A 72,089-nucleotide genomic window follows, 5' to 3' on the forward strand; every position below is an offset into this window, starting at 1 on the left:
GGTTCGTGAATCGTCGAGAATAGTCGAAGGTCAAATTAATATATGAAACAGTTCAAAAATTTTGAGACTCAACCTAACAGACTTTTCTTATCGTGTCAAAAATATTAAATTGTATCGAGAGTTTGGTTTAAAATTTGTGACGCCCCGTACAAAACCATCGTGTACGGATCATCAACAACAGGATCATTACAAGGTCAAACACTATATGATGTTTGAAAACCAGTTTTGCATTCATAAAAGATAGCGTTTACAAAAGATAACGTGTTGTTACAAAGTCATTATTTGAAAATAACATAAATTACGAATGCAAAAGAAAAGTTCCATGATTGAGACATCTCTAAGTAATGCAGCGGAATTCTAGTACAGCAGGTCCTTAACAGCAAGTTTAAACACCAAGACAGCAAGTCTAAACAGCGGAAGCAACAAACCTCTAAACACCTGAGAAAACATGCTTAAAAACGTCAACAATAATGTTGGTGAGCTATAGTTTAAGTTGTAGCAGTAATGTAAGGTAGGCCACGAGATTTCAGTGCTTTAAACAGCATTTCAAAACAGTATGAAAAGTATATATTTAACCGTGAGCACTTGGTAACTAACTTAACGTTTGTAACCCCCTAAATATACACTTGGCGAGTGCGTATGTTTACGAAGTATTAAACACCCGTTAAATGCTAGCGCGACTAGCCCGAGTGGGGATGTCAAACCCTATGGATCCATATCTAAGATTCGCGTTCACCGGTTCAAAGACCAATGACTAAACGTTACCGAGCTAAGGGGAAAGTTTATGCCGTTGTATAACCCACACATATATAAAGTTTAAGTACTCGTGCCTAGTATGTAAAACGTAAAAAAGCGCATGTATTCTCAGTCCCAAAATAGTTAGAGTAAAAAGGGATGCTATAACTCACAGTGATAAGAGCGGCAAAGTCGATAATGAAAGTATGCAAGTAGTAAGTCGGTCCGAAAGGTCGTCAATCTAAGTCAAAGGTTACTAGGTCAGTATGTTGTCCCAATAAGTTTAAAAGTGAATAAATTAAGTTTAAGTGTCATCATCATCATCATTCATCATCATAAAAGCTAAGTAAGTTTGAAAAGAATGGAGATCGAAATAATAGGCTGACTTCGGTCAGCTGCTACGACCTCTATACAAAACGAAAAGACGCGTAGTCAGTGGCTATGGCTCCGTATATGAGTCCTATAACCGCTGACCAATTTTCAGAACCTAACTCGTCTTTGTTTGGCCGTCGCGACGGTTTAAGTGCGAGTAGGTCAGAAATTTCAGCACAACGTTACAAAGGCGTAGTGACTTTCGGAAGGCCATAAATCCTAAACCGTAACTCGGATTAAGATGAGGTCTAAACGGAAAATCATCTACTCGAACCGAACTAACTGAAAATCAACTTTCCAGTAGCCCAAGTGGTCTGATCAGATCCCGAAAACAGTAATCAAGGTGCTCTGGTGGGGTTCTTAGTGCTTGATTGATAATTCTAAAAACGAACATATATTTCATAGCATTATCCCTCAAGAAAGACAAGCTTTTAGTTGAAATTGTTCTATTTACAAGTGATATTCGTTTAAATAATAAAAGGTGAAGACAAAAGACAGATTCGATGAATTGAAGACGCAAACGACCAAAAAGCTAAAAAGTAAAAAGTACAATCAAAGTGGTTCGAATTATTGATGAGAAACGTCTCAAAATTACAAGAGTACAAGACGCGAAACGCAAAATACAAGATATTAAATTGTACGCAAGGACGTTCGAAAATCCGGAACTGGGACCAGAGTCAACTCTCAACGCTCGATGCAACGGACTAAAAATTACAAGTCAACTATGCACATGAATATAATATAATATATAATTAATTCTTAAAATTATTTATATATTATATTATTATTTAAAACCGTCGGCAAGAAGCAAACAACATTACATGAGCTGGAATTCCCAGCCATGCGATCACATGGCATTATAACCTCAAGCCCATGCGATCGCATGGGCTACTGTACATGGCCACATTCCTATAAAAGCAGGCTCTGGTCGACTGAATCCATACCCATCTATCTCTCTCTCAAATGTATATATATATATATATATATATATATATATATATATATATATATATATATATATATATTATAATTTTAATTTTAATTTTAATAATAAGGGTATGTTAGCGAATGTTGTAAGGGTGTAAGTCGAAATTCTGTCCGTGTAACGCTATGCTATTATTAATCATTGTAAGTTATGTTCAACCTTTTTAAATTAATGTCTCGTAGCTAAGTTATTATTATGCTTATTTAAGCCGAAGTAATCGTGATGTTGGGCTAAAAATATTAAGACGGGGTAATTGGGCTTTGTACCATAATTGGGGTTTGGACAAAAGAACGACACTTGTGAAAATTAGACTATGGGCTATTAATGGGCTTTATATTTGTTTAATTAAATGATAGTTTGTTAATTTAATATAAAGATTTACAATTGAACGTACCTATAAATAATCACATACACTCGATCGGACACGATGGGCGGGATATTTATAAGTACTAATAATCGTTCATTTAACCGGACACGGGAATGGATTAATAGTCTACGGACTTATTAAAATAGGGGTGAATTATATACAAGGACACTTGGTGTAATTATAGTTTAAGTCCCCAATTAGTTGAAATATTTGACTTCGGATATAAGGATAATTTGACGAGGACACTCGCACTTTATATTTATGACTGATGGACTGTTATGGACAAAAATCAGACGGACATATTGAATAATCCAGGACAAAGGACAATTAACCCATGGTAATAAACTAAAATCAACACGTCAAACATCATGATTACGGAAGTTTAAATAAGCATAATTCCTTTATTTCATATTTAATTGCACTTTTAATTATCGCACTTTTATTTACTGTCATTTTATTTAATTGCACTTTTAATTATCGTACTCTTTAATTATCGCAATTTTATCGCATTTTTATTTATCGCAATTTCATTATCGTTATTTACTTTACGCTTAAAATTAAGTTATATTTATTTTTAATATTTTACATTAGGTTTTAACTGCGACTAAAGTTTTGAAATCGACAAACCGGTCATTAAACGGTAAAAACCCCCTTTTGTAATAATAATACTACTTATATATATTTATATATTTACAAATATAGTTTTAAAAATATAGCGTTAAACTTGGCTAAGATCCCTGTGGAATGAACCGGACTTACTAAAAACTACACTACTGTACGATTAGGTATACTACCTATAAGTGTTGTAGCAAGGTTTAGGTATATCCACTCTATAAATAAATAAATAACTTGTGTAAAATTGTATCGTATTTAATAGTATTTCCTTGTAAAAATATAACTATTTCGTATACGCCTCGCATAACATCAAGTATTTTTGGCACCGCTGCCGGGAAAAGTTAAACGCCGAAAGCGCAACGCTATATATATATATATATAAAAAAAGATTTTTAGTAAGTTTTAGTTAATTTGTTGTAAAAAATATACGTTTTAAATATTAAAAATATAAAAAGAAAAATATCTATATATTTATTTTTAAGAAGTTGTTAAATATATATAAAATTATAAAGTATTTTTATTTCTATTTTTTTAAATATAAGTTTTATTTAAGTTATATAAATATTTTATATAAATTTAAAAACAGAAAAAAATATATATATAAAAGTTTACGGGCCGATCACTGTTGAAGCCCATAATCTGGCCTAGAAAATTAATCCATGCGACCGCATGGAGTTTTAACTCCAATCTCATGCGATCGCATGACTGGATCTGATACGCCGAAGTTGACCTAGTTCTGCATTAATTACGGGTATAATTTAATTATTATAATTAAAAACCCTAATTAGGGTTAGTTTATTTAATTATTTAGTTTTAGTTTTATTTATTTAATTTGTATTTTTAGTTTTAATTAGTTTTAATAAATTATAAAATTAATACTTTTATAAAATAAATAATATAAAAATAATATTTTTATAAAAATAATATTTTTATAAAAATTGTACTTTTTACAACTTTAAGTTTATTTTTATATTTTGTATCTTTTTATTTGTTTTAGCGTAATATTTGTATTTTTCGTTCGTATTTAGTTTTAAGTCATAGTTTTTGCCATAGTTATTTTTATTTCTAGATTTTTAGGCTTTGCCGTAAATTCCCTTAAGTGCTTTTTCTTTAGACTAAGATTTAGGTGCTTTAGAATTTTGCGACGCCGTTTTATAAGTTTTAGTACCTTTTTAAGTTATCGACGTTTTAGATATAGTATTCCTTTTAAGCTTTAATATTTTTAGACGCAACTTTTAATTCTTAGTTTTTAGACTTTTAAGTTTCGACGCGCTACGTTCTTTTTATTATTTTTCGACCTTTTATTTTTTGACGCGCTCTTTTTCTTTCTTATTTCCCGACGCTCTAGATTTTTAGGACTTAGAATTTTTTTCTATTTCTTCTCTAAAATTTCTTTAAACTTCAACGAAAAATTATTTTAAGTGATTAAATTGATAGACATCCAAAATTTTCTAGTTCGTAGTAATAGTTGGATTTGTTAGTGGCTGAGTTGTGAGCTTCCGATTTAAAGGGTTCTGGATCCCTGCTGCATCTATTGGCTATTCGAAACGTGGGCAAAATCAGAAAAGTCTATTAATTTGATAACTTATATAATTTTTATCTTTTATAACTAATAGGATATTCAGTGAATGCACCGAGCAAAACGTTACCACCTTTTATACGTTCACCACCTGTAACTCGATCAAGACATCTAGCCAATATTGTCGCCGTTGATTTTTCTCTAGAATCGTCATCTAGTCGACCAAGTGCTCCAATTCAAATTTTCGATAATCCATTTTTTGAACCCGACCTCACAATTGAGAATCCGGAAGATATTCAGGGACAATTCAGAGATCCTGAACAACTAATCTTTCCTCCGGAACCACCAATCATTCAAACGGAGATTGTCGAGGAACAACCCATTAAATCAGAATCCTCTAGTGATTCAGATTCAACAAATTCAATAATGGAGAATCTGGAACCTCTAAGTATGGAAGACCGAATGCGAGCTAAACGCACTGGCCAAGGTCACGCAATTACTCAACCAGACATTAATGCGCCAGATTATGAAATCAAAGGACAAATCCTACACATGGTAACTAATCAATGCCAATTTAGTGGTGCGCCAAAGGAAGATCCAAACGAACATCTTCGTACCTTTAATAGGATATGTACTCTATTCAAAATCAGAGAAGTAGAGGATGAACAGATCTATCTCATGTTATTTCCCTGGACTTTAAAGGGAGAAGCCAAAGATTGGTTAGAATCGTTACCTGAAGGGGCGATTGATACATGGGACATTTTAGTTGAAAAATTTCTTAAACAATTCTTTCCGGCATCTAAAGCCGTAAGACTTTAAGGAGAAATTGTTACGTTCACACAAAAGCCAAACGAAACTCTATATGAAGCGTGGACAAGATTTGGAAAGTTATTGAGAGGATGTCCGCAACATGGTTTAGACACTTGTCAAATAGTACAAATATTCTACCAAGGATGCGACATCACTACACGAAAAGATATCGATATAGCAGCTGGTGGTTCCATTATGAAGAAAACTGCAACTGACGCTTACAAAATTATTGATAACACTGCTTCCCACTCACATGAGTGGCATCAAGAAAAAGATATCGTTAGATCATCTAAAGCAGCTAGAGCCGATTCTAGCCATGACTTTGATTCCATTTCTGCAAAGATAGATGCTGTCGAGAGACGAATGGAAAAGACGACTAAAGATATTCACTCAATACGAATTAGTTGTGAGCAGTGTGGAGGACCACATTTGACAAAAGATTGTCTCAGTATTGAACAAACAATGAAACAAAGAGAGAATGTTTCATACATGAACCAAAGGCCTGGAAATAATTATCAGAATAATTATCAACCGCCAAGACCAATCTACAATCAAAACCAGAATTATAACCGAAATGTTCCATACAACAACCAACAAGGTCCTAGCAATCAACAAGTATCCAATAATACTTACAACCAGCAAAGACCTATTTTTCAAAACAAGCCACCACAAACCAATGATAAAAAGCCAAATATAGAAGATATGATGTCGAAGCTAGTTGAATCTCAAACGCAGTTTTTCACATCTCAGAAACAAACGAATGAACAAAATGCTCAAGCATTTAGAAATCAACAAGCTTCTATTCAAAATTTGGAACAAGAAGTAAGCAACCTAGCAAGGTTAATAGGTGAAAAAAACCGGGAAGTCTACCTAGCGATACAAATGCTAACCCCTGGAATGAAATAGCTAAAGCCATTACCACAAGAAGTAGTATCACACTTAAACCACCTGAAATACCTGTAATTTATGATGATGCTATTCCTATTCCACAAGAACCACAGCCTGATCAAGATAAGGAAATAGAACCGGTAGTTGAAAAGGTTAATGAAGATAACACAGTTAAAGCTAAACCTTATGTTAAACCATACCAACCACCACTTCCTTACCCAAGTAAAATGAGAAAAGAAAGACTTGAAGTCGAGCAATCCAAATTCTTGGATATGTTTAAACAAATAAATGTCAATCTTCCTTTCATTGATGTAATTTCAGGAATGCCTAGATATGCTAAATTTCTGAAAGATCTAATCACAAATAGAAAGAAAATGGAAGAACCCTCGGCTGTTACTATGAATGCTAATTGTTCTGCAGTACTGTTGAATAAGATACCAGAAAAATTATCTGATCCAGGAAGTTTCACAATTTCATGTTTTCTGGGTAGTCTTAGTTCAATAGAAGCATTGGCAGATTTAGGTGCTAGTATAAATTTAATGTCGTATTCACTATACGCTAAACTAGACCTTGGAGAATTGAAACCAACACGAATAAGTATACAACTAGCCGATCGATCAGTAAAATATCCTAGAGGGATAATGGAGAACATGCTAGTTAAAGTTGGTACTTTAGTATTTCCAGTAGATTTTGTTATTCTGGACATGGAAGAAGATTCTCGAGTTCCTCTCATATTAGGAAGACCATTCTTAAACACGGCTAAAGCAATAATAGACGTGTTTGGTAAGAAACTGACCCTAAGTATAGAGGACGAGCGTGTTACCTTTTCTGTTGATAGAGCTATGCAACAACCGCAATCTGCAGATGATACATGTTATTATATTCAAACTATAGATTCACGTGCAGAATTATTAGAAGAATTTCCAGAATTACAAGGAACAGGAGAATGTTCTTTAGGAGAAGGAACTGAACCGATTGATGAAGCTGAAATGTTAGCTACACTCATGGTTAATGGATATGAACCAACAATAGAAGAAATTCAAATGCTAAAAGAAGAAGACAGATATCGATATAAATCATCGATAGAAGAATCACCGATATTAGAGTTAAAGCCACTTCCAAACCATTTGGAATACGCTTATTTACATGGTGAATCTGAATTACCTGTAATAATATCGTCTTCTCTTACTGAAAATGAAAAATCTCAACTTATTTATGTGCTAAAAGCTCATAAACCAGCTATTGCATGGAAGATTCATGATATTAAAAGTATAAGTCCTTCGTATTGCACACATAAAATCCTTATGGAAGAAGGTCATAAAACGTATGTGCAACGCCAACGAAGACTAAATCCTAATATGCAAGATGTTGTTAAGAAAGAAATTATTAAACTGCTTGATGCAGGTTTAATTTATCCAATCTCTGATAGTCCATGGGTAAGCCCAGTTCAATGTGTACCTAAGAAAGGTGGCATGACAGTCATCACCAATGAGAAAAATGAGCTTATTCCTACTAGGACTGTAACAGGATGGCGTGTTTGTATTGATTATCGAAAATTAAATGACGCCACCAGAAAAGATCACTTTCCCTTACCTTTCATTGATCAAATGTTGGAAAGATTAGCCGGAAATAGTTACTATTGTTTTCTTGACGGTTTTTCCGAATATTTTCAAATTCCAATAGCACCCGAGGACCAAGAGAAAACCACATTCACATGCCCTTATGGTACTTTTGCTTACAAACGCATGCCATTTGAACTTTGTAACGCCCCTGCGACCTTTCAAAGGTGCATGATGGCGATTTTTCACGACATGATAGAAGAATGCATGGAAATTTTCATGGATGACTTTTCAGTCTTCGGTGATACTTTTGAAACATGTCTAGTTAATCTTGAACGAATGCTTATTAGATGTGAACAATCAAATCTAGTACTTAATTGGGAAAAATGCCATTTCATGGTTAAAGAAGGCATCGTTCTTGGACATAAAATTTCAAAGGAAGGAATTGAAGTGGATAGAGCTAAAGTAGATGTAATTGCTAAACTTCCACATCCCACCAATGTTAGAAGAGTTAGGAGTTTTCTAGGGCATGCCGGTTTTTACCGACGTTTCATAAAATATTTTTCTAAAATTGCCACTCCTATGAATAAACTCCAAGAAAAGGATGCTCCATTCATCTTTTCAGATGAATGCATCAAATATTTTAATATTCTTAAAGAAAAACTCACTAATGCGCCGATCATGATAACTCCAAATTGGAATCTACCGTTTGAACTCATGTGCGATGCAAGTGATTTTGCAATGGGAGCCGTTTTAGGACAAAGGATTGAAAAATGATTTCAACCTATTTATTACGCTAGTAAGACGTTACAAGGAACACACACAAATTACACAACTACTGAAAAAGAACTCCTTGCCATTGTCTTTGCTTTTGAGAAATTTTGTTCAAATCTCGTTCTAGCAAAAACGGTGGTCTATACTGACCATTCTGCTCTTCGATACCTATTTTCAAAACAAGATGCTAAACCAAGATTAATTCGTTGGATCTTACTCTTGCAAGAGTTCGATATTGAAATCCGAGATAAAAAGGGATCAGAAAATCTCACAGCTGATCATCTTTCTCGTCTTGAAAATCCTGAATTAGAAGTTCTAAATGAATCGGCCATACAAGATAACTTCCCTGATGAATATCTATTGAAGATAGATTATAGTGAAATTCCATGGTTTGCAGACTATGCAAACTACTTAGTATATGGATTCCTTGAAAAAGGATTATCGTACCAAAAACGAAATAAATTCTTTAGTGATATAAAACACTATTTCTGAGAAGATCCACATTTGTTTAAAAGTTGTCCCGATGGAATAATACGCCGATGTGTATTCGGAGATGAAGCTAGTCAAATCTTAAACCATTGTCACACAGGACCAACAGGAGGGCATTATGGGCCTCAACTCACAGCAAGAAAAGTCTACGATGCAGGATTCTATTGGCCTACAATTTTCAAAGACGCACACCTTCTTTGCAAATCCTGTGATGCTTGTCAAAGGGCCGAAAAAATAATTCAACGTGATGAAATGCCACAAAATGTCATTCTAGTATGTGAAGTATTTGACATTTGAGGTATTGACTTTATGGGTCCATTTCCAAAATCTCATAATAATCTCTACATTCTCGTTGCCATTGATTATGTATCTAAATGGGCGGAAGCACAAGCTCTTCCAACTAACGATGCACGAGTTGTAGTCAACTTTTTAAAACGTCTTTTAGCAAGGTTTGGAACACTGAAAGCTTTAATAAGTGATCGGGGTACTCATTTTTGTAACAATCAACTTGAGAAAGTTCTCAAAAGATATGGAGTAACTCATAAAATCTCAACCGCTTATCATCCACAAACAAGTGGACAAGTTGAAAATACCAACCGAGCATTAAAACTTATTCTAGAGAAAACCGTAGGATCAAATCCGAAGGAATTGTCCATGAAATTGGAGGATGCACTCTGGGCTTTTAGAACAGCCTATAAAACTCCAATTGGAACCACACCTTTCAAACTCGTTTATGGAAAAGCATGTCATCTTCCAGTAGAAATTGAGCATAAAGCATTTTGGGCTTTGAAGACATGTAATCTTGATTTACATGAAGCTGGATATCTACGGTTAAGTCAACTAAACGAATTAGAAGAATTAAGACATGAAGCATACGAAAATTCGTTAATCTATAAGGAAAGAACGAAGAAATGGCATGATAAAAGAATCAGAAGTTCAAAAGAATTTAAAGAATGAGACAGAGTCCTTCTTTTCAATTCACGATTCAAGCTATTTCCTGGAAAATTGAAATCAAGATGGTCTGGACCATTCATAGTCAAAAGAGTTTTCCCATACGGAACAATAGAGTTAATAAATTCAAATGGGATTGAATTTAAGGTTAATGGTCACAGAGTTAAACATTACATAGATAATCTAATAGAAGTTGAAGATGAAGTTAATCACAATTTCGACACCACAGCTAACTAAGTGTGGGAAAGTTCAAATCTTTTTAGGGTAATATGTATTTCTGTTAGAGTTAGATATTCTGTTTTCGTGTAGTTTTTGAGAATGGAATCCGAATGGTCTTTCCCTAGCAGACCCTAAAAAACTAGTCTTCTCCCCCAATTCTGAATTTTTATTTTTTTAGGTTTTACGAGATGAAGAATTCCTTTGATCTGAACCATGATCTAATGCTACACGCTATGATTAATAAATGTAATAATGACACACTTCCAAGTGAACTGGTATCATTCATAAGAGCCAAAATGGACGGAGTAAGAAAAGAACTCAGAAAAGATCATCATAAGACACATTTTGGTAAAGGAAAATCAAAATCCGCAACAAAAAGAAGAGCACGATACCTTGAAAGATGTTATAAATGCGGAAAATGGTCACACGAAGGTAAATGTTCAAATAATCAAACATATTCAAGCACCGAATTTGTTACTCTATGCAGAGAAGGACCATTCATATGTTTAGAAGAAAAGATATTGAAGATTCGAGTTTATGCTTATGTAGCTATGGAAAACCAAATCACACGACTCTCATATGAGTCGGCTAAAGCAGGTCTCTGAGAATTCTTTCTCATAGGTAAGTATGTACAGTTTTTTTTATTGCTTTTAACCTTTTGATAATAAACGCTGAATCGTTCGCTATAAAGTATTAAATTGGTATTCAATAAAATTAGGTATGCGTAACCGAAATTATTAATATAATACAAAAATTTATTACATCACTGCGAAATTTACCGTTTATTCTTAAGGTATAAATATCTTTAATCAATTAAACCAAAATATTTCAAAAATTCGTCAGGAGTAAAACTAGGTCGTTGAACCGAAATTACTTTACCGAAAAGAGGGGCGTATATTTTTGATAATATTTGATTGATTAAAGTGGGATAAAAGACCAAAAAGATTTTGAATTTTAATTTTTACCATGTTTTTAAACCTATGAACTCATCAACCTTTTGGTTGACACTTGAAAGCATGTTTATTCTCAGGTATTAAAGAAATCTTCCGCTGTGCATTTGCTCATTTATAGATATTACTTGGAGTCATTCATGACATATTTCAAAACACGTTGCATTCGAGTCATTGAGTTCATCAAGATTATTGTTAAGTCAATTATAGTTGAATATATTATGAAATGGTATGCATGCCGTCAACTTTCGATGTAAAGAAAGTTTGTCTTTTAAAAACGAATGCAATGTTTGTAAAATGTATCATATAGAGGTTAAATACCTCGCAATAAAATCAACTATTGTGAATCGTTTATAATCGGTATGAACGGGTCCTTTCACAAGGTGGAGTATATGGTGTCTTCTTTCTCTATTTATAATATTAAGCATTATTATGTATAACATTAAGATAAAACGCCTCCGACCATATGTATAATATTGAAGTATTATGTACAACTTTATAGTAAAACACCCTCATAACCATATTTACAATATTTGAAGCATTATGTACAACCTTATGATAAAACACCTACATAATAATATGTACAAATTTTTAAAATAAATTGTACAATCTACAAAACACTCAATGAACAAATGTACAAATTTTAAACCATATTGTACAATTTTCATATAATAATTGCATTGTAATTTTTTAAAAAATTTCAAAAGACATTTGTTATTAGTAATAATTATTATTAAAAATATAAACTCAACTTTTAAGCAAACTTTATAATAATAATAATAATAATAATAATTATTATTATTATTATTATTATTATTATTATTATTAATAATAATAATAATAATAATAATAATAATAATAATTATTATTATTATTATTATTATTATTATTATTATTATTATTATTATTATATTATATTCAAATATGAATTCTCTTTACGGGATTAATTACGTTACATATGTATGCGAAAATACATGTCTCTATATGTTTGTAAAAACAATGACAAGTTTCTTAGTCAGAATACGTGATTTTACGGGTCATTAAACTAAACGACTTTAGCATTTACATTGACTTAATTCCCAAAACATATCATTAAACTGTTTTGTTTAACCAACCTCGTGATTTCACGGGTCATTTCACTAATATTTATATATATTGTTACATTAAAAAAATTGATGTACTCTTATCTCTTAAATGGATAATGGATGCGTAGATAGTTTCTGTTTCTATTTCTATTATATTTACGTATATTATATTATATTTATATTTGTGTAGAGATACTGGATAATGTATAATCTGTACCGAGAGTTTCTATTTCAATCTATATCTATAGTTTCTATTAAAATCCTATAATAATGATGTCATTATTAGGCTAATTCCTTTGTTAAAAAAAATCAAAAAAAAAAAAAATTCTAAGCATGGTGGGTGATGTCATTAATCTAAATAATTTTAATTAAAATAAAATCTTATTAATTAATTATTATTTTTAAATCTTATTAATAATTATTTTAATTATTAAAATTAAATAATTTTGAATTAATTAATTAATTATTTTATATTGAGTACGAGAAGGTATAAAAGCTAGGCAAGGAAACCAATTCTAAATTTATATTTTAATTTACACTTTTAAAATAAAATGACAAACAATATTACGTATCTCTTATGATTGGATGTGGATGGTTTAATAGCATTTTAGGTGTTTGATGAAATGCTCAACTGTCGAGTTTCTTAGTCGGACTCTGTGGTTCCACGGGTCATTAAGCTAAATGACTTTAGCATTTACGTTCACTTAATACTTAAAACATATCATTAAACTGTTTCGTATAAACAAACCCGTGATTCCACGGGTCATTTCACTAGTTATATTTTAAAAAGGGTATTTAAAGAATCTAAACACCAAAAGCTCCTATTTTTTTCTTAAACGCTTCATCAAGTAGAGTTTCTTCCAAAAACTTTTTGGAGCTTTTTCCATCTCAATAAAAGCTTTAAGCTTTAGTAACTAAACGAAGCTTTTTATGTAATAGGAGCTTTTTTATAAAAACTAGAAGATAAAAGCTTCAAAAAGCTCTAAAAGCTACTTGCTAACCATATCCTTAGTGTGGCAGTGTGGAACTTTATGTGACTTCTGCAATATTATGAATGACAAAAAACATTCGGCCCAATTAAATTCTAAACAGACTTTTATATGGGCTTTCGGGTTCAATAACTTTTGGCCCAAACCAAATTCAAAACCGTCGCCACTCCTCTGCTAGTTTTTAGGTCCTTTTTCAGACACGCCGCCGCCGTTAACGCCGTAAACAGGTTGAAAATGGAGGTACCGACGCTCAGTTATTCGCAATTCACCACCGTTTCTGGTTCACGGCAGTTGCCGTTAAATAAACTAAGCAGAAATAACATCAGTTTCACATCTCCGACAAAATTCTCCGTCCGTACCTCCGCAGTTTCAGGCGATGATTCCGGTTATCTCTAATTTACTTTTCCTACTCATTGATGATATCCGTACGCATATTTCCGTAATTTTATAATTATATTTTTATATAATTATTTATGCAGCTGTGACTTTGCTTGATTATGGTGCTGGAAATGTTCAAAGTATTAGAAATGCAATTCGTTACATAGGTCTAAACATTAAAGATGTAAGTAAATATATTTGATTGTTGTATACATATTTTTAATTAACATGCAGTTTGTATAAATTGACATAAACAACATATATATTGATGAGTGCATAAAGATTAAAGAAGCATATGATTTCTATATATTGCCTAAAATAAAAAAATATATTATTAGTTTATATATATAAGTTGTGTTACTTTTAGTAAATTGTGGTTTTGCTTTTTGTTGTTTAGGTTCATACACCAGAGGACATACTGAATGCTAAGCGTCTTATTTTCCCTGGTGTTGGAGCATTTGCTGCAATGATGGATGTGTTAAACAACAACGGGTAACTTTTACATTTTGTATGATGTAATTTTGTATAGTTTATGCTTGCAAATTCATACCTATTCGTGTAGAGTGAATATATAGTGTTTTTCCATCCGTTTTTTTTGGTTCTATGCATATAGTTATTTAGGTTAAAGCGGAAATGCCTGTTTGTTTTCTGAACAGAAACGTTTACACCATCTTTAAGTTATGTACAATGTAGCAACTTCATGTTTCCCCAATGAAACCAATCAACCATTTTGATCATTTCTTTCAGGATGGCAGAAGCACTTCGCACTTATATTGAGAAAGATCGTCCGTTTTTAGGCATTTGTCTAGGTTTGCAACTACTTTTTGAGTCCAGTGAGGAAAATGGTTCAGGTTGGTATTCAATTTGTTTCAATTTACTTATTATATCATGAGTTTGTATTTGCAATCTTTAACCACAGATCACTAGTTGAGTAGTTGAACTTGAATGGAACACATTCTTATATATATTATATACGCATACCAGTACTAACCATTATCATTATCTTTTGGTGATGGTGGTTTCCCTGCACGTACATTTGGAGTGATTATTGGCCTTTTTTCTTGTAGAAGTTTATGGATAAAATGATTACGGTTACTAATAACAAATTCTAAAGTTTGATTTGGGACAGTGGTAGAGATCTTTTCTATTTTGCGAATTTGTAACTGTGACTGTGCTTTTTTCATCCGTGTACTTAACTGAAAACAAGATGAACAAGACCTACAAAAAACAACTCAACAATTTGCATGCTTTTGAGCATATGTTGCAATTTCTTGAAATGAATATCGTCAATCACAATAATTGTTACGGCTTTTAACCAAGTTGATTAATTGTCATTTCAGTTAAAGGTCTTGGTTTGATATCTGGGGTGGTTGGACGTTTCGATTCTTCTAATGGTTGCAGAGTGCCTCATATCGGTTGGAACGCTTTGCAAGTTAAAGACAATTCTGTTATTTTAGATGATATTGCTAACCGCCATGTATATTTTGTTCATTCCTACCGTGCTGTTCCGGTACGATTGCTTATCTTTTTCATCTTCTAATTGTGTATGCGTTTTTTTTTTTTACTCTGACACTCAATTTGGTTTTTATAATTGTATACAGTCGGAAGAAAATAAAGAATGGGTTTCATCGACCTGCAATTACGGTATTGACTTCATATCGTCTATTAGAAGAGGAAATGTGCATGCTGTTCAATTTCACCCGGAAAAGAGTGGAGGCAAGTACCATATTTTATTGGAGAACTTAACCATTGTTACTTAATTTAACGTGACCTGTAATTTTACTTTTAAAGTAAGATGAGCTTAACCATTGTAGAAATTCTCAGATGTTGGTCTTTCAATATTAAGGAAATTCTTGTTACCAAATTCTTCCAATGCAAAGGTAGCCTTTAAACTTTTGAATTTGATTTTTTTTTTTTTTTTTTCATTTCTTGTATTTATTATTTAACAATCTAACAACGTAATGTGAAGACAGAAGCCACTTGAAGGGAAGGCTAAAAAGCTTGCAAAGAGGGTGAGTTCTACTATTTGTTGGTCAAAGTTACTATAACTAACTAAAATTCTGTAAATAGTGATTACTTTTTTTTTACTTGATTAAATTAATTTTGTGGTTACCTACTTGCAGGTAATTGCTTGTCTTGATGTAAGAACAAATGATAATGGTGATCTTCTTGTGACAAAAGGAGATCAATACGATGTGAGAGAGCAGACAAAAGATAACGAGGTATCTCTAAATATTATGTTGTCAAAACGTTGTACATATAAAAGATAGTTTTTTTGCTTTCCATAATAACAGTTTCGTCAGTGATATTAATTAAAAGTGTTTATATTACATAGGTGAGAAACCTGGGTAAGCCAGTTGAGCTCGCTGGCCAGTATTATTTAGATGGGGCTGATGAGGTACTTCTTTTTTCTTTCTTTTTTAGGTTTTATATTTTGTTTATTTATTTATAATAATATAATATAACAATAATAATTTATAATATGAGGGTTATAACTAATAGTGATGAATTTCAGGTTAGCTTTTTGAATATTACTGGTTTCCGTGACTTCCCTCTGGGTGATTTGCCAATGTTGCAGGTATGTCTTGTAGTTGTGTAGCACTGATAATTTCATTAATTCGTATTTCAATATGATTTTTCTGATACTGAAGTATTGTTTGATAGATATTAAAATACACATCAGAAAATGTATTTGTACCCTTAACAGTTGGTGGTGGTATCAGAGATTTCACCGATGGTAACGGAAGGTAATTCAGTCTTAATAATTTTTGTATTGTATAAATGATTTTTGAGTTTTTATGAACATAAAGACCACACTTTTTGGATTTTGAGATGTTAGATCAATTGGACTCGTTTCTAAGTAGATTTTTATCTGCCCCGTTAAGATAAATATAGTCTGAGTTGACCCATTCACAAGTAACTGTTTGTGTATCCCACAGGTACTATTCAAGTTTGGAAGTTGCGTCAGAATATTTCAGATCTGGTGCTGACAAGATATCTATTGGGAGTGATGCTGTTTATGCCGCCGAAGAGTATCTAAAGACAGGGGTACGAAACTGATATGTATTCTATATATATATATATATATATATATATATATATATATATATATATATATATATATATATATATATAGGGGCAGGATCAATGGGGAAGTAACCAATCGGAGGGAAGCAAATTTTTTTTTTTTTCGTTTTTTGAAAAAACTTTGTTCACGAACATTATAGATTGGATGAAAATAAGAACATTTAGAAAAGACACTTCGTGATGAATGTTATTATTTTGACGGGAAAACGATCGACAAAAATAACATTCAAGATAATATTGTTCGTGAAGAATGTTAACGTTTTTTTTCTTCATGTTTTGTGAAGTAAAATTTAGCCCGATTTAGAGTTTAGGGTTTAGGGTTTAGGGTTTGGTGTTTTGGGTTTATTCCATAAACCCTAAACTCTAAACTGTTCGTGTTAAAAACTCAATCTAAATCCTAAATCTAAACCCTAAACCCTAAATTTCTAAACCCTAATATCTAAACCCTATAAACCCTAATATCTAAACCCTAATGTCTAAAACCTCAACATACGCTCGAAAAACACGATAATTGTTATATATTACTTCTTCGAGCGTTTTCCCGCCAAAATAATAACATTCATCACGAAGTGTCTTTTCTAAATGTTCTTATTTTCATCCAATCTATAATGTTCGTGAACAAAGTTTTTTCAAAAACAAAAAAAAAAAAAATTTGCTTCCCCCCGCTTCCCCCCGATTGGTTACTTCCCTCTTGATCCTACCACTATATATATATATATATATATATATATATATATATATATATATATATATATAGGGGCAGGATGAATGGGGAAGTAACCAATCGGGGGAAGCAAAATTTTATTTTATTTTTCGTTTTTCTTGAATTTTTTTTTTTTTCCAGCATCAAGATCACACGAAAATATGAACATTTAGAAGAGACACTTCGTGATGAATGTTATTATTTAGGCAGGAAAACGATCGAAAAAAATAACATTCAAGATAATATTGTTCGTGAAGAATATGAACGTTTTTTTTTCATGTTTTGTGAAGTAAAATTTAGCCCGATTTTGAGTTTAGGGTTTAGGGTTTGGTGTTTTGGGTTTATTCCATAAACCCAAAACACCAAACCCTAAACCCTAAACCCTAAACTCTAAACCGTTCGTGTTAAAAACTCAATCTAAATCCTAAATCTAAACCCTAAACCCTAATATCTAAACCCTATAAACCCTAATATCTAAACCCTAATATCTAAACTCCAATAGCTAAAACCTCAAAATACGCTCGAAAAACACGATAATTGTTATATATTACTTCTTCGAGCGTTTTCCCGCCAAAATAAAAACATTTATCACAAAGTGTCTCTACTAAATGTTCATATTTTCATCTCATCTATAATGTTCGTGAACAAAGTTTTTTCAAAAAACGAAAAAAAAAAAAAAAGTTTTTGCTTCCCCCCGCTTCCCCCCGAATGGTTACTTCCCTTTTGATCCTACCACTATATATATATATATATATATATATATATATATATATATATATATATATATATATATATATATATATATATATATATACGTTATCTAAACTTGCTTCTTTTACAGATAAAAACTGGAAAGAGCAGCTTAGAACAAATTTCCAGAGTATATGGTAATCAGGTGATTGTTTTTCTATTTTTTTATGCAACGTTTACATTTTGTGTTATTTATGTTACGGTAGCTGCAAATTCTTGATATATACAAGTACGTCTATATGTATTCACGTATTGTTGATATGATATTGAATTTTCAGGCGGTGGTTGTTAGCATTGATCCTCGTAGGCAATATTTGACGAGTCCTTTTGAAGTTGGTTTCAAGTCTGTTAAAGTAACAAACTTGGGTAAGTATTACTGGTTTTTATCATCAACGTTTCAGTATTATGTGCATATTTATTTTAGTATAACTAGTGAATTTTCTTGTGTTAGGTCCAAATGGAGAAGAGTATGCCTGGTACCAGTGCACGGTAATTTCATTCTTCCAAATTAAATGTTACTTTCTTTTCTTTTTTTTTTAACAGCAAAATTAAATGTTACTTTAGTGTTATCTGAAAAATATGATATTACATTTTTTAATTTAATTAATATATTTGGCTACTAAAATAGGTAAATGGTGGACGAGAAGGCCGTCCAATCGGAGCGTACGAGCTTGCGAAAGCTGTTGAGGAACTAGGAGCTGGAGAAATTTTACTGAACTGTATCGACTGTGATGGTAAAGTTGATCTTTTTTTACTGGGGACCTTTAAGGGAAAAAAATGATTAATTTTTCTTACTTTTCTTACAGTTGCAGAATGAGTAACAATTGTTATGGTTGACTTTGCAGGTCAAGGAAAAGGATTCGATATTGATCTGATAAAGCTAATATCTGATGCTGTTAGTATTCCTGTAATTGCAAGTAGTGGTGCAGGAACTGTCGAACATTTTTCCGAGGTTTTCTCTGAGACAAATGCTTCTGCAGCTCTTGCTGCTGGCATTTTCCACAGAAAGGAGGTAATTGGTCAAATTGAGTAATTTTTTGTGTGTTAAAATGGGTTGGGTCGGGCCAACATTTGCTTATATTTTTATATCAATACTTTATATACTTTATACTTTATATAAGTAGTTGGAGATTAAATATCACCCAACACAAGCTGAACTACATTGCCTTTTCGTATGCCATATAAACTAACTTAAAACTTGTTGGTTTGGGCAGGTACCAATTCAGGTGGTTAAAGAGCACCTAATGAAGGAAGGCATTGAAGTCAGGATGTAGTTTTTAATCCAGCAATAATATTTGGCAAAGTGTCAATTGCAGTCCCATTTCTAAAACTAGTATGACTACATGATTGTGATTTGGCATTGAAACTATTTTTTCCTTTTTCTTTTTTGAACTGATAACTGCAACTGTTGGATCTGCATTGGCATTTGAAATCTGTAGTTTATGGTTGCAAATGTGGTGCCATGTGAGAGGATGTTCAAAGCTTGTAACGAGTTTTTTGTACATCAATTTTCAGAATAATGGGTTTGGATATCAAATGTCGGTTGTTGTGGATAACATAAGACAGTATAATTACATGAATCGCAGTCAATCTCATAAATCAATTTATTGGTAACTAACAAAATTTAGGTTTCACTTCACTTTTGTATCACTCTATGATCATATTTTGAAGAATGAGGTGTGATTTTTATTTTTATTTTTAATTAAAATAACATAGTTTGTTCAGGCTCTATACTTAAATTATGTGCATGTAAGTCACATATTCCCTTTCCTCTTACAGTATTATATAGGTCTGAGGTTGCAAAACTCGCTATTCGGGAATTAATCGGTCGGGACTTTAGAAAGAGTAATCATCAATTCGTGGATTAATCGGACTGTTCTTATTATACATTTAAATAATAGATATCAGAATTATTTGGGTAAATATGGAAGAGAATCATATCATATATAAACATTAACATAATTGTTTAAAATTGTTAATTTTATTTAAAAACTCTAAAATTCTAGTTTAAATTCGTGGTAAATTGTTGATCAATTTCGACTTTGATCGACTTTGATCGACTTTAATCAATAAATCCAATTTTGACTTATTAACCGACGTTGACTTGATTAATTAAACGATTTTCGAAAAACCGGAATGGACTCTGTTTAAAAAGGAGTAATCGGAGATTAATCCGGGGTTTTTACAACAGTGATATAGATATATATTATCCATAGAAAGTGAAATATGAGACCTGTGTTTGATGTACGTAAAAGCGCATCAATTTAATAAAGGCAAACCCTACATTTGACATTTCAAGCATATCAATTTAATTTGGGGATAAGACTAATTAACACCCAACTGCATAACTTTTCTATAAGACAATACAATAGCATATAGTTTAGGGTGTTTGTATTTTCGTTTTGATAATTGATTATTCATTTCAGATAATTAAAATCACAGTTGTAGCAAAATGTATTATAAATTAATGGTAATTTGAATTTGATTATGTTGTTTAGCAACGCAATAATTAAATAATCAATTTTAGGTGTTTATTAACTCGAATTATTTGATAACTTAACATGCTATTAAGGGATATAAGGTGAAAAGAGAAAATTGGTTATCATGTTTTGCTGCGGGGTAATCTGCATTTATTTTTTCATGTTTTGAGCCTCCCGGATTAGAATTAATTGATTTTATTGTTTAACGTATCAAACACTATTATTTACAATGATAATTTTTAACATGAAAAGGTAATAATCAAATAATTAGGTCATAAACGCAAAGCCAAATACTCTTGATACAGTTGCATTAATTTGACTTTTTATATCTGTATGTATCACCCGATATATGTATGTGTATATATGTATGGCCTACTCCAGTTGTGCAGGTGGATGAAACTCGTGGATTTTGTCAAAGAGACGGTTGGGCATATGCATTTTTGCAAAATCCACATTTATTTTCCATACATTTTGGTACCTTTGCATTTATTAATTTATAATCCATCTATTCTCTTATATTATTTGTACTGTACAAGTTTTTGTTACATCCAACTCTATTACAATGTTACACTATATAAATTCAGCCTTATGTATTCATTGTCTCATCATCATTTGAATTCAATTAATCAAAATGTCATCTAAATTATTTCTTTTCGTCGTTGTTGGTGTTCTTGTTTGCACCTCCACTGCCCGGAAGTTGACTGGTTCGAGTCAATCTTTTCAGGATGAAAAGAATTTCTATGGTGGTGGGGTTGGAGCTGGCGGTGGTAGTGGTTATGGAGGTGGTGGCGGATTAGGAGGCGGTAGTGGATTTGGAGGTGGTGGTGGAGGAGGGTTTGGTGGAGGAGGTGGTGGTGGATTGGGAGGTGGGTCCGGATTTGGAGGAGGATCTGGGGGTGGTTTTGGAGGTGGGTCTGGGATTGGTGGAGCAGGTGGTGGTGGAGGGTTTGGCGGTGGTGGAGGCAGCGGTGGTGGACTTGGTGGTGGTTCAGGTGGAGGATTTAGCGGTGGTTCAGGTGGAGGCATTGGTGGTGGATACCCATGAGTGAATGGCAATATATTGAAATATAAATATGATGCTACAAAATGCATGTATGTGGCATTGTTTGAGTTGATTGTTGTTTAATTGTGTGTGTATGTATTGATATTATAAATTGAAACCATAAGTAAAATTTGGTTTCTGTAATAATATATAATAAAGTTGAAAAAATTGTTCAATAGTAATTTTTTGGTAACTACACTAGTAAACTTGCCAAAAATGCATGTCCTATAGGGCGTTGGAATTTGTGGTTTGAGAAGATTATTAATTTATTCGGTTATAAAATAAAATTTAAGTATTTTACTAATCAAGAGAAAATTGTATGTCAAAAAATGATTATTTGTGTTTCTATTGAAAGAAATGACGTTAAAAAAGAAAAAAGTTGAGAGATGTTTTTTTTTTTTAAATGTCCTTTTTACAAATGCAATTTAAACACCCTTGATGTGACGGTTATTATTGTTAGGTTCCACTAGATAAATCTAAGCTCAAAATATATATAAACAAAAGTCACATGATAGTCACGTGGAGGTGAATTCCTAGAGATAGCTTAAACCTCAAAAACATTATCTACATCCATATTCCTCACAGAACTAATCTAAAGGCATATTAATGGTGGGAATATAACTGAATTTTGAAAAATGAAGTCCATAAACCACCATCTGCCATCAATTTCCACCCACAAACACCATTTGTTCCTTACAAATGCACCAGCACTAGGTGGGGTTCAACCAAGACACAAGTTTTACTTGCAACCAAATCATGTGAGAACTAAGCCCATGACTATGGCTATCACCTCCTCTCAATTGTTGATTCTTGCTGTAAATTCACCCGCTACCACCGGAGATTTGTCGGTCTTGATTCCAACTAGGTTTGTTCATTCTACATCTATCCGTTCTTAATAATTGCATTTATTTTTTCTTTTTTTAAATGACAAACACACACTCAACACGATTTTTCACACGACTATATACATAATGTCCACTATATACATAAAGTCCACCATAGGACATGAACCCATGACGTCAAGGTCAGAGGGGCACCTCGAGTCCTCGATACCGTCAGACCAATAACCATTTGGTGTGTTTTGAAGTTTTAGCTAAAGTCGTCCACTTATATGGATTTACGACGAACCATTCTTCCTAGACACAAATTTATCTGGATCAATAATCTGAAAGTCAAAACCAGTAAAAAGTTTGAGCATTGGATAATTCTAGATCCTAAGTAGTGAATGTGGCTTTCGTAAAGCTCAAAAATCCCAAATATGTGTGGTCCTTAATTACGTTGAACGAGTTGAAAGTCACAAATATACTATGGGGGTGTTTACTTTCTTTTTGTATTAAATGCTGTTTCCATATGCCTTTATTTGGAAAAGTCTGTATCGAAGTCCTCTATAAACATACCATTATTATTTCATATTAAGTGACTTGGAAAAGTCTGTATCGAAGTCCTCTATAAACATACCATTATTTCATATCAAGTGACAGATTAAGCAACGAAGAAACAACAATTTTATTAACTAGGATTAAGACTACTTTATACGTCATGTGCTCCGTATCTTGTTCGTTTATATACTCGGATATGGCAAATATAAAAAAAACTTACAGTTGTACCTGGTTGACAGTGCAGCATTCCTGTTTCTTTACTGGATTGCCAACTTCATGGTGCCTGAAATTCTAATCAAGGAACTCGAGTCTCAAGATGCAGATCAAAACCCTAACGAAGAAGAAGGCATTCCATTAAGCAAACCGATTAACTCAAAACCAAAAAAGAAGGGGTTCCAAAACACCAAATGATTCAACTACGGCAGATTTTCATTTCATTAATGTAACTGTCTTATAACAATAATTTACAGTTACTTTGTTTTAGTATTTAAAAAAAAAAAAAAAAAACAGAATCGTCATCAATCCCCAAGACCGACAAATTAAATTTAGCTAATTATTTAAATATATTTTACAATTAAATAAAAAATGATTATACATCTATCCAATCATTTTGAATTGGTTTTTCAGCAGGGGATGCACTCCCAGCCCTTGGCGGTTTCTTTGAAAACATCGATGTTAACGATTGGCGTAACGGATTTTCTTCTATATTCTTCGGTTCTTTCGGTGGTGTTTTCTTATCTTTGTTACCAAACACAAAACTTAGTCTTCTGAATCGAGCCTTTAGTTCACCGGTAAATGGAGTATCATCACCTTGTTGATGCTTTGTGAGCCTTGTCATCTCATCTGGGTTTAATACCATCATCACCACCGTATCATACACCTATTACCAAATATTGAAAATAATGAATAGATACATCCATATGCAGACACATAAATAGATCCAAACATGTTATATTTAGATACCTGGCATATTTCATCAACTTTTTCAAACCAATTTTTGCTTTGACAAGTAGCAACAATGTAGTCTTTGCACTCAAGGAACAGCTTGTACAGATATTCATTTGTCGACGTTTGGGTCTCAGCAACCGCACATCCTGAACATAACTGAAAATAAAACATGCTTACATCATCAATCAACTTTTTACATTATAGAAAAACCATTTTCTAATCATTAACCAGATATTTAATAGTGACTTACAAGAGAAATGAATAGTTGTTCAAAGAATTGAGAAGGGGAGAAATCCTCTAAGCCATGCAGAATGCCTTCTCTACAGACACAAACAAGCGTACACATTTTATCGGATTATCACATACATCTAAATCTAAATTTCAACCCATTTGCTTTATAACGGGTCAAAAGGGCATAATACAATATATAATAATAACCTTTATAATAACTAGTTGAAAGGTCGCCCAAATAGGTATTCTTAATGAACAAAACGTCTATACTAACTTTTGTAAACATTCTGACACCCTAAATATTTGTATAATCCATATAAAACTTGAACAGGGAATGCTTCAAGAGAACTTGACATATGTCAACCCATAAAAAATTTACCTTTTTAACTCATTAGTCAATACAACCTGTATGTGCGGCCCCTTTATACGTTTACATCAAGATAATCAAGACATTGATACTAAAAAAGAAACATATCTTACACAGACAAATCTTCATCGTATAATGGAGACTGTTTAACAGCTGGTACCGGTTTTGCAGTTTCCCAAATCTCTCTCCACAAATTCCCTAAAAAACCAAGACATACACAAATTAAATCATATAAAACACCAACATTTTGCACACCATATATGATTCAGCAGCAGGGGTAGGTTAGTAGGTACCTTCTTTTTGCATACGCATACTCAAGCGGCCTCTGGATGACGAATTGTCGCCATCAACAGATTCTTTGCTTTCATCATCTGATGTGGGCTCCATCCAATCAGGGGGTGAGTGCCATCTAACAAAATCCTCTAATATGCACCCCGGATTTGCAGCCTACAGACAGTTATCAAAAGATCATAATGTTACCTACTAGAAAACATCTCATTAATTAATTTATTATTATTATTATTATTTAGTTGAATAAGACGCTTGCTCTTTGCAGCTTATTAATTCACCTTGAAAGCCTGCATGTCCGATAGGAGTTGAGAGCACCCTGCTCCAACACTAAACACATAAAAATGATAACTTGTTTAGATTATCATAACACTAACTACATAAAAAAGTCAACTTGATAAGATTGCAACTAAACTAGTTCTTCAAAATCATAATACAAAATAACATCATAGTATTTTGATTAATCAACTGACCTCCCTGTACGTAAGATAAATTCCTCAGTTTCTTTTACAAGGTCTTCTGTGAGCAAAGGCTCTTCCTGAAAACCGAAGATGAAAATACATATAAGGTATCATCTTGAAAACAGATTTTATTGGAAAAAAAACCAACTATTAACCAAACCTGCATAACGGGGGCAAACACAGGTTCACCAGTTTCCAACATTGATAGATTCTCAAATTGTTTGGCAGCTCCTAATCGAAGTACAAACTCTCCCGAGCTAACTTTAGCATACATGAGAGGAGTATTTCCATTTAAGGATGACAACTTATCATTGGAATCGGCTTGTTTTAAGACAAAATTTAATGATTCTGTGGCAACTGCACGACGTTGTTTCCTAGATATACAGCAATTGATGACCTGCAACTGCTGATACAACAAACAGCAATTTAAATCTGGAATTTGATCAGCAGGGATGCCAGGTATATGTTGTCCTACACTCCATAGTCTTCTCAACTGCACATCAAAAATTCAAAAAACATAAAGACCAAAGTAGATATAAAACAAGACAAAAGTACGTGGTTGGTCCCCGTGGTTTATATCAAATGAAGTCATTGGTCCCCGTGCTTTTCTTTGAGGTGGTTGGTCCCCGTGGTTTATAAAATGAGCGTGGGTGGTCCCAGTGGTTGTTTTTTATGGGCGTGGGTGGTCCCTGTCAGGGTTTACAAAATGGGTGTGGGTGGTTACGCCCATTTTGTAAACCACAAGGACCAACAACCTCAAAAAAAAACACAGGGACCAACGACTTCATTTGATGTAAACCACAGGGACCAAATGCACAATTTGCTCAAAAAACAACAAACTTGAGACCATAGTACCATGGTATAAAAAGGAACCCCTTACTAATGAAGGATTCAAGGAATGTAAAGAAGACAAAAGTTTGTGACAAGAAAAAAAACATATCCTACCGGACCCGCCATTTTGTAACCTCTAATTAGGACCCTTTGATTGGTAATTAGTAAGGGGTTAGAAATCAGAACAACTCACTTACTTCTGCAACAACTCTTAACCAAAATGATGCCATTTTCCTTATTGTTTTCAAACATCCAATGGCTTCAGCAAGCTCCACCACAAAGCTATCAGGAGGAGCCCCATGAAGGTCTTTGATCAAAGATGTAATATTTGAATTTGCCTCCAAGTTACGCCTCGTTTTCCTTCCAGAAAGATGTCCTTCTGTAAAAAATCTTGCAAGAAATTGATAAATTATCAAGGACCAATGCAAGAAAAGTACCCAAAAGTTTTGTCTTAGCTACAAGCATTCACTAAAAAAGTCTACCTCCATCAAGTAATGAATTTATAAAAGACGCAACTTTATCATTAGCACTAAGCTCAGAATCAATCTTATCTTCCTTATCTCTCAGTACTAGTGACTTCACAGTGGAAAAGTTCAAACCAGTTTTCTCTCTGACAGGTGATGAATCCCTGGATGGCATTAAGAGATCTTTCATAGATCTGACCATTCTGGTTGTCCTACAGTCAACATTAACTTAAGAGTTAAATAACATCCTAGTTTAGTTTTGAATCTGTAACACTGGAGTATCTTTATCCCATAGCTTGATAATTAAAGTGTCTAATACAACGTGAGGGAAAATATATGTGGTATTATTCACTTCACCCACTTATATAATAACAACAAGAAGCCTAATACATGACAGAAATAAAAAACAATATGGCAAAAGAATGAAAAAAGTTGATCTAAAATCAGCTAGAAATGTGACCAAAACAAATACTAGAAATAACTTACTCGACACCAATAGCCAATTGCCTAAGCACAGCTGCAGATGGCATGATATCAGTATTTGAGTCATCCGAACCCAATAAAGCACCTTCTGGTTCCTAGAAGATATGAAGATGAGGACATCACTTTTGGTCAACTGGTATTATAAATAAAACGGAAATAGCTTATTATTTACAAAGGTAACCGATAACAAGTTCAAGAATCAATCTTGCTGTTCATTTTCTTGTGCTTTTTAAACTATCATTAGCACTTTCTGTTATTGTATACAAATATCACAAATAGCGTACGTGTTTACATTTTAAAACAACTTTTTTGCACTGCCCAGAAAATAGCAAAAATTGATCTTTATCTTTCAGTTTAAACCAGACAATGGATGCAACTCCATCAACAACGAAGTTACTTAGTTATTCCAATTGTTCATTCCACACTATAAGCTCTTTTCTGCAATTTTATGTATTCAGCAAGCCTCTAATATGAACTATTAAGTCAATAACGCTAGCATAGGGAATATTATACCAACTACCATAGTAAAACTGGTTCACTCTCAAAAACTAGTGACTGCCAATAAAATTTAAATACACATGCCTCTTAAGGGAACTTAAATTCAAGTTAACTTCTTTTGTTACCTTTGACATAGGACTCCTACTCGGCTGGAACATATTTCCATCAAATGTCGGAAAAGACGTTGTATTATCATCGGTTTTATCACCTTCTTGAGCTCCTTTTTTCATAAACCTTATGTTTTTAAATCTCTCCTGCCAATCTTGCTTTGTTTTAATCGGCTCCGGTCTCCACTTTTCATCCTTTTCCTGTCAGCAACACCATGACAAGTTCACCAATTCGAAAGTAAACAAACAAAAAAGAGTATATATTCACTTTTGTAAACTAGGTACAAACTTCTGAAAACACTCATGTTACTTACTGTTTACTGAATTGATCAACTAAAAGATAAATAGATCGATCATTTTAGAACATATACAAAAAATTATAATAAAGTTCCAGTAAGAACTTACTTACCTAAATTTTGAATAATATAAAGAGGAAAAAACTTATCCATCAACCATGCTTCAAAAATTATATAGTAATATTGTGTAAAAACGGATGCACATACGCCCAAACTTATATAAGTCAATAAAATACAAATTCACACAGAGCAAAATATGTGATTGTATTAAAAAAATAAATAAGGTTGATCCAGTTTTTGTGCATATCTGAGATACATAAATGTGAACTCACCTTAGTAATGATCGCATTGGTGGTCGAATCAATATTCTCAGTAACTGACGCTTGACTGAGGTAATCATCTAAGGTATCTACAGTATAAATCAATTTAAAATAATATTCAGCATAAGATCCAAACATAAAAACTTGCAATTGCGATTTCGATTGCGATTGGAGTATTAAGTTGAAAATAAAATGAAATGAATAAGGTATAAATATATATAGATATAGATAGCAGATTATAAAACCTAGATCGGAGGAAGAATCGGATTTTTTTATAGTATCAGTGAAGACTTTTTCAGCTTTAGCAGCGGCGGAATGAAAGGCGGTACGAGCTTTAGATACGAATCCAGTTGATGACGCCGCCATTTTCTGATGCTAACGAAACTCAAGGTATCATGCTCAATGTTTGGAGGGAGAATGATTGAGTGATATAAACGGAGATTCAATTCAATTCAATTCAATTCAATCGAAGATGAAATTGAAATTTGAAATTGAAAATGAAATAAGGGCACATAAAAGAAGAAGTGTAGTCAAAATCTGAAATGAATGTATTTATACTGTGTGAGTGAGAGTATAAACAATTTAGGAAACAGTGGAGGGAGTGCGCGTCTCGTTCTCAGTTGCGACGATCAATTCGGAATGGATTACGGATATTCCAATATTTTTATTTTTATCGTTAAATTGGCCATTTTTTATTTTTATGTAATACTCCAACAAGTTAAAATAAAATTAAATAAATAAGAAATAATTACTTTGTTTTTGGAAGGTAAATGATGATTAGATCTAAAATTATCATATGAGATTTGATATTCACTACATGTTTTAGAGTTTGATGATTTGAATCGTCAAAGTGTTATGCATTTATCTTTGAATTTGTTTTTATAATGTTGTTAGCACGCCCCTTTTTCATTTTAGTCTTTTTTTCATATACATTCGATTTCGTTATATACAGAAAGTAGTGAGAGACAAAAGATATATAGATATGTGAGATGTGAGGTATGAAATATTTTTTACTAATTATTTTGACCTAACTGGTCTTTCTTTTTGATAAGTAAGAATTATTGGTAATAATAGAAAAATAATATAGGTGATTTCAAATATTTTCAGATATTCATGTTATGTGTGATAGTGGTTCCGTGTTTCTTATGTTTATATAGAAAGTTCAGATATAATGTTGAGCCGATGATTCAATCTTTTCAAGAAGTATGTCATTATTAGAAAAGAGGTAAAGATTGGTAATTCGGACCTTAACATTTCACATTTATTTTATGCGAATGATGCAATTTTTGTCCGAATGGAATAGAGATAGCTTGCTTAGTACACTTGCGGTTCTAAATAGTTTTTATAGAGTTTCGGGGTTAAAAATGATGTGGCGGGGTCAAACCTTTTCGATTTTGGTGTTAACGACTCGCAAATCGAGGAGTATGTTCATGAGCTCGGGTGTTCAAAAGGTACGTTTCCTTTCACATATTTGGGATTACCGATTGGAGTTGATATGAATAATATTGCGAATTGGGAAGTTTTTGAGGATCGTTTTCGTAAAAAGTTATCAGGATGGAAAGCTAATCTTTTGTCAGTAGGTAGGCGATTGACTTTAATAAAGGCTTTTTTGGAGAGTTTGGTTCTTTATCGTTATTTAAATGCCCGGAAACGATTCTAAATAAATTGGAAGTTTACGAGCCGAGTTTTTTTGGGTAGTTCTAGAAATAATAAGAAGGTGCATTGGATTAATTGGAACCAAATCTTAGTGTCACATGACAAAGGTGGTTTAGATGTTGGTAGTCTTCGTTCATTTAGTTATGGTCTTCTTTTTAAACGGATTTGAAGATTTGTCACTTCACCAAACGCAATGTGGTGTTTGGTCATAGTCACACTTTATGGAGCTAATGCGGGTTTAGATGGAAATTCGATTTGTTGCGAAGGTACATGGCATAAAATTGTTAATTCTTTTAGCAAAGTAAAAGTAAAGAATAAAGGACTTCTACCTCGAAATGTACTCCGGGTTAAAGTGGGTGATGGTAGTTAGATAAAATTTGGAAAGATAATTTTTTTTTTTTTTTTTGAAAGGCAATGCCCCAAAGTGAGGTTAGTGGGGATTGAACATGGGTCTCCTGTGGAGATTTTCAAGTACCCAATGTGACGACCCGAAAATTTTTGACCAAATTTAAACTTGATCTTTATATGGTTTCGACACGATAAGCAAAGTCTGTAAAGTTGAGTCTCAAAATTTTTGAACTATTTATATGGATTCAATTAACCTTTGGCTATTCCCGACGATTCACGAACAATTGTGTCTAAGTAAAAATGTATATGTATATAAATAAAAATAAATAAAAGTATATATAATAATTTGAAATAATAAAATATAAGATATTAAACAGAATAATTAAGTATTGTTAAAATGAATAAATATTAAATATTCAACATATGTTATCAAATAATATATAATTGTAATTTAAAAAAAAATATATTTGTTATAATATTATTATCTTTATTTTTCTTATTATTAATATCAATACCTGTAGTATTAATATTATTATATAAAATTTGAAATACGTAACATGTTATATTTTAATTATAAATTGTATAATTATTAGATATTATTGTTACACTATCATTAATAATTAATATTATTATTATAGTCATCCTTATTATTAATTTTTATAAAGTAAGACAATTATTATTATCATTAATAATATTATTAGTATTAGCATCATTATTATTAATTATTATTAAACTTATCTTTTTATTAATATTATCATATCAATATCATTATTTCTCTTTATTATTTTGATATTGTAGTTATTATTAGTATAATTTCGATATTATTATTATTATTAACAATTATATTATTGTTATTATTAGTATTAGTATTCTCATTATTAATAATAATATTATTTAATATCACTATAAATATTATTATTAATAATTATTACTATCAATTTCATTAAAAATTTTATTATTACTATTTTTATTATTATTAATGTTATTATTTGTATTTAAATTATTATTAATATAATTATAATTAATAATTAATAATTAATAATAATAATTATTATATAACATCATACTCGTAATTTTGGAACCTAGATCTTTTTCCCATCTCAATCAACTTTAGTTAAATTTTGTTCTTGTCTGAATTTGTTATCTTTCAATATCAATTATAGTGTACGAATTCGTTTCATGTCCTTGTCTGATTTTATTATTATTATTTTTTTCCTTTTCTTCTCTGCGTGATTGAACCTGTCAACTCACTCTTGGCTTTAAAAACAAACGTTTAGGTTAATGCTATGGGAATCATTCACTTCTTCATCAAATATAGCTGATATTAAACAGTTACACCTATTGAATTAAACTTATTTTTTTCTTTTAAGCTCGATATCTCTGTTTCTACTTCATTCTATCAATAGCTCGAATTCTTAATGATTTTCAAAATCTAAAAATGCAGAAGTGATTTAAATCATGTCGTGATACTTCCTGCAAAGTTTCATAATCCAATTCATCTTATTGATTCCTAATTTTCGAGTCAAAGTTTAAGATTGAAAAAGTCAACCGTCGTGTTCTTGGCAAAATTCGAGTTCAATTCAATGTTTTGGATCCAATTGAGGTTACAGAAAGTTTATACGTTTGATTTAAAACCATTTTCATGTAGAAACTTTGATCTAAAACGTCCTTAAAATCAAGATTGATGATTGAGTTCTTCATTCGTTTTTCACGAACAACAGACCTCTTATTTTATTTTTATTTTTGATTAATTGATCAAAAGGATTCGTTAAAGGTCATTTATAATTAAGTTTCAAGTCTTAATACAACCTTTGATTCGTTATTTTAGGTATGGATTGCATCATCTGGTCGATTAAGTTTTTTGGAGAAGAAAGTGAATAAGGGAAAACAGAAACGGGTTTTTATAATTTAAAGTTGGGAACATTTCAGAAAAACAAGGATAGATGGGTAGTTAAGGGGTGTTACGGCGAACAAGAGGTCTTGGGTTCGAGTCCGGTTTGGCGCAATTCTTTTTAGAAAAACTTCCTAAGGGTATATACACTTTTTCCTTAATTCTATTAATATTATTATTATTGTTATTATCATTGTTATTATTAGAAATTGTTATTATGACTAATATGATAGTTATTATTATTATTATTATTATTATTATTATTATTACTAATAAAAGTATTAGTTATCATTTATTATTAGTATTACGATTATAGCCACAAATATGAATAATAATATTATTATTATGATTACTGATTTATCATTTTAGTGTATTATGATTATATTTAGGATAATTATTATTATTGTTGTTATAAGAATAATACAAGTTATTAATATTATTTTCACTAATATTAGTATTAATATCATTTTTGTAATTATTGGTATTATTATTATTAACATAAGTACCATTTTTAACAATATCATTATTATTATTAGTATTATCAATATCAAGAAAGTTATTATTATTAGTAAATTATTATTCTCAATACTATCATATTTTTTTTACAGATAAATATTTTGTATCTAAAATATACTTATTACATATACTGTAATAATAGTAATAGTTTATATACCTATATATCAAACATATTAACATTATTTATATAAATACTTATATATAATAAACTAATGTTTTTTAAATATAATACTAATCATATATGTATAGATATATTAATATAACTAAATATATAGATATTAATCATTTTAAGTATATATACAACATAAAAATATGTAACATATAATTTAAAATATAATATAAGTATTTGCTTTTAATGGAATTTAGTATAAATTCTATATAACTAAAAAATATAAAAATTAACACATTCTAATAAAGGAATTTATGTGATTCCATTATGTGTATTAATACATATACAAATGATATATGTTCGTGAATCCGAGGCCAACCCTGCATTGTTCAGTATCGCCGTATGCATATTTTTACTACAAAATATCGTATTGTGAGTTTCATTACTCCCTTTTTATATATATTTTTGGGACTGAGAATACATGCGCTGATTTTATTAATGTTTTACGAAATAGACACAAGTGATCAAAAACTACATTCTATGGCTGGATTATGAATATTGAATATCACCCCTTTTTAGCTTGGTAACCTAATAATTAGGAAACGGGTATGGCCCATAATTGACTCGAATCCTAAAGATAGATTTATGGACCTCAACAAGTCCCATTCGGTGTACGGATGCTTTAGTACTTCGAGATTATTATTATTATACAGACGAGAGGTTCTGTTTGGGGATATTCTATGCATTAAAGCTAAGTCAGTTATCAAGCATTCACCATATGAATAATTTTTAATTCGCGAGTTACGCGTGTTATTTTGTACTCGGGTTACGTGTACAATTAAATATATGAAATCTTGTCGTCTATTAATGTGACGCCCCGTACAAAACCATCATGTACGATTCGTCAACAACAGGATCCTTACACGGTCAAACACTAAATGCTGTTTGAAAACCAGTTTTGCATTCATAAAAAGATAGTGTTTACAAAAGATAAGGTGACACAGAGGTCATTACAAAGCCATTATTCAAATAACATAAGTTGCGAATGCAAGATAAAAGTTTCATGATTGAGACATCTCTAAGTAATGCAGCGAAAATCTAACACAGCAGGTCCATAACAGCAAGTCTATAACACCAAGACAACAAGTCTAACAGCGGAAGCAACATCGCCTAAGCACCTGAGAAATACACGCTTAAAAAGTCAACACGAATGTTGGTGAGCTATAGTTTGTTTGTAATCAGTAATGTAATGTAGGCCACGAGATTTCAGTGCTTCAACCAGCAGTTTAAATCAGTAATTCAAATCAATATGATAAAGTATATGGTCTGTTAGAGGTAGGGAAAGAATAACCACTTAGCCCAGGTACTGTACAAGCAGGGCCTTGATTGCAGAATTTGTAACCCGAAAATTTGTTATAGATTTAGACACCCTGTATACTTAAGGAAAAAGTTCTGAGATAGGAAAAACCTTGGACTCACTTGCGGTAGAGCAATCGTTATCTCAGCTATGGAGACTCGCATGAATCCTGATTTTAGTTAGGGTACGTTTCGTCACAACGTTCTATTGTCTCGGAGTTATTTAGTACTAGAGCGATAGAAACCTTATATCTAAGGACCTTAGTGTTATGACTAATAAGCCATTAACAACCATGAGGGTTAAGTATTCTATAGGACAAGCAAATGGTAAGCTGGCAGAGATAGAGGAATAATTTAAGGTAGTACCTTAAAATTAACAGGTGGGTCATTTGGAGATGACCTCATGTCAACAAAACTTGGAAGTTTTAAAGTAGTAGTTGGAAAGGATTAGTTACCTATGCACAAACAGATGTTATTTGAGAAGATTGATAGAGTTTTTCACAGCAGTATAATAAGATTTGGTTGGAATGAACCTTAAGATTTACCTAACACCCATCAAGTTAGGAAGCTTGATGTAAAAGTTGGAATGGACTTTAGGATTAACTTAACACTCATCAAGCTTGAAAGCTTGAATGAAATAGTTGGAATGGACTGGATTTCAAGGATGAAAGCGAAAGCTATTTATAGATTATTCGTATACCTCGCGAGAATGGTGAGCCATTAATCGTTTAATAGAAGAGAAGTAGCCGAAGCTAAACCTTATTAGTTGCATGAAGGCATAAAAGGTCAAAGCCGAATACCAAAAGTCATCTGGGTTACTTCAACTATAACACCCCAGATTTTTTTTTTTAAATACAGCGAAAGACCAATTTAACTAATACATAAGTTAAAAATGTACATATACATATATAATCCACTTAATGATAACACGTTAATAAATAAACGACCGGGTGTTATACTAAAACGTAAATACAACTTTAATAGAAAGACGCGACATCAGAGTTTCCGGCTTTGTCAAACATATCTTCCAACATCCCATCTTTGCCCTGATAACTAGCATACAACACATCCATAACCTGCAGGAAAGATGTGGGGGATTAGCACAAAGCTAAGTGAGTGCAACTAACTACAGGCAATAGTATACAGGAACCTTCATACTAATCATGTCACATAGTCTAACACATAAACATCACCCAAGTGCCATCTACAGAGACTCTGGTGGCTCGGCCAAACCATTAACCACCAGCTGATCGGACTGGGGCTTACCAGAAGTTCCTCCACCACCGTGTGTATATATATAATCCACACGCGACGAATGCATCATTCACATATATATACACCTCGATTGTCTAGGCTACCACATGAGGAACCCAACCCGCAGGTTGATCTCTCCTACCGAGGCTACCATACAATTGGGACGCACTGGGCTCCAGCAGACAAGCATCAACTAACATGCAGTCATCACAATAACTAACTAACCACAATAATAAGTATATCTAACAAGCATGGCAATCATAATATAACATGCTTCTATATACTATATTCTCCAGTTAGTCCCACTCACCGATACCGACATCACTCGGTAGTCTAATGTCACCGAGTCTTCTCCTTGTCTGTATCACCTGAAAACAATACTCACAAGTTAGTTATAATATTATGATCATCAAAATACAAACGGGCAGCATAACGGCTAAAAAAATCAACACTTAGTAAAATTTTACACTGCCAAAGACACTCGGTCGACTGTCAGAGACAGTCGGCCGAAAGTCTACACTCACTCGACCGAGTGTCTAGACACTCGGTCGATGGTCTCTCACAGACACACTCGGCTGATGGTCGAGTCAGTCGGTCGATTGTCAAGAGACAGTCGGCCGACTGTGTTTATCTGCAGAAGCTGAAGAACAAAGTGAAGGGTATCACTTAGCCCAGGTACTGTATACTTGACGTAATATCACCCCCTAAAAGTACACTTGGCGAGTGCGTATGTTTACGAAGTATTAAACACCCGTTAAATGCTAGCGCGACTAGCCCGAGTGGGGATGTCAAACCCTATGGATACTGTAATGACCCGGAATTTTCCGACCAAATTATACTTATGAGATTAATATTTACATAAATTAAAGCATACCAACATGATAAGCAATTCAAATTGTTGAGACTTGTGTTTTTGAAAAGAGTTTTACACAACGTTTGACCGTCCAATATGACCGATGATATCACGAACTATATAACATACGATAATTATATGTTTGTGTATATATATGTATTTATATATATTTAACATGATCTAAGGATGGTTTAACATCTCATTGTGTACTAATGACCATGAGTTATAAGTATATTTTGAAACTACTAATTTAAGTTTTCAAAACGATAACTATACGTAACATTTTTTGATATATATACTTATAATCTATAATGCTTATACATGTATCGTATATATAATGTATTTAATCACTTTTTAAGGACTTAAATACATAAAACAATATAAGTATATTCACAAAAGATAGCTATATTTGAATTCTCGTTCCGTTTCCTCAAGATTTCTATACGTATATCTAGGGTATATGTACCCGTATCATACCCAGCTTCTATACGTATTTACTATTGGTATATACACATCAAATCAACATCCTAATCAACATTATTACTGCCCTAGATATGAGGTAACTAGGATTTGTCAAGTAGTATGAATTATTAGTAACAAAACAAAATTAGGAATCTTTTTCTTTCTTTATAAACTAAAAACGTTTTTATAAATGAACACCATTTCTTCACTCCATTTTCTCATACCTACACCCTCATTTCTCTCTCAAAATACTCCTAACTTCATACTTGATCATCTCCAAGCATTTTCCCCATCATTTAGCTTCAATTATAAGTCTTAAACACCATAAGAAAACTTTTTCAAGAACATATCAAAATAACCACCATTTGAAGAAGTTTACTTCCAACCTTTTGATCTAACTCCACCACTCTTTGATTCCAAGATTATTTCTTATATTTTACAGTAACTTTGTCCAAGTAACTTGAGGTAGTAACCTTGTTCATAATCTTATTCAATTCATATTCATATAGCTATCTTATTTTGTGGTATAAAATTTTAACAACAAGAACATAGTTTGAATGATTTCAAACTTGTTCGCAAACTAAATAGATCCTTCTAACTTGACTTTTAAAACACTTCAAGACCTATAATATATCATAATTATATGCTAACCTAACAAGATATAACTTGGTTTTACAAAGAACATCTTAAAAACTGAACCTACGTCGTCGGAGTGCAACCGGGGGCTGTTTTGGGTTGGATAATTAAAAACCATCTTGAACTTTGAATTGGAAGTTCATGTTCTGGAAAAATGATATTTCTTATGAATATGTTAACACATAAAAATTTCATGGTTTAACTCAAAGTGTAAGTATTTTTAGAAAAATGATCATTAAATGTTGTTTTTATGATGGAAAATGATCACTTTCATAAGTTTCACCAAAGTTTGACCTATAACCTATGATTTCAAATACAAACTAAGGTATTTTCAGTTCATATTCTTAAAATTTAACTCTATCCAAGGAAGTGGCAAGTTGAACCAACAAAAACGGAGTTGTAATAAAGAAACTACGACTAAAACAAGATTGGGTATCCGAAGCTAGTGTAGCTACGAAAATATTTGGAGAAAAAGTAAATTAATCATATCTTTTCTAATTAATATGATATTTTATATATAATTACTTATGATTTGATTTTATATATTTCAGGACCACCCGTAAACAACACGAGAAGATTAATCATAAGACCTCATGATTGTACGCAACACGTCATTTGACAACACGGTACTTTATGTACGCAACACGTCATTTGACAACATGGTACCATGGGTCGAGATTAATTCTGATCAATACGAATACGATGGGGTCTTTATTTATTTTATTTAAGCAACTAATTATGGACCACTAACATCGGGCTGCTAACTATGGACTAAGAAAATATTATAAGTATTAAAAGTATATATATATGTAACGATTACTTAAAAAGAAAATATGTTGATATATTATATATATGGTTAGGTTCGTGATATCTATCGGAGACCAAGTCGAATTAAATACCTTCAAGGCAAAAGTGAGTTTCATTTGCTCCCTTTTTAATTGCTTTTGCAATATATATTTTTGGGCTGAGAATACATGCGCTGTTTTATAACTGTTTTACGAAATAGAAACAAGTAATAAAAAAAATACATTCTACGTTGAGTTGTACCACTGGCATATTTCCCTGTAGCTTGGTAACTACTATTTACATGGGTATTGTAAACGCGAATCCTGTTGATAGATCTATCGGGCCTGACAACCCCAACCGGACTGGACGACCAGTATTCAACGGTTGCACAGTACTTAGTTTTGTAGACTACACTTGGTACAGTGTAGTGAGATTTCATAATAAAGGGAATATGTAACGTTGATTATTGTTAAGTATGGTTACCAAGTGCTCAACCACTTAGAATGCTTTACATACACTTGCGATTGTATTATGTTTATGATTATGAAATCTTGTGGTCTATTAATATATGGAAATAACTGTTATGATAAACCTATGAACTCACCAACCTTTTGGTTGACACTTTTAAGCATGTTTATTCTCAGGTACGAATTAACTCTTCCGCTGTGCATTTGCTCAATATAAGGACATTACTTGGAGCCGATCATCGCAATGGGACCAAATGTTGATAACTTCGTCCAGGTGGATTAGGACGGGTCCTTTCAGATACATATCTAAGATTTGCATTCACCGGTTCAAAGACCAATGACTAAACGTTACCGAGCTAAGGGGAAAGTTTATGCCGTTGTATAACCTACACATATATAAAGTTTAAGTACTCATGCCTAGTATGTAAAACGTAAAAAGCGCATGTATTCTCAGTCCCAAAATAGTTAAAGTAAAAAGGGATGCTATAACTCACAGTGATAAAAGCGGTAAAGTCGATAATGAAAGTATGCAAGTAGTAAGTCGTCCGAAAGGTCGTTAACCTAAGTCAAAGGTCACTAAGTCAGTGTGCTGTCCCAAAAAGGTTTGAAAGTGCATAAATTAAGTTTAAGTGTCATCATCATCATCATCATTCATCATCGTAAAAGCTAAGCAAGTTTAACAAGTGTAGAGATCGAAACGATAGGCTGACTTGGATCAGCTGCTACGACCTCTACGTAAATCGAAAAGACGTGAAATCAGTGGCTATGGCTCCGTATGGGAGTCCTCTAGTGGCTGACCAATTTCCAAAAACAAACTCGTCTTCGTTTGACCGTGGTGACAGTTTAAGTGCGAGTAGGTCAGAAATTTCAGCACAACGTTCCAAGGGTGTAGTGATTTTGAAAAGGCCATAAATCCCAAACCGTAACTCGGATTGAGACGAGTCTTAAACGGAAAGTCATCTACTCGAACCAGGATATCTGAAAATAAACTTTTCCAGTAGCCTAGGAGCCTGAACAGATAGCTAAAAACAGTAACAAGTGCTCCAGTGGGGTTCTTAGTGCTTGATGCTCATCACGGTTCTCATCCTTGATGCTTGTAGCTTCAAGTGTACAACTCGTTGATGGGTTAGCATCACCTTGAACAAGATTCTACCATCAACACACAATATGTTAAGACCAAGTAAGAACACAACTCATTTAAGAGTCTTATATGGATGATGAACCAAGGTTACATCATATCCTTAGTCTTAACACAATTACAAGTTACATTTACAACTAAAGCTACAAACTTTACTTCAATCAAACAAGTATGAACATAATCTAAGTTAAATAAAGTGATGGAACCCTAAGCTAGAGAGCTTGGATCTTTTTCACACAAGTTATAAGGTCACAAAGCTAGAAAGCTTGAACCTTTAGTGTTCTTGAAGACCTTGAAGCATAAAGCTTAGATCTTTAAGTTACATGAAGACATAAACACAAGTTTTGATCTTTACAACAAAATAATGAGATCATAAGTTAGAAAACTTAGATCCAACAAAAGATATGAAGATTCAAGCTAGAAAGCTTGCATCTTGGTTGTTCTTGAAGATCTTGAAGCATAAAGCTTGGATCTTTAAGTTACATGAAGATTACAAACACAATTTTGAATCTTTATAACAAAATAACAAGATTAAAGTTAAAAGATTTAGATCTACAAGGTAGGTGAAGATTCAAAGCTAGAAAGCTTGAATCTTCCATGTTCTTGAAGGATTCAAATCCAAGTTTGAATCTACAAGATATAACAAGATCAAAAGCTAAAAAGCTTAATCCTTTATTGATGATGATGAACACGTGAATGAGAAGGGAAGAAGAAGAAGAAAAATCAAAAACTTACAAGTTTTAGAGTGAGAAAGACTAGAGAGGAAATAAGAGAGTAAGTGTGTGTGAAATGCAAATGAGAGCAAGTGTAAAATGGATGGAATAAGGCTTGTATTTATAGGTGGTGAGGGCATGGGGAGGGTGTCTAGGCTGTGGGTTATGGGAGGGGACAAGGGGGACACCTTTTTACTTTTTGGTTAATGGTTGTCTAAAGTTGGTGCTTATGTTAGGATCTCATGCAACATTAAGGATAATACTTGACATAAATGCTAGTATGTTTCCTCTAATAAATGGGCATTTGTCTTACTTATTAATGGGTCACTAGCTATTAATAATTGAGCTAATTAAATAGTCCACTAACTAGTGTAGGGTGGGCTAAGGTCCAATAAGGTAGAAAGTCCAACAAGACTAACTAGTGTGCTCTAGTAAATTACTAAGCGTAATTAAGCATCCAAAAACCTAAGTAATTGTTATTATAAAATAACAATTAATATTTCGTAGTAGTAATGTTCCGGTTACGATAAAAGTTAAACATGTACGCCGTACGCAGTTCGTTAAAAACGTCAAGTGACACCAACGGTCGTAAAAGCATTCGGGGATCAAGTTAAGTGATTACACACTTAATAGCATGTTGTAAGATATTAATGAAAGTAATTAATCATTAAATAAGATCACAGAGCATAAACTAGCTTAGTACGCACATATACGCAGTTTCGCGAAAGCACAAAGCATAAAAGCAAGTAAAAAAAAAGCCGGGTCGTTACATTACCCACCTGTTAAAGAAAATTTCATCCTGAAATTTTGAGGAGTGACCAACAATGGTACCATTTTTGAATAAGAAAGAGCGTATCAAAGTTCGTGAGACACGTGGGCTCAGAAGTGAGTTATTTACCTTGAAAGGTACTTGGGCGTATAACAGTAAGAATAGGTATGCGCCATTAATTAAGCCTCTTATCCTAAGAGATCAACAAATTGATTTCGTTTCTTGTTAACATGAACATGTCCTTTGAATATATATCCATAAAAGGAAAGATGATGTTTTTAGCCTTACAGGCATCTTCAGTAAGCTGGATGCATGAAATACATCATGAATGTTACTAAACTTATCTAAAACATTGAGCACTTATGTCGCAATACAAATCTGACGGGTAGAATGGAAAACATGGTGATCACAATCATGCGATTTGATGTCTGGATAGTGTTAGCCACAGATTTTTACTAATCCCTTAATTTCGGAAGGAGACCATAGGTATGAAGAACTCGATATTTAAGAACATTTCATTTGACTAAATGAATTGAAATTTTAGCTAAAAGTGACTAATTGGACTTATATGAAATGCAAGCCATAATTATTTATAGTGTCTTCAGGACGGTCTGAACGAACAATGAAGGATATCACCCAGTTTACCATACTGCAGGTGAACTTATCTTTAGATGGAATGAAAGCACAGTTCCATAATGTAACTTTATCCTTTCAGTTACATGTTGAAGTTAGGGTTAACATTAATCTAGAACAACATATAGTTGTGACCAATGAAGGAAGGAATATGTAGAGTAACCACATCAGTGTCATAGATGTTTTACGCAGTCCCCTCCAAGAGGATAACAAGATTCATAGATTCCTAAAGTATCTTACACTACAATTCCGAAAGAAAATCGTACGAAAGGTGTGGTCCTTGAACGAGAGTGAACTCTCCGAGCGGTGCGTCCTGAATTTTTCCTTATACTTAAGGGGATGCGCGGATGAGAAGATATGTAAACCCTAGGTCATAAAGAATGGTTTTCTCCGAGTGAAAAGAATTTCAAAAATGATTCTTTTACCTCAACATACTGATTCATAGAGATGATGTTTACGAGAGTGTTGCGATTAGCCGGGAAATATTGAGAGTAGAAACCCATCTAATGCCTTTCCTACGATAGGGTAACCACTGAGTGTACCTTGGAAAACTGATTTATCGGCCCGCATTTTTGCCAAATCTAACCTTAAGAGGAACATTTCATGAGCGCAAAGACTTCTTAACAAATTTTATAAAACTGCCATCCAAAGTGGCTCAAGAGTTTTTAACAAAAATTTTAATCGTAAGCTTCATCCCTAAACGGAGGACAAGAAAAAAAGTGTGATCCATACATGGTGTAGACTTAATACGAAAACCTTTAATAAAATCAACCAAGGAAGTTTTGAAAAACTTTTAAACGTTTGATGTGACAACATAAACGGAACGAAATTCCTAGTAAATTTAGAAGTATGAACAACGTGTACCATTTTGCACAAAACTATTTGACTTAAGTTAAACAACTCAATAAAGGAGCGATTTTTTAAATAATTTGAAGGTATAACTTAGTATGTATTAACCCAAAATAAGTAATGGTAAACTTGTTAACTTAATTATATACATACATATTTGATTTTACAAATCGCAAAAGTGACAGAAAAATTTTATTATTTTCATTTGTCCATAAATCTCGTGAGGACCGCGCAAATAACAACGTGTAAAAATCAACGTGTAAAAATTTTGATACACATAGTTTTTCGTATTTCAGAGGTTACGAGTATTGAGTGAAAATCTTTGAATCATCGGGTGACATGTTACTAGGTAATGAAAACTAATGATTTAAATGTAGTTTTGATAATTGTCCGGACAGAAGTCTCTGGGCCAAAAATGTTCACGTGCGGAGCCGTTACTAAAAAGTGAGGTACGAAGGATAGAGCATGAGGACGAGAAGTTAATCGCTTCTTGACTTTGCAAAATGCCGAACAGGTTATGACTAATATTAAAGTCGGAATACTAATGGTGTTAATATCACTAAATGAGAATCCTTTGGAATAAGTCAGGACTTAGAGTTATGTAAGAAAGAGCATCGCTCCGACAGGTGTGACAAATAAGATCCCTGAGGTAATGCAGAAATTTTGAATGGTTTAAGTGTTAGTAGATGCCCGAAGGCTCTGCATGACGTGGTAGTAAGTGCCTTCATCACATACACACACACACACACACACACACACATGAAACTCTCAATTTCGATGGTTGTAAAGTCTTCATGATGACTTGGATACGAATAAGCAACGAAGAATTTTGTATAATAAGCAACGAAATTTTTATAAAAATCGTTTAAGGTGACAACGTAAGAAAATAAACAAAGTTCTTAGTAAACTGGGTTATGTACAACACGTACCATTCAAAGTAAGATATCTTTTGAATAAAAGATTTGATTTGTAAAAGTGAAAGTAAAATTTCATATGTATTTGTCAAAGATAAGAAATCATTTACTTTATTTTATATACGATTTCAAAATTTTGCACGAATGGTAAATAAAATAAATTTACTTTTATAAAACTTTGAGGGTATCGTACCGTAAAATAGTGTGAGTAAAATTTTGGCAAACAAAATTTTCATATTTCGGAGGTTATAAGTTGGAAAAAGATTCATGAGTAAAAGATTTTTGAAAATTTTCGGGTGATATTTGAGCAAAAATGTTACGTGGTAATGAAAACTGTTGAGTTTAAATGTGGTTGATGACTATTATTAGGGCATAAGTCCTTCGACCAAACATGCTTAAGTGTGAAGTTGTTGCTTATAAGTGAGATACGAATGGGAGAATATGAGGATGAGAATTTACCACTCATTGATTTTGGAAGATTTTGAATTGGTATGACTAATATCGAAGTATGAAGGATGATGTTGTGATTATCATCGAATAAGAAATCTCTCAGAATAAGTTAGGATTCAGAGTCGCGTAAGAATGAGTATCAGATAAGATTCTTGGGTAGTCCTTAAGATAGAATTTGAATCACTGAAGTGACGGGATACAATTTTCTTTATGTATTATTGTGCAAGTTTATCCATTGCATTGGTTTCTTTCATGACTAGAAAGTGAGCAGGTTTGGTGAGATGGTCAACAGTAACCTAGATAGTGTCATAACCGCCTACCGTTTTCGGTAGCTTCGTGATGAAATCCATTGTTATTCATTCACATTTCCATTGTGGGATTTCGGGCTGTTGATGTAACACCCTCGAAGCGGGCCTAGACGTTAGGTTACTATTTTTGCCCTCAGGGTGTGTGGTGTTATTATATGCTTTTATTTTATTTTTATATTTATTATTAAATAATGATGTGGTTAGGACCAGTTTGTGACAAGGTCACAGAACAGGTTTGTTTATTTAATTTGGACTTCGTTTGGGTCATCAAATGGGATACGAAAGAATTCAGATAACTGATAAATACCCGTGTGTTGTGATGTATGGGTTTTTAACCCTTAAGTGTGTAGGTGGGGAGAATTATCTTCATTTTTCTAAGATTCTTCCCCAAATATTACTCCCGTACGTTCATCTCCATCTCACCAAACCCTAATCATCAAAACTTGTTCTTGGGCTCAAATTGATCTTAGAATCGTGTTCTTTGTTGTCTACTGATTCTAACAAGGTAAGAATCACAAGCCTTCATGCTTTAATCTTTGAGAAAATGGAGTTTTGTGTTAGTTTTTACAAAGTGTGTAATTTGGGTCAAAGTGGTTAAATTTGATGTTGTTTGAGTCCAAATCTTGTGGGTTTATGTTTCTACATGTTTAGTGTCTTTGATTTGGTCAGTTTTGAGGTCGTAATCGAGCTCTAGAGCAAGAATTTGTTGATTTTGGGTGAAACCCGTCACTTTGTTCTTCAGCTTCTGCAGATAAACACAGTTGGCCGACTGTCTCTTGACAATCGACCGACTGACTCGACCATCGACCGAGTGTGTCTGTTAGAGACCATCGATCGAGTGTCTAGACACTCGGTCGAGTGAGTGTAGACTGTCGGCCGACTGTCTCTGACGAATAAGCAACGAAGAATTTTGTATAATAAGCAACGAAATTTTTATAAAAATCGTTTAAGGTGACAACGTAAGAAAATAAACAAAGTTCTTAGTAAACTGGGTTATGTACAACACGTACCATTCAAAGTAAGATATCTTTTGAATAAAAGATTTGATTTGTAAAAGTGAAAGTAAAATTTCATATGTATTTGTCAAAGATAAGAAATCATTTACTTTATTTTATATACGATTTCAAAAATTTGCAAGAATGGTAAATAAAATAAATTTACTTTTATAAAACTTTGAGGGTATCGTACCGTAAAATAGTGTGAGTAAAATTTTGGCAAACAAAATTTTCATATTTCGGAGGTTATAAGTTGGAAAAAGATTCATGAGTAAAAGATTTTTGAAAATTTTCGGGTGATATTTGAGCAAAAATGTTACGTGGTAATGAAAACTGTTGAGTTTAAATGTGGTTGATGACTATTATTAGGGCATAAGTCCTTCGACCAAACATGCTTAAGTGTGAAGTTGTTGCTTATAAGTGAGATACGAATGGGAGAATATGAGGATGAGAATTTACCACTCATTGATTTTGGAAGATTTTGAACTGGTATGACTAATATCGAAGTATGAAGGATGATGTTGTGATTATCATCGAATAAGAAATCTCTCAGAATAAGTTAGGATTCAGAGTCGCGTAAGAATGAGTATCAGATAAGATTCTTGGGTAGTCCTTAAGATAGAATTTGAATCACTGAAGTGACGGGATACAATTTCCTTTATGTATTATTGTGCAAGTTTATCCATTGCATTGGTTTCTTTCATGACTAGAAAGTGAGCAGGTTTGGTGAGATGGTCAACAGTAACCTAGATAGTGTCATAACCGCCTACCGTTTTCGGTAGCTTCGTGATGAAATCCATTGTTATTCATTCCCATTTCCATTGTGGGATTTCGGGCTGTTGATGTAACACCCTCGAAGCGGGCCTAGACGTTAGGTTACTATTTTTGCCCTCAGGGTGTGTGGTGTTATTATATGCTTTTATTTTATTTTTATATTTATTATTAAATAATGATGTGGTTAGGACCAGTTTGTGACAAGGTCACATAACAGGTTTGTTTATTTAATTTGGACTTCGTTTGGGTCATCAAATGGGATACGAAAGAATTCAGATAACTGATAAATACCCGTGTGTTGTGATGTATGGGTTTTTAACCCTTAAGTGTGTAGGTGGGGAGAATTATCTTCATTTTTCTAAGATTCTTCCCCAAATATTACTCCCGTACGTTCATCTCCATCTCACCAAACCCTAATCATCAAAACTTGTTCTTGGGCTAAAATTGATCTTAGAATCATGTTCTTTGTTGTCTACTGATTCTAACAAGGTAAGAATCACAAGCCTTCATGCTTTAATCTTTGAGAAAATGGAGTTTTGTGTTAGTTTTTACAAAGTGTGTAATTTGGGTCAAAGTGGTTAAATTTGATGTTGTTTGAGTCCAAATCTTGTGGGTTTATGTTTCTACATGTTTAGTGTCTTTGATTTGGTCAGTTTTGAGGTCGTAATCGAGCTCTAGAGCAAGAATTTGTTGATTTTGGGTGAAACCCGTCACTTTGTTCTTCAGCTTCTGCAGATAAACACAGTCGGCCGACTGTCTCTTGACAATCGATCGACTGACTCGACCATCGGCCGAGTGTGTCTGTTAGAGACCATCGATCGAGTGTCTAGACACTCGGTCGAGTGAGTGTAGACTGTCGGCCGACTGTCTCTGACAGTCGACCGAGTGTCTTTGGCAGTGTAAAATTTTACTAAGTGTTGATTTTTTTAGCCGTTATGCTGCCCGTTTGTATTTTAATGATCATAATATTATAACTAACTTGTGAGTATTGTTTTCAGGTGATACAGACGAGGAGAAGACTCGGTGACATTAGACTACCGAGTGATGTCGGTATCTGTGAGTGGGACTAACTGGAGAATATAGTATATAGAAGCATGTTATATTATGATTGCCATGCTTGTTAGATATACTTATTATTGTGGTTAGTTAGTTCTTGTGATGACTGCATGTTAGTTGATGCTTGTCTGCTGGAGCCCAGTGCGTCCCTATTGTGTGGTAGCCTCGGTAGGAGAGATCAACCTGCGGGTTGGGTTCCTCATGTGGTAGCCTAGACAATCGAGGTGTATATATATGTGAATGATGCGTTCGTCGCGTGTGGATTATATATATACACACGGTGGTGGAGGAACTTCTGGTAAGCCCCAGTCCGATCAGCTGGTGGTTAATGGTTTGGCCGAGCCGCCAGAGTCTCTGTAGACGGTATTTGGGTGATGTTTATGTGTTAGACTATGTGACATGATTAGTATGACGGTTCCTGTATACTATTGCCTGTAGTTAGTTGCACTCACTTAGCTTCGTGCTAATCCCCCACATCTTCCCTGCAGGTTATGGATGTGTTGTATGCTAGTTATCAGGGCGAAGATGGGATGTTGGAAGATATGTTTGACAAAGCCGGAAACTCTGATGTCGCGTCTTTTCTATTAAAGTTGTATTTACGTTTTAGTATAACACCCGGTCGTTTATTTATTAACGTGTTATCATTAAGTGGATTATATATGTATATATACATTTTTAACTTATGTATTAGTTAAATTGGTCTTCCGCTGTATTTAAAAAAAATCTGGGGTGTTATAAGTTGGTATCAGAGCGTGGTTTGGCAGCGTGTGCACGGAAGTGACATGTTCTCAAACCGTGTGTTGAGTCAAACATATCTTGGGGGTGGGTTAAGTGAGTGAAGTAGGTATTGACGAGTTAGTTGGCGGAAACTAACAGATTATCTACTAAGCTTTTGTGTGTGAGATGTTGTGATAAGACAGGTATGAAGATCGATTCCACCCTGCTGGTGCCCCATTGACCCTCAGTGCTGACAGAACTTCTGTGGATGTGTTTTTATGCCGATTTGGATCAAGGTTTTGACGAGTATTAGTTGACGTTGCTCCAATGATGAGGATTCAGTTGCAGAGTTGATGAGGGTTAATTGTGCGGGTGCGATCGTGGTGTTTATAGAAACAGAAGATGTCTTCTTATTCATAAAGGTACATTCCCGTTACATTTCTGTAACTGTTATTATTAATGAACCCGTAGATTGTGTTCATGCTTTTGTCAATTGTGTGTTTGTTGTTATGATAATCTGTGATGATTAGTGATTCTAGTTGTGATTGGGTAATTATTTCTGTAAGATAGAAGTAGATGATAGTTGACGAATATAGTTAAGACGATTGTGTTTGGAACTACCCTTGCCACTATCGGGATTTTATCCCCTTAGACTGACTGCTATGTTCTGTGAGACTTTATAGACATGACCTTTGGAATATTGTGTCATGCTTTTGTGAATTGTTGTTATATGGCCTGTTATACTATACGTGAGATTACTGTTGGCCTAGACTAGAAGAATTGAAGTGAATGATTGGTAGTATTAACCAAGACGAATATGAAGTCTTATCTTTACCATTGACTATCGGGATACATGTAGTGACCCATAGAGACTGATTAGGGAAGTGACACCTTGATGAGTAGTGAAAGTCTCGAACCCTATTGTGTAACTATGTGAAGTGTAATCTTCATGCTTGGCGACCGTGACTGAACCAGTAGATGACGGACCCTATGATATTATAGTATGACGGGACTTATTGTGTTGGACTTAGGTGAAATGTAATTCTTTCCCATGGATCGACGGGACACACGTAGTGGCCCTTAAGGATTGAAATAGAGTAGTAGTTTCCTTGTCTTCTCATAAGAGGATCCGGACCCTGTTGGTTGTTGTCATATGTAGGTGGTTTGCGTGTCACGTATGATGTAGACTTATGGTTCAGATGTTTGTGATTGTAGTAAGACCTTGAGGATTCGCTTTTCCTGCCCTAGACTCATGTGAGTTGGTGGTGATCTTTAAGAAGTATGTTTGAAAGGAGCTTTTCATGTAGTCTTGACTGAAGATAGGAAAATTATGTTTTGTTGTTATGTGAGGATTATTACTAGCCTGGCTGTACCGTTGCAGGATTTAACTAACTATGTAGGACTCGTAGAGTTGTCCTGAGAAGTTGTTGACTTTTGTGAATTGATGTGACTCATTAGATGTCAGTATAGGAGACGTTCGTTTAGTGACTTTTTTGGAAGTGGAGAAGACTTTAATCGGAATAGGAATTCAGTTCCAGCTGAATTGTGATGAATCTTGACTAGGTCAGGAGACGTGATTAGGACAAGTGATCATATTACTGTTAAGGTAGAATCATTGATTTGATAGTTCGATAGTGACTAATGTGGATATCTTATCTTTTGAAGATTTGAATGCAAGGTTGAGGACAGACGATAATAGTATTTCAAATAAGACGAAGTAAGTAGGTATAGTTTAATGAATGTTGGATCGGATTTTCAATTGTGGTTGCTAAAGAGGACTTAGTAGAATTAAGATCGAGCTAGAACCGAGTTAGGTGTTTACTTACAAGACTTCTTGCGGTTTTGATAGTCTTAGATTGTAAAATCTATTTGATTGAGGTATAGTGGAGAATTTATAACTACCAGTGACTTGAGAAAATAGATTGTGTTGTATCGATGAACTTTATTAAGGTCTTGTTCTGAAATACTCGAAATGAAAGTGTGATTTAGAATGATGTATTACGTCTGGCCAACGGAAATACATTATAGTAAATCATACAGTAGTTTTGAGAGTTGGAAGAGATGTAACAAGTGTTAGATTGGGTGTTGTTTGAAAATGAATGTGATTTTCGATGAACTATTGACCGAGAGTGGACTTTTCCGACATAGTAATGTTAGTTGAACAATATTTGGACCTAGACTATTGATGATCGAATAAGCTTTAGTTTTGAGTTCTGATAAAGTTCGAAGCAAAATTAAGTCGATACAGAGATCGTTTTAGTGGTGTCAAACGCGTGTATTGATATCGTTTGACGGACTTAATTGTTAGATGCATGTTTATTGCTTGTGGTAGTGGATATCGTTGACTTGAAATCCATGTTCGAATGATTAATGTTGGTTTAATATTGCATTTGTAAGTATTTCTTCTAATGATGATATGAATAAAGTTATGCTTTAAGTGATGAATTTTGGTTAAGTATCAACCTAGATAAGTGGTTCATGACGAAACCCTTAAATATCGAACTTGAACTAGGTATTTAATTGCGAGTTCTGGTAGCATTTTAACCAAGTGACGATCTTTCTGATGTAACTGTAGTAGTGGTGGGCATGTGTATTGATGTTACTTGAGGAAATTAATACTTGGATAATTACTTTCAGAATATGTGGACGATTATTCTTTACTCAAGATTTGTGATGTAATGATTGAATTGATTTGAAATTGGGTTGGTAATCATTTTCTACTATGATTGAGTTGATCAGAATAACGATTTAGTCATTGAATAATTGGGGAACATTGAACCAGATAAGCAAATTTCAACGAAATTCTTGAATATCGGGATTGAAACAAGTATTAAATTACGGAATTAGGGTAAATTAGTGTAATCCGAGTTGATTTGGCTATGTTGTAGTGATGAAATTAGCTAAGTTTGTGTATTCTAAGGTAAATGATAGCCATTATTCAGTGTTTTTGAGTGAGTTGATCTAGGAAATTCGATGAAAGTGACTCGAGAATTACCTCAAATCATGATTGATAGATATAATGTAGTGGGTCATTAGTAGTGACTCGAGAGTTAGTGTGTAAAACCTAGACATGAGATGGAATTTTCATGGTATTTCGTAAGATTATTGATAGATCAAGTTTGGAATTTAGACGAAATTATACTTGTTCAGTTATTAGATAGCGGCAGGTTGTCAGCATTGAATTTCTTTAGCTAATTGTAAAGACTGTTTTTTAGACCAGAATGTGAAGAATGATTCGGATATCGTGTAGTGTAAGTAAGTAAGTTTGCAGATCGGTATATAGCGGGTCTTGACCCTTGGGTAGTAGACTAGCAGATGGTGTGTTTGACTTAGACCGATAAGATAACTTTTGACCTACGAGAATGAACGGGACTTTGTAAGGCATATGACGGTAGGACATGATTTGACTTAGTTCACGTTGTGGCCCGTTGTGGCGGTTTGTAATACCCATGACCTTTGTTGATTTGGTGATGTAGAATTGTGGGCTTTACTAAGTTGCGTCTTCATGTGACACGTTGATAACATACTGATGACTTAGAATAAACTGAATATAAGATTTGATGGGTTAACGTTATGGGTAATCTCGAAATTTGATAGATCAGTCCGACTCAATGAAATTGACAGTGTATAACCGTTGGTATCTCCAGAAAGTGGGGTGTAGTGACAGTTTGACGTGAAACTTTTTGTGGAAGTCAATTAAGTTGATGATGGGTCTATATAATACTTTTGGGTTGTCTTGTATTTGAATGAATGTAGATTGCATCTAGTGTTGAATTATTTAATCGTTATCCTCTTAACATAGCGCTAGGATAAAAGATGACGTGCACGGCCCTTGTTAAACAGTTGATTGTTGGTACTTGGTTACCCCTTCAAGCGATAATTGTGATGCTATAGACAATTGCGGGATAAATTATCTGAATGTTGTGTTGCATGATTGGAGTTGGTCGTAACAGAAAGGGTTGGCATTAACTTAGTGACGGTGAGTTTCTAAAATTGACGAATTTGGCTTATGGGTTGACAGATGAGAAAATTAGTGAACCTTGGTAACGCTTGTTATCTTAGGATGTGTTTAGATGTAGCTACCGGTGTGACCAGTTGTGTTGATATTTGTTACCTGTGACCCATGTTGGCTTTGACTTAGCAGATTCCGAGGACGGAATCTCTTTAAGGGGGTAGATTTGTAACACCCTCGAAGCGGGCCTAGACGTTAGGTTACTATTTTTGCCCTCAGGGTGTGTGGTGTTATTATATGCTTTTATTTTATTTTTATATTTATTATTAAATAATGATGTGGTTAGGACCAGTTTGTGACAAGGGTCACAGAACAGGTTTGTTTATTTAATTTGGACTTCGTTTGGGTCATCAAATGGGATACGAAAGAATTCAGATAACTGATAAATACCCGTATGTTGTGATGTATGAGTTTTTAACCCTTAAGTGTGTAGGTGGGGAGAATTATCTTCATTTTTCTAAGATTCTTCCCCAAATATTACTCCCGTACGTTCATCTCCATCTAACCAAACCCTAATCATCAAAACTTGTTCTTGGGCTCAAATTGATCTTAGAATCGTGTTCTTTGTTGTCTACTGATTCTAACAAGGTAAGAATCACAAGCCTTCATGCTTTAATCTTTGAGAAAATGGAGTTTTGTGTTAGTTTTTACAAAGTGTGTAATTTGGGTCAAAGTGGTTAAATTTGATGTTGTTTGAGTCCAAATCTTGTGGGTTTATGTTTCTACATGTTTAGTGTCTTTGATTTGGTCAGTTTTGAGGTCGTAATCGAGCTCTAGAGCAAGAATTGGTCGATTTTGGGTGGAACCCGTCACTTTGTTCTTCAGCTTCTGCAGATAAACACAGTCGGCCGACTGTCTCTTGACAATCAACCGACTGACTCGACCATCGGCCGAGTGTGTCTGTGAGAGACCATCGACCGAGTGTCTAGACACTCGGTCGAGTGAGTGTAGACTTTCGGCCGACTGTCTCTGACAGTCGACCGAGTGTCTTTGGCAGTGTAAAATTTTACTAAGTGTTGATTTTTTTAGCCGTTATGCTGCCCGTTTGTATTTTGATGATCATAATATTATAACTAACTTATGAGTATTGTTTTCAGGTGATACAGACGAGGAGAAGACTCGGTGACATTAGACTACCGAGTGATGTCGGTATCGGTGAGTGGGACTAACTGGAGAATATAGTATATAGAAGCATGTTATATTATGATTGCCATGCTTGTTAGATATACTTATTGATGTGGTTAGTTAGTTCTTGTGATGACTGCATGTTAGTTGATGCTTGTCTGCTGGAGCCCAGTGCGTACCTATTGTGTGGTAGCCTTGGTAGGAGAGATCAACCTGCGGGTTGGGTTCCTCATGTGGTAGCCTAGACAATCGAGGTGTATATGTATGTGAATGATGCGTTCGTCGCGTGTGGATTATATATATACACACGGTGGTGGAGGAACTTTTGGTAAGCCCCAGTCCGATCAGCTGGTGGTTAATGGTTTGGCCGAGCCACCAGAGTCTCTGTAGATGGCACTTGGGTGATGTTTATGTGTTAAACTATGTGACATGATTAGTATGACGGTTCCTGTATACTATTGCCTGTAGTTAGTTGCACTCACTTAGCTTCGTGCTAATCCCCCACATCTTCCCTGCAGGTTATGGATGTGTTGTATGCTAGTTATCAGGGCGAAGATGGGATGTTGGAAGATATGTTTGACAAAGCCGGAAACTCTGATGTTGCGTCTTTCTATTAAAGTTGTATTTACGTTTTAGTATAACACCCGGTCGTTTATTTATTAACGTGTTATCAATAAGTGGATTATATATGTATATATACATTTTTAACTTATGTATTAGTTAAATTGGTCTTCCGCTGTATTTAAAAAAAAAATCTGGGGTGTTATAGTTGAAGTAACCCAGATGGCTTTTGGTATTCGGCTTTGACCTTTTATGCCTTCATGCAACTAATAAGGTTTAGCTTCGGCTACTTCTCTTCTCGTAAACTATTAATGGCTCACCATTCTCGCGAGGTATACGAATAATCTATAAATAGCTTTCGCTTTCATCCTTGAAAGCCAGTCCATTCCAACTATTTCATTCAAGCTTTCTAGCTTGATGAGTGTTAAGTTAATCCTAAAGTCCATTCCAACTTTTACATCAAGCTTCCTAACTTGATGGGTGTTAGGTAAATCTTAAGGTTCATTCCAACCAAATCTTATTATACTGCTGTGAAAAACTCTATCAATCTTCTCAAATAACATTTGTTTGTGCATAGGTAACTAATCCTTTCCAACTACTACTTTAAAACTTCCAAGTTTTGTTGACATGAGGTCATCTCCAAATGACCCACCTGTTAATTTTAAGGTACTACCTTAAATTATTCCTCTATCTCTGCCAGCTTACCATTTGCTTGTCCTATAGAATACTTAACCCTCATGGTTGTTAATGGCTTATTAGTCATAACTCTAAGGTCCTTAGTGATAATACTAAAAACGAACATATATTTCATAGCATTATTCCTCAAGAAAGACAAGCTTTTAGTTGCAATTGTTCTATTTACAAGTGATATTCGTTTAAATAATAAAAGGTGAAGACAAAAGATAGATTCGACGAATTGAAGACGCAAACAACCAAAAAGCTCAAAAGAACAAAAGACAATCAAAAAGGTTCCAATTATTGATAAGAAACGTCTCGAAATTACAAGAGTACAAGATTCAAAACGCAAAATACAAAATATAAAATTGTACGCAAGGACGTTCGAAAATCCGGAACCGGGACCAGAGTCAACTCTTAACGCTCGACGCAACGGACTAAAAATTACAAGTTAACTATGCATATAAATATAATATAATATATAATTAATTATATTAATTATATATATATTATATATATATATATTATAAAACCGTCGGCAGAGAAACTCCAAGGGTGTGAGCTGTAAATACATTCTCCGCGACTCGCGGAGTTTGAAGGGGTTTTTGCCGCGAGTCGCGGAGCCCCAAATTTCAACTCTGGCTATAAAGCAAACCGAATTCTGATCATTTTTCATATTCTATTTTCTCTCTTCTCTATCTATACGATATATATATATATAATTTATATTTTAATTTTAATTTTAATTATAATTCTAATAATAAGGGTATGTTAGCGAATGTTGTAAGGGTGTAAGTCGAAATTCTGTCCGTGTAACGCTACGCTATTTTTAATCATTGTAAGTTATGTTCAACCTTTTTATATTAATGTCTCGTAGCTAAGTTATTATTATGCTTATTTAAAACGAAGTAATCATGATGTTGGGCTAATTACTAAAATTGGGTAATTGGGCTTTGTACCATAATTGGGGTTTGGACAAAAGAACGACACTTGTGGAAATTAGACTATGGGCTATTAATGGGCTTTATATTTGTTTAACTAAATGAAAGTTTGTTAATGTTAATATAAAGATTTATAATTGGGCGTCCCTATAAATTACCATATACACTCGATCGGACACGATGGGCGGGGTATTTATATGTACGAATAATCGTTCATTTAACCGGACACGGGAATGGATTAATAGCCACTAGAATAATTAAAACAGGGGTGAAATTACATTCAAGGGTAATTGGTGTAATTGTTAACAAAGTAGTAAAACCTTGGTTTACACGCAGTCGATAACCTGGTGTATTCATTAAACAAAGTATTAAAACCTTGTTACAATTCGAATCCCCAATTAGTTGGAATATTTAACTTCGGGTATAAGAATAATTTGATGAGGACACTCGCACTTTATATTTATGACTGATGGACTGTTATGGACAAAAACCAGACGGACATATTAAATAATCCAGGACAAAGGACAATTAGCCCATGGGCATAAAACTAAAATCAACACGTCAAACATCATGATTACGGAAGTTTAAATAAGCATAATTCTTTTATTTCATATTTAATTTCCTTTATTTTATATTTAATTGCACTTCTAATTATCGCACTTTTATATTGTTATTTAATTGCACTTTTAATTATCGTACTTTTTAATTATCGCAAGTTTATTTTATCGCACTTTTATTATTCGCAATTTCATTATCGTTATTTACTTTACGCTTTAATTTAAGTCTTGTATTTATTTTATATTTTACATTAGGTTTTAACTGCGACTAAAGTCTTAAAATCGACAAACCGGTCATTAAACGGTAAAAACCCCCCTTTATAATAATAATATTACTTATATATATATATTTGTATTTTTATAAAAGTAAACTAATATAGCGTTGAGCTTTGTTTAAAGATTTCCCTGTGGAACGAACCGGACTTACTAAAAACTACACTACTGTACGATTAGGTACACTGCCTATAAGTGTTGTAGCAAGGTTTAAGTATATCCATTCTATAAATAAATAAATATCTTGTGTAAAATTGTATCGTATTTAATAATTTTTCCTTGTAAAATATAAACTATTTTATATACACCTCGTACGACATCAAGTATTTTTGGCGCCGCTGCCGGGGATCCATCTTAAAAGCCGGAAGCGCAACGCTAATAAAAAAAAAAATTTTAGTTAACTTTTATTAAAATTCGTTTTGTAAAAATACGTTTTAAATATTCGAAAAATATAAAAAGAAAAACAAAAATATAAGTATTTTTAAGATTTTGTTAAATATTTAAGTTTTATAAGTTTCTTTATTTTTATTTTAGTTTATAAAAATATAAGTTTTATTTTAAAATCTTTTATTTATTTTAAAACAGAAAACAGAAAATAAAAAAAATATAAATAAAGAAAAACGCGTAAAAATTCAAACCTGTCAGCTGAATTCTGGAACCCCGCGACTCGCGGGGTTTGTTGCAATAAATGCCGCGACTCGCGGAGGGTATCTGACAGGCGACAGGAAACCCTAATCCTGCATTAATTACGGTTTATTATTAATTATAATTATTATTTAACCCTAATTATTATTATTATTATTATTAGTTTTATTTTTACTTTTACTTTTTATTTATATATTTTAGTTAAATTAATTTTATTAAATTGTAAAATTAGTAGTTTTATTAAATAAATAATATAAAAATAATATTTTTATAAAAATTGTACTTTTTACAACTTTTTGTATATTTTTATATTTTGTCCCTTTTTAATCATTGTAGCGTAATATTTGTATTTTTAGCTCATTTTTAATTTTAAACTTAGTTTTTGCTATAGTTATTTTTACTCCTAGATTTTTAGGCTTTGCCGTAGAATTCCTTAAGTGCTTTTTCTTTAGACTAAGATTTAGGTGCTTTAGAATTTTGCGACGCCTTTTTAAGTTTTAGTTTCTTTTTAAGTTATTTCCATTTGGGATTTAGTTTTTCCTGTAAGCTTTAATATTTTTAGACACCTTTTACTATGTACCAATTATCATTCCAATTAGTAATTTCAATTTGCGATTATAATTTTAAGTTAGTTGTAGTAATAAGGTTAGGTTAGTAAAGTATTTTTAAGTTTTTATAAGTTTCTTTTATTTTTTCGTCACCTTTTATTTTTCAACCATATTTTTTCTTTTTCGACCTTTTGCGACGAACTCTTTTTCTCTCTTATTTCTCGCAATTCTAGTTTTTAGGACTTAGAATTTTTTCTACTTCTTATCTAAATTTCTCAAAATTACGAAAATTTATTTTGAGTGGTTAAATTGATAGACATCAAAATTTTCTGGTTCGTAGTAATAGTTGGATTTGTACGTGGACCGGGTTATTGGAGCCAAACAGTCCTCAATTATATTGAGACCAAACGAATCCTGCCCCTCTGCTGCATCTTTTGGCTATTCGAAACGTGGGCAAAATCAGAAAAGTCTATTGATTGGATAAATTATTATAATTTTTCTTTCCTTTTAAAAACTAATAGGATATTCAGTGAATGCACCGAGCAAGACATTCATCACCTTTTGTACGTTCACCACCTGTAACTCGATCAAGACATCGTTTAACAAATATAACCGCCGTTGATTTTTCTTTAGAATCGTCATCCAGTCGACCAAGTACTTCAGTTCAAATTTCCGATAATCCATTTTTTGAACCCGACCTCACAATTGAGAATCCGGAAAATATTCAGGAACGGTTCATAGATCCTGAACCACTAAACTTTCCTCCGGAGCCACCAATCATTCAAACAGAGATTGTTGAGGAACGAACCATTAAATCAGAATCATCTAGTGATACCGATTCAACAAATTCAATTATGGAGAATCTGGAACCTTTAAGTATGGAAGACCAAATGAGAGCTAAACGCACTGGCCAAGGTCACGCAATTACTCATCCAGACATTAATGCGCCAGATTATGAAATCAAAGGACAAATTCTACACATGGTGACTAATCAATGCCAATTTAGTGGTGCGCCGAAGGAAGATCCAAATGAACATCTACGTACCTTTAATAGGATCTGCACACTATTTAAAATCCGAGAAGTGGAGGATGAACAGATATATCTCATGTTATTTCCCTGGACTTTAAAGGGAGAAGCCAAAGATTGGTTGGAATCGTTACCTGAAGGGGCGATCGATACATGGGATGTTTTAATTGACAAATTTCTTAAGCAATTCTTTCCTGCATCTAAAGCCGTAAGACTTCAAGCAGAAATTGTTACGTTCACACAGAAGCCAAATGAAACTCTATATGAGGCGTGGACAAGATATGGAAAGTTATTAAGAGGATGTCCGCAACATGGTTTAGACACCTGTCAAATAGTACAAATATTCTACCAAGGATGTGACATCACTACAAGAAAAGACATAGATATAGCAGCTGGTGGTTCTATTATGAAGAAAATCGAAACTGATGCTTACAAAATTATTGATAACACTGCTTCCCACTCGCATGAGTGGCACCAAGAAAAAGATATCATTAGATCATCTAAAGCAGCTAGAGCCGATTCTAGTCATGACTTAGATTCCATTTCCGCAAAGATAGATGCTGTGGAACGACGAATGGAAAAGATGACTAAAGATATTCACTCAATACGAATTAGTTGTGAGCAGTGTGGAGGACCACATTTGACAAAAGATTGTCTCAGTATTGAATTAACAATGGAACAAAGAGAGAATATTTCATACATAAACCAAAGGCCTGGAAATAATTATCAGAATAATTATCAACCGCCAAGACCAATTTACAATCAAAACCAGAATTATAACCGAAATATTCCATACAACAACCAACAAGGTCCTAGCAATCAACAAGTATCCAATAATACTTATAATCAGCAAAGACCGAATTTTCAAAACAAACCACCACAACAAACCGATGATAAAAAGCCGAATTTAGAAGATATGATGACGAAGCTAGTTGAAACTCAAACACAGTTTTTCACATCTCAAAAACAAACTAATGAACAAAATGCTCAAGCATTTAGAAATCAACAAGCTTCTATTCAAAATCTGGAACAAGAAGTAAGTAACCTAGCAAGGTTAATAGGTGAAAGAAAACCGGGAAGTCTACCTAGCGATACAAATGCTAACCCCCGGAATGAAACAGCTAAAGCTATTACCACAAGAAGTGGTACAACACTTAAACCACCTGAAATACCTGTAACTTCTGATGAAACTATTCCTACTCCACAAGAACCACAACCTGATCAAGATAAGGAAAAAGAACCGGTAGTTGAAAAGGTTAATGAAGATAACACAGTTAAGGATAAACCTTATGTTAAACCATACCAACCACCACTTCCTTACCCGAGTAAAATGAAGAAAGAAAAACTTGAAGCCGAGCAATCCAAATTCTTGGATATGTTTAAACAGATAAATGTAAATCTTCCTTTCATTGATGTGATTTCAGGAATGCCAAGATATGCTAAATTATTGAAAGATCTAATCTCAAATAGAAAGAAAATGGAAGAACTCTCGGCTGTTACTATGAATGCTAATTGTTCAGCAGTGCTGTTGAATAAGATACCAGAAAAACTATCTGATCCAGGAAGTTTCACAATTCCATGTTTTCTGGGTAGTCTTAGTTCAATAGAAGCATTGGCAGACTTAGGTGCTAGTATAAATCTAATGCCGTATTCACTATACGCTAAACTAGACCTTGGAGAATTGAAACCAACCAGAATAAGCATACAACTAGCCGATAGATCAATAAAATATCCTAGAGGGATAATGGAGAACATGCTAGTTAAAGTTGGTACTTTAGTATTTCCAGTAGATTTTGTTGTTTTGGACATGGAAGAAGATTCTCAAGTTCCTCTCATATTAGGAAGACCATTCTTAAACACGGCTAAAGCAATGATAGACGTGTTCGGTAAGAAACTGACCCTAAGTATAGAGGATGAGAGTGTTACCTTTTCAGTTGATAGAGCAATGCAACAACCACAATCTGCAGATGATACATGTTATTATATTCAAACTATAGATGCACATGCAGAATTATTAGAAGAATTTCCAGAATTACAAGGAACAGGAGAATGTTCTTTAGGAGAAGGTAATGAACCAATTGATGAAGCTGAAATGTTAGCTACACTAATAGCTAATGGATATGAACCAACAACAGAAGAAATTCAAATGCTAAAAGAAGAAGACAGATATCGATATAAATCATCGATAGAAGAACCTCCGAAATTAGAGTTAAAGCCACTTCCAAACCATTTGGAATACGCTTATTTACATGGTGAATCTGAATTACCTGTAATAATATCGTCTTCTCTTACTGAAAATGAGAAATCACAACTCATTTCTGTGTTGAAAGCTCATAAACCAGCCATTGCATGGAAGATTCATGATATTAAAGGAATAAGTCCTTCGTATTGCACACATAAAATCCTTATGGAAGAAGGTCATAAAACGTATGTGCAACGCCAACGAAGACTAAATCCTAATATGCAAGATGTAGTTAAGAAAGAGATTATTAAACTGCTAGATGCAGGTTTGATATATCCAATCTCTGATAGTCCATGGGTAAGCCCAGTTCAATGCGTGCCTAAGAAGGGTGGCATGACTGTCATTACAAATGAGAAAAATGAGCTTATTCCTACTAGGACTGTAACAGGATGGCGTGTATGTATTGATTATAGAAAATTAAATGACGCCACCAGAAAAGATCACTTTCCCTTACCTTTCATAGATCAAATGTTGGAAAGATTAGCCGGAAATAGTTACTATTGTTTTCTAGATGGATTTTCCGGATATTTTCAAATTCCAATAGCACCCGAAGATCAAGAGAAAACCACATTCACGTGCCCTTATGGTACTTTTGCTTACAAACGCATGCCATTTGGACTTTGTAACGCCCCTGCAACCTTTCAAAGGTGTATGATGGCGATTTTTCACGACATGATAGAAGAATGCATGGAAGTTTTCATGGATGAATTTTCAGTCTTCGGTGATACATTTAAATCATGTCTAGTTAATCTGGAACGAATGCTAATTAGATGCGAAAAATCAAATCTAGTACTTAATTGGGAGAAATGCCATTTCATGGTTAAAGAAGGCATCGTTCTTGGACATAAAATTTCAAAAGAAGGAATTGAAGTGGATAGAGCTAAAGTAGATGTAATTGCTAAACTTCCACATCCCACCAATGTTAGAGGAGTTAGGAGTTTTCTAGGGCATGCCGGTTTTTACCGACGTTTCATAAAAGATTTTTCTAAAATTGCCACTCCTATGAATAAACTCCTAGAAAAGGATGCGCCATTCATCTTTTCAGATGAATGTATCAAATCTTTTAATATTCTTAAAGAAAAACTCACTAATGCGCCGATCATGATAACACCAAATTGGAATCTACCATTTGAATTAATGTGCGATGCAAGTGATTTTGCAATGGGAGCCGTTTTAGGACAACGGATTGAAAAATGATTTCAACCTATATATTATGCTAGTAAGACGTTACAAGGAGCACAAACGAACTATACAACTACTGAAAAAGAACTCCTTGCTATTGTCTTTGCTTTTGACAAATTTCGATCATATCTCGTTCTAGCAAAAACGGTGGTCTATACCGACCATTCTGCTCTTAGATACCTATTTTCAAAACAAGATGCTAAACCAAGATTAATCCGTTGGATCTTACTCTTACAAGAGTTTGATATTGAAATCCGAGATAAAAGAGGAGCAGAAAATCTCGCCGCTGATCATCTTTCTCGTCTTGAAAATCCCGAATTAGAAGTTCTAAATGAATCAGCCATACAAGACAACTTTCCTGATGAATATCTATTGAAGATAGATTATAAAGAAATCCCATGGTTTGCAGACTATGCAAACTAATTAGTTTGTGGATTCCTTGAAAAAGGATTATCGTACCAAAGACGAAAGAAATTCTTCAGTGATATAAAACACTATTTCTGGGAAGATCCACATCTGTTTAAAAGTTGTCCCGATGGAATAATACGCCGATGTGTATTTGGAGATGAAGCTAGTAAAATTTTAAACCATTGTCACACAGGACCAACAGGAGGGCATTATGGGCCTCAACTAACAGCAAGAAAAGTTTATGAAGCTGGATTCTATTGGCCTACAATTTACAAAGACGCACACCTTCTTTGCAAATCCTGTGATGCATGTCAAAGAGCCGGAAAAATAAGTCAACGTGACGAAATGCCACAAAATGTCATCCAAGTATGTGAAGTATTTGACATTTGGGGTATTGACTTTATGGGTCCATTTTCAAAATCTCATAATAATCTATATATACTAGTAGCCATTGATTATGTATCTAAATGGGCGGAAGCACAAGCTCTCCCAACTAACGATGCACGAGTTGTAGTCAACTTTTTAAAACGTCTTTTTGCAAGGTTTGGAACACCGAAAGCTTTAATAAGTGATCGGGGTACTCATTTCTGTAATAATCAACTTGAGAAAGTTCTTAAAAGATATGGAGTAACTCATAAAATCTCCACCGCATATCATCCACAAACAAGTGGACAAGTTGAAAATACCAACCGAGCTTTAAAATGTATTCTAGAGAAAACCGTAGGATCAAATCCGAAGGAATGGTCCATTAAATTGGAGGATGCACTCTGGGCTTTTAGAACAGCCTACAAAACTCCAATTGGAACCACACCTTTTAGACTTGTTTATGGAAAAGCATGTCATCTTCCAGTAGAAATTGAACACAAAGCATTTTGGGCTTTGAAGACATGTAATCTTGATTTACATGAAGCCGGACGTCTACGATTAAGTCAACTAAATGAATTAGAAGAATTAAGACATGAAGCATACGAAAATTCGTTAATCTATAAAGAAAGAACGAAGAAATGGCATGATAAAAGAATCAGAAGTTCAAAAGAATTTAAAGAAGGAGACAGAGTTCTTCTTTTCAATTCACGATTCAAGCTATTTCCTGGAAAATTGAAATCAAGATGGTCTGGACCATTCATAGTCAAAAGAGTTTTCCCATACGGAACGATAGAATTGATAAATTCAAATGGGATTGAATTTAAAGTTAATGGTCACAGAGTTAAACATTACATACATGGTCCGATGGAAGTCGACAACGAAGTTAATCACAATTTCGACACCACAGCTAACTAAGTGTGGGGAGAATCAAGTCTTTAAAGGATAATATATATTTCTGTTAGAGTTAGATTGTCTGTTTTCGTGTAGTTCTCGAAAATGGAACACGTATGGTCTTTCCCTAGCAGACCCTAAAGAACTAGTCTTCTCCCCCCATTCTGAATTTTTATTTTTTTTAGGTTTTTACAAAATGAAGACTGCCTGTGAACTAAACCATGGTCTAATGCTACACGCTTTGATCACTAAACGTAATAATGACATACTACCGAGTGAATTAGTATCAGTAATCAGAGAAAGAATGGACGGAGTTAGAAAAGAATCCAGATGCGAAGATAATAAGTTACAATTTGGTAAAGGAAAATCAAAATCTGCAGCGAAAAGAAGAGCACGACACCTAGAAAGATGTCACAAATGCGGAAAATGGTCACATGGAGGTAAATGTTCAAATAATCAAACCTATTCAAATACCGAATTTGTTACTTTATGCAGAGACGGACCGTTCATATGTTTAGAAGAAAAGACACTGAATGCTCGAGGTTACGCCTATGTAGCCATGGAAAACCAATTAAACCGACTATCTTATGAATGGAATAGATCATATAACTAAGAAATCTATTTCACAGGTATGTCTGTACAGTTTTTATTTTTATTTTTATTTTTAACCTTTTGATAATAAACGCTAATTTGTTCGCTAAAAAGTATTAAATTGGTATTGAATAAAATTAGGTTTGGCGACCGAAATTATTGATATCATTCAAAAATTTATTACATCACTGCGAAATTTAACGTTTATTCTTAAGGTATAAATATCTTTAATCAATCAACCCAAAATATTTCAAAAATTCGTCGTGAGTTAACTTAGGTCTTGGAACCGAAATTACTTTACCGAAAAGAGGGGCGCATATTTTTGATAATATTTGATTGATTAAAGTGGGATAAAAAGACAAAAAGATTTTTAAATTTATTTTTTACCATGTTTTTAAAATTAATATTTAAATCTTAAATTAATATATTTAAAATTGTAAATATTTGAAAAATTAATATAAGTTTGATATGAATTTATAAATTTTTAAATTAAGTTTGGTGTGAATTTTTAATTTTTAAAAAATATTAATTTTTAATTTTATGCATTTCAAATTTTAAGTTTGGTATGAATTTTTAATATTAATTTTGAATTTTATATTTAAGTTGTGTGAATTTAAAAACAAAAATTTACTTTATCTCATTAAGTTAAGAATATGATTTTTAAAATTCGTCGTAAGTTGAAGACTAGGTCTTTGAACCGAAATTGCTTTACCCGAGGGAGGGACGAGAAATTTTATTATCATTATTTTTAATCTTATTGAATTAGAGTATGCCAAAAACATTAAAAAAAAAAAAAAAAAAAATACCAAACTCCGCGACTCGCGGAGTTTGGTGCTTAAATCTCCGCGACTCGCGGAGGGACCGAAAATCAGAAAAAAAAAATATAAAGAGCTGAACGATCAGTGCACTCCAAAACCCAAAACACAGAAAAAATACTGCGAAAAACACCCCGAAAAACCCGAGAAAAAACCCCAAAAATCCCAATTTTTAACCGTTAATCACCAAATTTTTTGCTAAAATCATGTTGAGAAGGATGCTATCTAAGAATTACTCAAGAAAAACGGTAAATTTCTACACCTAAACACCATTTAATTCGAAATTTGATGTTCTTGAGCTATTTTTTCCCCAATTTGATTTTGATGCTTTTTAGTGTAATTATGCTTAAATTGTTTATGTATTATGCTTGTATAACCTAGATTGATGCTGTTTAACATGATTAGAAGCCTTAAACTTCAAATTTTGAGTAATCTAGGGTTTGTGTTCTTGAGCAAATTTGGGGCTTTTTGATATAAACAGGTTATGGCCGATTTTTGTCATGAATTGTTGCTAAATTGAGTAGTGTAACATGTCTAGGTAGTTAAATGATCCAAACTTTGAGCTTAAACATGATTTTGAGAATTAAAGTGGACTTTTTCAAGTCTAAAATTCATGAACTTGATTTTTGAAAGATAATGCCATTTGAGACTTGTTTAATTGCTAGTAATGATTATTTTGACATGTTATTTGAGTTGAATGCTTATGAACTTGGCAAAAATTTTCGTATATGCTTATTTGAAAAAGTGTAGATTTGATAAAAATGTGAAAATAAGCTTAAGTTTGATATAAATTGATAATGTCATTGTAATTATTTTGATTGATGATTTTGCTGACACTAATGCATATTTGGATGCACAAAATTTGTGTTTGATGTGTTTTGCAGAATGAAAGGGGTGAATCTTCATCCCAAGCCCGCAATGCTCCTGCTGAGAATTTGGAACAACAGGAGGTGGATAACTACTACAAGCAGGATGTACCTCATCCAGTCATGACTTTTTCCGATATGCACTTGGAAGAGTTGCACCCGAACCTGAGATTTGACAGACTTTGGATAGATTATCCAAAATATCAACGGGGTTTGCATACTCTTCACTCTAAGGTTGTTGAGGTACCGAGGGTCATAGAATGGGGACCCTTAGAAGCTGTAGAATTGGCCGGGCCAATTAGGGAATTACTTGTACAGAGGTATGGTAATTCTTCTTTTAATGACTGGATATGTTTATTCACCATACGCAGACCTGTATATAAAGTATGGTGTGAAGAATTGTTATGTAGTATAGAGTTGAATGATCGGGTAGCTAGTTTAACCGATCGTTCTTTTATTAGATTTTTGTTAGGCGGTTCGATGCGCCACATGTCTTTACTGGACATGGCTCAGGCTTTACGTATATATACGCCTGAGGAGTTAGCGTCTGCCGATTGTAGAGGATTGATACTAAACGGTAGAAAGATAGATGAGAATTTTGATACACACGGTGTGTGGAGTCAAATGACAAGCCATCACCGTTTCAAAGGGGGAAACAACTCTTATTTGGATATAGATAGAGCCGAATTAAGAGTGATACATAGGTTTTTAGCTAATTCGATTACACAAAGGGGTAAGAACAAAGAAAAAGTAAATGAACAAGATTTGTTTTACCATATGTGTATTCGAGACCCACAAAGCGCTGTAAGTATACCATATTGTGTGGGTTATTATTTATCAGCTATGGTTCGGGGGATGCGACCACATAGCATAATAGGAGGTGGTATTTTTATTACTTTGATTGGTGAATATCTCGGTGTGGATATAAGTCGGGAGGGATTATTACTAGAAGAGCCGGAACCCCGTGATACTATAGGTTTAAATGTATACCATGGTGCGAAAGTTTTGAAGCGGCGAAATAACGCCGCAGTACGATACCATGGTAGACATCCACAGGTGGAGAGAAACTAGCAGCAAGGTAATGTAGGAGGGGGGAATGAGATGCAAGAAATGCATAGGTTTATAGCTTCTCAGGAATACGAAAATGCTAGACAGAGAGCATTTGAAGATTGGCAAGTTCATCAGAACCAGATCATAGCTCATTGCCAACATATAGGTAGAAACTATATTCCTACACCGAAACCCGTCTTCCCTCCTTGGTCTATAGAGATGCAGCCACCATATCCTACGTATGACCCTGCCGAAGCATTCTATAGCACTTATGGTTATGCCTGGAACCCCTATTGGTACCAATATCATCCTTAGTTTACTTATTATTTTTTTTTATTTTGTAATTTGTAATTATTGATACATTTAATATTTTTGTTAATATTGTAATCATTTTTATAATTATCTAACTTTTATTCTTAGATTTTAATAATTTTTGAATGTGGGGTAATATACCAAACTTCAAAAATATGTATATATGTTTGCAGTTTATCTTATGTACACAACAGGGTAAAACAACGCATTTTCAAAGACTGGCATTAAGTTCAGCAAAAGCAACTAATTTTGACGACAAGATGCAAAATATATGTGAAATAACAACAAGACGGAATGAACAAATGATGTGCACCATTTATCATTCAGCAAACAAACGCCAATATATTTGGAAACTTTGGTAAAAATTTAATCATTTTCACACAAATCACCCTCAATAATTTAAATTGTTACTGATTTCTTGCAAATGAGGGCATTGCAAGATCTTAAGTGTGGGAAGGGGTTAAATTCTTTCGGATTTTAAAATTTTTTACTTTATACACTTGGTTACCATTAAAAATACTAGTAAAGCAGTAGTTGTATTAGAATCTAGTGCTCTCTGATAAAAAAAGAACAGCCCTAGTCTTATATACTGACTACCCAATTCTAGTAAAATTTTTCAAAATTTTCAATTAAATGAATTCAAATCATGTTTATACATATTTATGAACGATAAAACTAGGTTTTAACACCGAAATTATTGTTACCTCGGAAAGGACATAAATTGAGAAACAAACTAAAATGTTAAAATTCATTTAAAATGGAATAGAGGACGATAAAAAGGAAAATAAAAGCCAAGTGTGGGAAAATTTACCAAGTTATTTTAAACATATGTCACATATATCTGTAACAAATAACTGAAAATACTTTTGCTTTGGACTAAACTAAACTGTTTTACCCGATGAAAGAAAAGAAGAGATGGATCTACATGATGAATCAATTCCATCATTAAAAGGAAGTAAAGTCTTCCGAAAAAGACACGCGCTTCTTGATTTAGGTCATGAAGTTGTCGTCCAGACCAGCTGTAGGTTGACGAAAAATCTAGAAAAGTCATCACTAAAATCAGCAGGAAATCCACGGACCTCAGCATTAAACAGGGTCGCCAAGTGGTCAGATTTATCCTAACCATGAGAAGGATTTATCTCGTACAATGGGGGGGCACCATGCAAATTAGCTGGATAAGACTAATGAATCAGATCCCCAGAAAGGATAATCTCCTTAAAGATTAAAAATCAGCTTTTAAGACTGATATTACTCAATCCTAGAGATTGACCTTAAGGATTGAGAATTCAAACTCATGGAATTCAATGATATCTAAACTCGAGCTTAAACGAGAAAATATTTTGATCAAAATTACAAACCGATTTGTTTTCTGAAAACCCTATTTTCAATGCGTTCATTACCATTGAACGTAAAATCCTAGGAATTCACCTGGAATTCATTAGGTCACCTGAACTAAATCGGGTGTCAACCGTAAGAACGGTGGTTGCATAGCATGGTCAAAGACAGGACCTTGTGCCAGACCGAAAAATTATAAGGGTGAGCTTTACTATTGCTCCTACCAAGGATAGTAATTGCGTCCGACACGTTATAGACCATAATCAAAAGCATGTCACGGGACATTGCCTTAACAGTTGCTTGTTCAACGCTTTCCTTTACAACCGGACGGTAGTTTGCCGAAAGGTAATATACGGAACAAGTAAACTGGACGTGTTGCTTTCCAAATACAAGGTTAGCAAGTGGGTGACACAAAACCGCAAGTTTTGAGCTAAAATTTTCAAATCTGAAACCCACCAAACCCACAAAAATATTTTGCAAACACCGGTAAAGGGTTATTCCGGAAAACTTATCTAGGGTAAAAACTAGATTTCAAAAGATCAAATGTTTTCATAAAGATCCAATTTCCTTAATGGATCTAAATTTTTATAGTCATGTGGGACTGTAAACCATATCGTTACTACCATTGTTTATACCGTCGTATAGAAATCACTGATGTACAAAGTGTGAAGAATAAAGAAGTGATTCTAGTATTTCAAGACAATATTGCTTGAGGACAAGCAACGCTCAAGTGTGGGAATATTTGATAATGCTAAAAACGAACATATATTTCATAGCATTATTCCTCAAGAAAGACAAGCTTTTAGTTGCAATTGTTCTATTTACAAGTGATATTCGTTTAAATAATAAAAGGTGAAGACAAAAGACAGATTCGACGAATTGAAGACGCAAACGACCAAAAAGCTCAAAAGAACAAAAGACAATCAAAAAGGTTCCAATTATTGATAAGAAACGTCTCGAAATTACAAGAGTACAAGATTCAAAACGCAAAATACAAAATATAAAATTGTACGCAAGGACGTTCGAAAATCCGGAACCGGGACCAGAGTCAACTCTTAACGCTCGACGCAACGGACTAAAAATTACAAGTTAACTATGCATATAAATATAATATAATATATAATTAATTATATTAATTATATATATTTTATATATATATATATATTATAAAACCGTCGGCAGAGAAACTCCAAGGGTGTGAGCTGTAAATACATTCTCCGCGACTCGCGGAGTTTGAAGGGGTTTTTACCGCGAGTCGCGGAGCCCCAAATTTCAACTCTGGCTATAAAGCAAACCGAATTCTGATCATTTTTCATATTCTATTTTCTCTCTTCTCTATCTATACGATATATATATATATATATAATTTATATTTTAATTTTAATTTTAATTATAATTCTAATAATAAGGGTATGTTAGCGAATGTTGTAAGGGTGTAAGTCGAAATTCTGTCCGTGTAACGCTACGCTATTTTTAATCATTGTAAGTTATGTTCAACCTTTTTATATTAATGTCTCGTAGCTAAGTTATTATTATGCTTATTTAAAACGAAGTAATCATGATGTTGGGCTAATTACTAAAATTGGGTAATTGGGCTTTGTACCATAATTGGGGTTTGGACAAAAGAACGACACTTGTGGAAATTAGACTATGGGCTATTAATGGGCTTTATATTTGTTTAACTAAATGAAAGTTTGTTAATGTTAATATAAAGATTTATAATTGGGCGTCCCTATAAATTACCATATACACTCGATCGGACACGATGGGCAGGGTATTTATATGTACGAATAATCGTTCATTTAACCGGACACGGGAATGGATTAATAGCCACTAGAATAATTAAAACAGGGGTGAAATTACATTCAAGGGTAATTGGTGTAATTGTTAACAAAGTAGTAAAACCTTGGTTTACACGCAGTCGATAACCTGGTGTATTCATTAAACAAAGTATTAAAACCTTGTTACAATTCGAATCCCCAATTAGTTGGAATATTTAACTTCGGGTATAAGAATAATTTGATGAGGACACTCGCACTTTATATTTATGACTGATGGACTGTTATGGACAAAAACCAGACGGACATATTAAATAATCCAGGACAAAGGACAATTAGCCCATGGGCATAAAACTAAAATAAACACGTCAAACATCATGATTACGGAAGTTTAAATAAGCATAATTCTTTTATTTCATATTTAATTTCCTTTATTTTATATTTAATTGCACTTCTAATTATCGCACTTTTATATTGTTATTTAATTGCACTTTTAATTATCGTACTTTTTAATTATCGCAAGTTTATTTTATCGCACTTTTATTATTCGCAATTTCATTATCGTTATTTACTTTACGCTTTAATTTAAGTCTTGTATTTATTTTATATTTTACATTAGGTTTTAACTGCGACTAAAGTCTTAAAATCGACAAACCGGTCATTAAACGGTAAAAACCCCCCTTTATAATAATAATATTACTTATATATATATTTGTATTTTTATAAAAGTAAACTAATATAGCGTTGAGCTTTGTTTAAAGATTTCCCTGTGGAACGAACCGGACTTACTAAAAACTACACTACTGTACGATTAGGTACACTGCCTATAAGTGTTGTAGCAAGGTTTAAGTATATCCATTCTATAAATAAATAAATATCTTGTGTAAAATTGTATCGTATTTAATAATTTTTCCTTGTAAAATATAAACTATTTTATATACACCTCGTACGACATCACTTAGATATAAGGTTTCTATCGCTCTAGTACTAAACAACTCCGAGACAATAGAACGTTGTGACGAAACGTACCCTAACTAAAATCAGGATTCATGCGAGTCTCCATAGCTGAGATAACGATTGCTCTACCGCAAGTGAGTCCAAGGTTTTTCCTATCTCAGAACTTTTTCCTTAAGTATACAGGGTGTCTAAATCTATAACAAATTTTCGGGTTACAAATTCTGCAATCAAGGCCCTGCTTGTACAGTACCTGGGCTAAGTGGTTATTCTTTCCTACATTCTATCTAATATATAAACATATCAAGAACATAATTTCTTGATAGTTCTATCTTTCTTTTGAATTCTGATAACTTAACCATTCAAGATCGTGCTATTACAATTTCTCTCTTAGAACATTAGCCATGTTCATTCGAAACTCCATGCCTACTAATTCTGGACCATTACTTGTTGTACTTAAATGCGAGAAGAGAAAACAAAAGCACAAAGCTTTGAAATATAAAGAGGGGTATAAATCGCAGCAAATAGAAGAGATCATTAACTGTAGATGTCAATAATTATGGAAAGACAGATGCAAGGAAGGATTATGAAAACCACTACCCTAAGGGTGAAGTAGAAGTAAACAGCTTCCTCCTGTGGGAGTTGGAATAGAAGGATGATTGTTGTGATAGTCAGAACAGATCAAGGATCAGGACTGGATGAAGCATTTTCATAATCCTTTAAAAGTATGAAACAAGGAAGAAGATGTAGGAGTGATGGAAATAATGAAACGAAGAGGGTGGATTTATAGTGAAATATCCGACAAAGCAAACAAAACAGATTATCGCATTTAATCAAAGCGGATCCTAATTTCCTTAATTACTGA

At 33.4% G+C, this 72,089-nt stretch overlaps 3 protein-coding genes across 5 annotated transcripts; 2 read left to right on the forward strand and 1 right to left on the reverse strand.

The window, feature by feature from the left end:
* Positions 1 to 13,489: 13,489 nt before the first annotated feature.
* LOC139846862 (imidazole glycerol phosphate synthase hisHF, chloroplastic) lies at positions 13,490 to 19,796 on the forward strand. The gene is made up of 19 exons (XM_071836405.1): positions 13,490 to 13,692; positions 13,787 to 13,869; positions 14,083 to 14,177; positions 14,433 to 14,536; positions 15,026 to 15,195; positions 15,287 to 15,401; positions 15,510 to 15,565; positions 15,659 to 15,697; positions 15,809 to 15,907; positions 16,021 to 16,083; positions 16,201 to 16,263; positions 16,350 to 16,432; positions 16,625 to 16,733; positions 18,317 to 18,370; positions 18,504 to 18,591; positions 18,677 to 18,714; positions 18,854 to 18,959; positions 19,071 to 19,237; positions 19,440 to 19,796. The coding sequence occupies exons 1-19, from the start codon at positions 13,542 to 13,544 to the stop codon at positions 19,497 to 19,499; spliced, it is 1,743 nt and encodes a 580-aa protein (XP_071692506.1). The 5' UTR covers positions 13,490 to 13,541; the 3' UTR covers positions 19,500 to 19,796.
* A 1,494-nt stretch (positions 19,797 to 21,290) lies between these two features.
* LOC139848331 (uncharacterized) lies at positions 21,291 to 21,923 on the forward strand. Its single transcript, XM_071838062.1, has one exon. The coding sequence runs from the start codon at positions 21,337 to 21,339 to the stop codon at positions 21,748 to 21,750; it is 414 nt and encodes a 137-aa protein (XP_071694163.1). The 5' UTR covers positions 21,291 to 21,336; the 3' UTR covers positions 21,751 to 21,923.
* A 1,617-nt stretch (positions 21,924 to 23,540) lies between these two features.
* LOC139847208 (uncharacterized) lies at positions 23,541 to 29,026 on the reverse strand. 3 transcript variants are annotated; one of them, XM_071836847.1, is made up of 14 exons: positions 28,666 to 29,015; positions 28,433 to 28,509; positions 27,823 to 28,005; positions 27,203 to 27,294; positions 26,735 to 26,928; positions 26,450 to 26,631; positions 25,582 to 25,914; positions 25,434 to 25,498; positions 25,242 to 25,290; positions 24,966 to 25,119; positions 24,786 to 24,870; positions 24,325 to 24,394; positions 24,090 to 24,230; positions 23,541 to 24,006 (listed from the first exon to the last, which is right to left on the reverse strand). In XM_071836847.1, exons 1-14 carry the CDS (start codon positions 28,784 to 28,786, stop codon positions 23,716 to 23,718), a joined length of 2,037 nt encoding a protein of 678 aa, XP_071692948.1. In that variant the 5' UTR covers positions 28,787 to 29,015; the 3' UTR covers positions 23,541 to 23,715. The 3 variants fall into 3 exon arrangements, 2 of the variants coding, with proteins under 2 accessions (XP_071692948.1, XP_071692950.1); XR_011759363.1 differs by lacking the exon at positions 24,325 to 24,394 and having other exon boundaries at positions 23,869 to 24,006; positions 24,090 to 24,220; positions 28,666 to 29,026; XM_071836849.1 differs by lacking the exon at positions 23,541 to 24,006 and having other exon boundaries at positions 24,092 to 24,230; positions 24,325 to 24,389; positions 28,666 to 29,026.
* Positions 29,027 to 72,089: the final 43,063 nt, after the last annotated feature.

The sequence above is a fragment of the Rutidosis leptorrhynchoides genome, chromosome 5 (genome assembly GCF_046630445.1).
Source record: "Rutidosis leptorrhynchoides isolate AG116_Rl617_1_P2 chromosome 5, CSIRO_AGI_Rlap_v1, whole genome shotgun sequence".
Classification (NCBI taxonomy): Eukaryota; Viridiplantae; Streptophyta; class Magnoliopsida; order Asterales; family Asteraceae; genus Rutidosis; species Rutidosis leptorrhynchoides.

Excerpts from the sequence above, each read along its gene's own strand:
- LOC139846862 (XM_071836405.1), top strand. The coding sequence starts at position 13,542 with ATGGAGGTACCGACGCTCAGTTATTCGCAATTCACCACCGTTTCTGGT. Across the intron at positions 14,178-14,432 it reads GATGTGTTAAACAACAACGG|GATGGCAGAAGCACTTCGCA; the intron begins GTAACTTTTACA and ends CATTTCTTTCAG. Across the intron at positions 19,238-19,439 it reads GCATTTTCCACAGAAAGGAG|GTACCAATTCAGGTGGTTAA; the intron begins GTAATTGGTCAA and ends TGGTTTGGGCAG.
- LOC139847208 (XM_071836847.1), bottom strand. The coding sequence starts at position 28,786 with ATGGCGGCGTCATCAACTGGATTCGTATCTAAAGCTCGTACCGCCTTT. Across the intron at positions 28,510-28,665 it reads CGATTCTTCCTCCGATCTAG|ATACCTTAGATGATTACCTC; the intron begins GTTTTATAATCT and ends TTTATACTGTAG. Across the intron at positions 25,915-26,449 it reads GGTTAAGAGTTGTTGCAGAA|TTGAGAAGACTATGGAGTGT; the intron begins GTAAGTGAGTTG and ends TTTGATGTGCAG.
- LOC139848331 (XM_071838062.1), top strand. The coding sequence starts at position 21,337 with ATGTCATCTAAATTATTTCTTTTCGTCGTTGTTGGTGTTCTTGTTTGC.